The sequence below is a fragment of the Juglans regia genome, chromosome 3 (genome assembly GCF_001411555.2).
Source record: "Juglans regia cultivar Chandler chromosome 3, Walnut 2.0, whole genome shotgun sequence".
In the NCBI taxonomy this organism is placed as follows: Eukaryota; Viridiplantae; Streptophyta; class Magnoliopsida; order Fagales; family Juglandaceae; genus Juglans; species Juglans regia.
The window spans coordinates 2357849-2428937 of NC_049903.1; the positions used below are offsets into that span (position 1 = coordinate 2357849).

General features: G+C 35.7%; 7 protein-coding genes and 1 long non-coding RNA gene across 13 annotated transcripts; 6 read left to right on the plus strand and 2 right to left on the minus strand.

Annotated features, from left to right (window-relative positions):
* The first annotated feature begins 1995 nt into the window (after positions 1 to 1995).
* LOC109011967 (stemmadenine O-acetyltransferase-like) lies at positions 1996 to 3616 on the plus strand. Its single transcript, XM_018993384.2, has one exon. The coding sequence runs from the start codon at positions 2004 to 2006 to the stop codon at positions 3399 to 3401; it is 1398 nt and encodes a 465-aa protein (XP_018848929.2). The 5' UTR covers positions 1996 to 2003; the 3' UTR covers positions 3402 to 3616.
* An 8385-nt stretch (positions 3617 to 12001) lies between these two features.
* LOC109011918 (lipid phosphate phosphatase delta) lies at positions 12002 to 15148 on the plus strand. Of its 2 annotated transcripts, none has more exons than XM_018993310.2 (8): positions 12002 to 12244; positions 12377 to 12472; positions 12614 to 12688; positions 12817 to 12947; positions 13246 to 13349; positions 13432 to 13560; positions 14076 to 14191; positions 14556 to 15148. In XM_018993310.2, the coding sequence occupies exons 1-8, from the start codon at positions 12083 to 12085 to the stop codon at positions 14958 to 14960; spliced, it is 1218 nt and encodes a 405-aa protein (XP_018848855.1). In that variant the 5' UTR covers positions 12002 to 12082; the 3' UTR covers positions 14961 to 15148. The 2 variants fall into 2 exon arrangements, with proteins under 2 accessions (XP_018848855.1, XP_018848854.1); XM_018993309.2 differs by having other exon boundaries at positions 12103 to 12244; positions 12355 to 12472.
* Positions 15149 to 18313: 3165 nt separating this feature from the next.
* LOC109011920 (DEAD-box ATP-dependent RNA helicase 37-like) lies at positions 18314 to 23607 on the plus strand. Its single transcript, XM_018993311.2, has 7 exons — positions 18314 to 18590; positions 19137 to 20015; positions 20113 to 20196; positions 20854 to 21096; positions 21541 to 21708; positions 21829 to 21942; positions 23038 to 23607. The coding sequence occupies exons 2-7, from the start codon at positions 19263 to 19265 to the stop codon at positions 23533 to 23535; spliced, it is 1860 nt and encodes a 619-aa protein (XP_018848856.1). The 5' UTR covers positions 18314 to 18590; positions 19137 to 19262; the 3' UTR covers positions 23536 to 23607.
* Positions 23608 to 23682: 75 nt separating this feature from the next.
* On the minus strand, positions 23683 to 26307 carry LOC109011921 (protein WHAT'S THIS FACTOR 9, mitochondrial). The gene has a single exon (XM_018993313.2). The coding sequence runs from the start codon at positions 26123 to 26125 to the stop codon at positions 24821 to 24823; it is 1305 nt and encodes a 434-aa protein (XP_018848858.1). The 5' UTR covers positions 26126 to 26307; the 3' UTR covers positions 23683 to 24820.
* A 1136-nt stretch (positions 26308 to 27443) lies between these two features.
* LOC109011924 (F-box protein At3g58530) lies at positions 27444 to 32069 on the plus strand. Of its 3 annotated transcripts, none has more exons than XR_001999396.2 (13): positions 27444 to 27700; positions 27793 to 27852; positions 28109 to 28192; positions 28406 to 28536; positions 28644 to 28719; positions 29253 to 29323; positions 29672 to 29758; positions 29849 to 29921; positions 30008 to 30075; positions 30180 to 30248; positions 31457 to 31562; positions 31659 to 31775; positions 31849 to 32069. XR_001999396.2 is itself a non-coding variant. In XM_018993318.2 (12 exons), exons 1-12 carry the CDS (start codon positions 27494 to 27496, stop codon positions 31722 to 31724), a joined length of 1098 nt encoding a protein of 365 aa, XP_018848863.1. In that variant the 5' UTR covers positions 27444 to 27493; the 3' UTR covers positions 31725 to 32069. The 3 variants fall into 3 exon arrangements, 1 of the variants encoding a protein (XP_018848863.1); XR_001999395.2 differs by having other exon boundaries at positions 31857 to 32069; XM_018993318.2 differs by having other exon boundaries at positions 31659 to 32069.
* Positions 32070 to 32840: 771 nt separating this feature from the next.
* On the minus strand, positions 32841 to 45972 carry LOC109011922 (carbon catabolite repressor protein 4 homolog 1-like). 3 transcript variants are annotated; one of them, XM_018993316.2, is made up of 12 exons: positions 45268 to 45972; positions 37217 to 37961; positions 36436 to 36522; positions 36278 to 36361; positions 36115 to 36201; positions 35920 to 36006; positions 35350 to 35403; positions 35161 to 35252; positions 34900 to 35014; positions 34592 to 34739; positions 34347 to 34501; positions 32841 to 33080 (listed from the first exon to the last, which is right to left on the minus strand). In XM_018993316.2, the coding sequence occupies exons 1-11, from the start codon at positions 45423 to 45425 to the stop codon at positions 34356 to 34358; spliced, it is 1803 nt and encodes a 600-aa protein (XP_018848861.1). In that variant the 5' UTR covers positions 45426 to 45972; the 3' UTR covers positions 32841 to 33080; positions 34347 to 34355. The 3 variants fall into 3 exon arrangements, with proteins under 3 accessions (XP_018848861.1, XP_018848859.1, XP_018848860.1); XM_018993314.2 differs by having other exon boundaries at positions 32841 to 33085; XM_018993315.2 differs by lacking the exon at positions 32841 to 33080 and adding an exon at positions 33458 to 33815.
* Positions 45973 to 55429: 9457 nt separating this feature from the next.
* LOC109011925 (dirigent protein 22-like) lies at positions 55430 to 56868 on the plus strand. The gene is made up of 2 exons (XM_018993320.2): positions 55430 to 56304; positions 56392 to 56868. The coding sequence occupies exon 1, from the start codon at positions 55710 to 55712 to the stop codon at positions 56301 to 56303; it is 594 nt and encodes a 197-aa protein (XP_018848865.1). The 5' UTR covers positions 55430 to 55709; the 3' UTR covers position 56304; positions 56392 to 56868.
* A 1860-nt stretch (positions 56869 to 58728) lies between these two features.
* LOC118347891 lies at positions 58729 to 60611 on the plus strand. The gene is made up of 4 exons (XR_004801037.1): positions 58729 to 59021; positions 59136 to 59206; positions 60066 to 60107; positions 60399 to 60611. It is a non-coding gene; the product is annotated as an uncharacterized LOC118347891 (long non-coding RNA).
* The last annotated feature ends 10478 nt before the right edge of the window (positions 60612 to 71089 follow it).

Below are 71089 nucleotides of genomic sequence, written 5' to 3' on the forward strand. Positions count from 1 at the left end.
GGGCCGCCCCTCGTCTTCGAATAGTTTCGGCTTCCTACTTCCGAGGGTAGGTCGAATGTACTTCATTACACCTACACATTTTCCCATGAGATGCCAAGGTAATTAAAGCACTCCCAATTACTTTTGCATTATATAAAAAATATAAATAATTTAAAAAATTATTCCAAAAAGAATCTATCCGATTATATAAAATAAATTATAAAATATATTTAGCTACAATATCTGATTATATATAACGAGTAATGTTTATCCTGTAAAATTTTTGTTATTATTGATATTTCATTTACTCTCTTATTTTTATTTATTTTAATTTTTATCATATAAGTAAATTCTTTTTATTATTCATCAATTAAAATACATATATTTCATTTTTTTCTAAAAAATATCTTGAAATTATTTTTAAACCAAATTTTGATATTTGATTTTATTTTTAATTTTTATTTGACTTATATATTTTTGTTTTACGTATATACGATTGAATTATTTTATATTGTATATAAATATATAAATTGTAAATATAAAAAATATATGGATATTATAAATTTATTGATAGAAATGAAATATTTAAAAAAAATAAAAAAAATATTTAAATGATATAGAGAAAAAATAGATAAACTGATGGATGATATGTGATACCTCATATAATATGGATAAGGGTAGGTGGTGTATGGGATCCCACATTGCTTGGGAAGGAGAAGTTCTTGCTCTTTATAAGGTTCCAATGGGGCTCCAATTGTATCATTGACTAGTCCTTTTGGAGTATAGGCTATGTGGTTTGGGCCTTCTATTGGGACGTTACAAATGGTATTAGAGCCAATCCCAACCAGAAATGTGGGACTTGAGCCATACCACCTACAATGGACAGACCCGACGAGGATGTCGGGAATTTAAGGGGGGTAGATTGTAATACCCCATATAATATGGATAAGGGTAGGTGGTGTATGGGATCCCACATTGCTTGGGAAGGAGAAGTTCTTGCTCTTTATAAGTTCCAATGGGGCTCCAATTGTATCATTGACTAGTCCTTTTGGAGTATAGGCTATGTGGTTTGGGCCTTCTATTGGGACGTTACATGATATATTATAAAAATCAATATATAAAATAAAAAAAAATAAGTTTTTATGATATATATTAAATGATAAGATAAATAACTCATTGAGAATACTCCAATAAAGAAAGAGTACTAGTTGGCCACTCTACCTCCATTTGTCCAGTCACTCTAACCGAATTCAACATTTTATTTATTGTTTTATTCACATTTTTTTTATTATTTTAAAAATATAAAAAATATCAATATATTAATAATTGATTTTTAAATTATTAAATAAAAATTGAAATAATTAAAATAAATAAAATATCAAAATAAAAAGGCAAAATGAGTGAAGAAACGCAAATCCGTTGCCCCATTTATTACAGACTACAGTTCTTTAATGAAGATTTCCCTTTTGGAACGGCAGGTACATTGAACAATATTTAGAGCTCTACAAAGGCTAGCAAATCGAGATGAGATACGATGTACTTTTGACATTAACGTCGATGAACAAAATTCAGAAAGAGTAGTACTGCTACTGTACAGAAAATCGTTCCGAATAGCATAAATTGTTTTTTTTAAAAAAAATCAGTTTAAATATTTTAAAAAGTCACAAAATTATTAAAAAAAATTTCTTTAATCATTAAATTAAAAAAATTAAAAAAAATCGGTATAAAATATGTACGTGTACAAATTTTCGGTGACTCTATAATTAATTTCTCATTCAGAAATTATATTTTCAAATTAAGTAATGTGAAAGTTGTTTTTGTTTTTATTTATTTGTGGTAAAGTGATAAAATCGACATAAGATGTTCTGATATTGTTTTAGTGGAAAGATAGCTGTTTAATTTGAGAATTATGAAAAAAATGGAAATGACGAGACTGTCCTTGTGATCACATTCTGATCTTTATAAAGGAAAACGACCTGTGTGTGGAATATACGGAATTACCATATAGGAGCAACATGAGTTCCATGATGAAAAGCTTTGGTGCGGAAAAAATGACAATGGAAGTCGAGATCATTTCAAGAGAAATCATCAGACCATCCAATTTACGAACATCACTTCATTTTCCGAAACCATACAAACTCTCTTACTTGGACCAGTTAGTACCCACACTCTATTCCCCACTTATCATCTTTTATGATTCTAAGAATCATACTCATTCTAAAAGTAACCGATCCTTGTCAACTCAGCTAAAAGAGTCACTCTCAGAAACTCTAAATCACTTCTACCCCTTTTCTGGAAGGATCAAAGACAACTTCTCTATCGATTCTTTCGACGAGGGCGTTCCATTCAATGAGGCTCGAGTCCGTTGCCATATGTTGGACTTCCTTCAACATTCTGAAATCGAGTCACTGAACCAATTTCTTCCTTGCTTGCCATTCCACAAAGAACCAAACCCGGAGGAAGCTGCCCAATTAGCCATTCAAGTGAGCATATTTGATTGTGGTGGAATAGCAATCGGCATGTGCGCGTCACACAAGGTTGCAGATGGAAGCACGTTGCGCCCTCTCTTCCTCCATTGGGCAGTTGCGACAGGTGGGCCTCGTAAAAAAGTACCGTGTCTTGATTTTTCTGAGGCATCATCGCCATCACACTTTCCTCCACAACATGTTTTGCCTCAGAGCTTGGTCTCTTTAGTTGAGAGTATTTGCTTTAATGAAACCAAGCACATGAAGACAAGGAGGTTTGTGTTTGATGGGAGTGCCGTAGCTACCCTAAGAGAGAAAGCAAAGAGTGAACGAGTGGATGACCCAACCCGAGTTGAAGCGCTGACTGGTTTTATTTCTGAGCATGCCATGGCTGCTTCAAGAGTAATATCAGGTTCTCCAAAGCCAACTATCATAAACCAAGCAGTAAACATCCGGCGACTAACGAAACCACGCTTACCAGATAATTCTGCGGGAAATATCTTTTTAGAAACATCGGTAGCCCTTGATCGTCATGAATCAGCAAAGATCGCGGGGATACAACTAAGTGGCTTGGCGGCATCCTTGAGAGAAGCCGTGCAGAAAGTTAATAGTGATTACATAAGTACTCTGCAAGGTGACCACGGTTTTGAAGTTTACTGCGAGATCATCCAAAAACGGATGACAGAAAAACTAGGACAGAAATACCCAGACGTGTACACTTTCTCCAGTTGGTTGGGTTTGGATATCAATGGCTTAGATTTTGGATGGGGGAAACCCATTTGGTCTGGGATCATGGGGGAGGCCGGTCCCACAAGTAGGAATCTCATTTTCTACAAGAAAACGCAATGTGGGAATGGAGTAGAGGCATGGGTGACCTTGGATGAAAAACTGATGGCCATATTCGAGAATGACCCAGAATTCCTTGCCTTTGCTACCCTAAATCCGGCATGGGTGTAAGCCAATAGGTCGGAAATATCTATATTTGTCCAACTAGTGTGCATGGGTATCCACGACGTTATAACTAAAATTATAACGTCACATACTCTATATATGTTATGTAGTAGTATTACTATTCCAAAACTAGAAAGCTGCTCATGCTGAGCTGGTGTGAAAAATAAGTTATAGGTGTAGGCTCGTGCTGCATATACGGCTTGCATTCTCGCCATGATGAAATAAATTTGGTCAAAATAAAATGATACATATATATTATATTAATTACTTGTTTGTGTGTGTTTTTTCTTCATTGATTGAGTTTGTTTTGTAAACGGTGTCGATTTAGCATTTTGATTTATGAAATTTTAGTTTATACAGAACTTTGATCTCACTACAAGAAAATAGGCTTTTTTCAACGCTTAAAATCGTCACAAATATTCCTATTAATCTCTACATTTGAGCATTTTAGGCGATTTTTAATTCGCTACATCTTCGACGAAATTAAAGTGTCTGTTTTGATCAATTTCAGCTATAGGCAAAAGTCGTCGCAAAAAACTACTATTTTCGGCAATTTTTGTGCGTCGCAACTATCACAAAAATCGACGGAAATAGTCTTTTCGTTTACCATTAAATTGTTCAGAAAAATCAATTGTGGCGATATTTATCGTCGCAAAATATTGTAAAATTGAAGCAAAAGACTCGTTATTTTTCCCAGAGATTAAAAATTATCGTCGCTATTATGTAATCTCAGCGGTTATTGTCGCCGAAATAGATTATTTCCGGCGATTAAAATTAGCCGGAAATAAGTTACATTGACAAAAAAAGTATCTCTGGCGACATATATTTGCCGAAAATGGTGTTCCAAAAAAGAAAAAAAAAAGGTGCAAAAACAGAGATGAACTAGTTCACCAAAATAGTGCAGCAACCCCTCTCACATATATATAATATATGTGAGGTATATATGTGAGGGAATGCTGCATTATATACAGTTACACTTATATATAATATATGTATATATAATTGATGAATACTACAACTAAAATCTGTGTTCATATCTTTTCTTAAGATTCTTAACAGAGAGATAGCAACATTATAGAAACTCGATAAGTGTCGTTGCAAAATCTGTGTTAATCATGAGTGCTTAATCTAAACACATTTTTCCTAAGTATAACATGAAATATTGGGTCTGTTTGACATATGTAAGCAGCCACATGAATAAAATGTGTTACCTGGCAAAGAGTCATAGAATATTCTTTCTATAGAGTTTGGGTATTTGATCAGATAAGCAGCTTGGCCCCTGTAAGCAAGAAGAAGATAGGAAAATACCACATAAGTAAAGGTAATCTGGATAAATAGTATGTATTATTTATAAGGAGCGTCTTGTAAAGCAAATACATGAATTTATTCTCCAAGGAAAAAATGATTTGATGTAATGCAGAAATAAACTTGTATGACACATATAGAGAAGTGACCTAAATTGCTTCATCACCAGCAGCAACAACAAATGACATTCAAGCCAAACTAGTGGAAAGGGTAAACTGGGATAGAAAGTTCGAAGGAAAATTCAAAAGAGTACTCTTAAAGAAAGTTAACTTGCCACCCTTAGATAAATATATACACTTCAAGGAAAAATGGATTGGATGTGTAACATGGGGATGGGGTTGCCCAGACACTAAGATTCTTTGCTTTACCTCTTGTACATGTTTTTTTAAATGAAATATTGACTGATTAAGAAAGATGATTAGCCATTCTTTGCCTGCTAATTAAAGAACAAGTTTTGGATGATTGCCTTATTGATCGCTTGGTGTGTAAGGAACTTAATTTCATTGTAATTAGCACAAAGAAAGGATAAGCTATGGTCCATAAATATTATTAAAAACAAGATGGAATAATAGAGTAACTAATTTTTATTTATTTTTTTCTATGATGATCAGAGACTGAGACAAGCTGACAGATAATACAAAACAAATGCAAAACCAGATGTACTTAGCACATTAAAGAAGATGCATAGGTAATTAATTGGCCACCTTATGCCAATCACTATCAATATTAGTTTGATCAGCTTTAATAAAAAACCAGTCATGAGATGGAGAAATCATTTTGATTTATGAAATTTTAGTTTATACAGAACTTTGATGATCTCTTTTCTTTTACCTTTTTGTTTTTTATTATTCATTTAGAATAATTTCATTTGTCATAATGATCTTAAATAATATTATCATTTTATCATGCATCTTTTTACATAATGTGACGTTAGGCTATTAGAAAACTAAAAAAATATAAAACATGAATTTTATTAACTACAAGTCAATAAATAAATACACCATTTATTATTGGGAAATGTTATTCCCACATACAAAAGCCACACACAAAAGTCACTGATTGGCTTTTTTATTTTTTTAGTAATATTTAAGGAAGTATGCTTTAATAATTTTGTGATTTTTTTTAAAAATTTTTTAAAGAGCTTGAAAAAATTTTTGGAAAAAAAAATATTAGCCTTAGCAGTGGAGAAGTCTCTGTGGTGTAGCATCACCTTTTATTATTGGACCGCATTATTGATCGTTATATAAAATAATTTTAAAACATAAACTATTTTTATACTGATCGACCAATATAGCCGGCTTCCACCTTCGTAATATATAAAGGTAATGTTTTTCATCTCGTTCATTATTTTATGATATGATATTTAGTAATTAAACATTATTTATTATATTTTATTTTTAAATATATCATTTAATGTCACGATTGTGAGAGAATAATAAAAAAAAATGATGATGAGAGATATTTTCAATATATGAATGAGGGATCAGAGAATCCTAATAAGTACATCATTACAAGAAAATCACGAGAACTGCTGCATAAAAATAAAAGTAAACCCTTAATATATCACTTCTACCCATTTTCTGGAAGGAGCAAAGACAACTTTATCGATTCTTTCGGCGAGGGCGTTCCATTCAATGAGGCTCGATCGAGTCCGTTGCCGTATATTGGACTTCCTTCAACATCCTGAAATTGAGTCATTTAATCAGTTTTTTCCTTGCTTGCCATTGCACAAGGAAACCTGGAGGAAGCTGCCCAATTAGCCTTTCAAGTGAGCATGTTTGACTGTGTGGTGGAATAGCAGTCGGCTTGTGCGTATCACACAAGATCGCAGATGGGGCCACCTTGAGGCCTTTCTTCGTCCATTGGGTAGCCGAGACAGGAGGGCCTGAGAAACGAGTCCCGTATCCTGGTTTTTCTAAGGCATCATCGCCATCACACTTTCCTCCGGTTGAAGCGCGTTGAATGGTTTTATTTCTGAGCGTGCCATGGCTGGTTCTAGAGTAATATCAGATTCTCCAAAACCAACTATTATATAAAACCAAGCAGTAAACATCCGGTGACTAAGGAAGCCATGCTTGTCGGATAATTCTGTGGGAAATAGCTTTTTAAAAGCATCACCGCAGCCTATGATCATGCAGCTAAGTGGCTTTGCAGCAGACTTAAGAGAAGCCGTGCAGAGAATTAACAATGATCAGGGTAACCAATCTGCAAGGAGATGAAGGTTTTGAAGTTTACTGTAAGAGCCTAAATCGGGTGGCAAAAAACTAGTACACTCCAAGGAATATCCAGAGAATTACACTTTCTCCAGTTGGATGGGTCACGGCCGTATGGAAGCATTAGCTAGATGTTTGATGGGGGAAGCCCATTTAGTCTGGGAACACGGGGGGAGTTGGTCCGGCATGTAGGAAACTTTTGATTAAATGGATAAAAGTTAAAAATTGAATAAAATAGTATTAGAGTATTATTTTTTAATATTATTATTTTGAGATTTTAAAAAATTAAATTATTTATGATATTTTATGTGATAATATGAAAAAATTGTAATAATAAGATGAGATAAGATAAAATACTTCTTGTATCCAAACTGAATTTAAAAAAAAAAGGAAGGTGGGAATGAAGTGAGGCATGGGTGAACTTGGATGAAAAACAGATGCATGGCTATATTGGAGAATGATTCTGAATTCCTTGCCTCTCATGCTACCTGGCATAAACCCCGAGGGTGTTAAGCCAGTAGCTAGGGCAAGGCCTTGGTTACAACCCTTACGTACTATCTGTCTTTGTGAAAAAAGTGTGCATGCATGCATGGGTTATAACATTACGTACTATATGCGGTACTTTGTGATGAATAAGTTACAGGTGTAAGCAGCACAGCTTGCACTCTGTGATCATGATGAAATAAAATTTGTCAAATACATGACATACATGTATTGGAGAAAATTAACCAAGAGAACTCTCTTCACTTTTTCGTTTTTTGTTTTTACTTTGAGCGGGAGAGAGAAATGCGGGGGATGGGTTGAACAAGGAAGAGTACCATTTGCAATAAGCTTGACACCTCTTGGACCCGGGTTTCCAAATGCCCTTGTGTACTGTTTTTGGAAATGAATTTGTCAAAACTAGCTAGAGTTTCTGGGTGCCATATTAATTGTATCAGACTCGAAAATGTATGGAAAATAGTGAGATGGAGCTCTTGAAGCAGAAGAAGCCACGGTTGTTTGTGCCATTAGCCCCCAATATTGTATAAATCAGACTTCAAGTACGTACCACTAACCCAAAGGCATTTAATAGCCATCGAAAACTGGTACGCAATATCCAGTGGATATTTATTGGCCATCCACAATCACTCTCACTTATTTAAGAGAGCAATAGGCAAGTTGTTGTGCTTGAGCCTTTAAATCTCCATGGACCATGCATGACAGCTGCATTGACAGGTATGGCCGTAAGCTAGAGTGATTGCTCCTCTGTATTCATCGCTAGCATCTCTGTAATTCTTATCGCGAATTATATTATCTAAATCAGAAGAGATCAGATCGTAGGCATTAGAGCTTGCGTTTTATATCATTTTATGAAAATTTAAATATTGTCTAAACGTCCTGTTCTGGAAACATAATGTAGTTCAAACACAATTCTCTGTCCAATTCTAAGAATTCTCAACTCATTTTAACCACAATATATGCAAAGAGAAAATAACCAAATTGCTGAACCAAGTTATAAGATTATCTATTTTTCTGACAGTCATGATGTGATCCTCACTTGAATATGTAATGTAGGGATGCCAAATCGTGTTAACGGATCGTGTTCATGTCTTGTCAAGACATGTATATTGTACTCTATGGATCAACTTTAGCCCGGCCGTTAAGCTTATCATGTCAAAATCTCAAATTCTAGCACGATTCATTAACATAACGAGTCGTGTCGTGTCAACTCATTTTGATCCGTTAGTGAATACTACGAAATAGGTTAACCCGACCCGACCCGTTTCAACCCATTTATGTAAATGAAATTAACCCATCTGATCTGGTTAAGTTTAGTATAATTTTATATAAATGTTAAAACCACAATATCTATAAAAAAATATAAAACTAACTACAAGTCCAAAATTACAATCCAAACAATAAAATATCAAAATTAAAATTCTAATAATTTTATTTATAAGGGTATAATTGTAACTTTAAATTTTTAAACGGATCAAAACGAGTTGACCCGTTAAGCAATAGTGTTTTAACGGGTCAATCCGTTTTGACCTGTACTCGTTAAAACTAAACACAAACTCGTTATTATTGGATCGTGTTCGTATTGGATTAACGGGTCGTGTTATATATTGTCACCCCTAATGTAATGATGTGTATCTTTTTGTATTAAACCATGCAATTGGATTAAGTACTTAATGAAGAGAATCTCAATTGAAGAGAGAGCATCTTGGTTTGCAACAACATCAAAGTAATTACCAACCAAATTATTAGCCTTAAAGTCTACAGAAAATATAACTTAAATTGTTTTTTGTAGTGAAATTAATCTGTATACAAGTATTTACAAATTTGGTGTACAACATATATATCATTTAGAAAAGAGCTTTATGGGATTCATTATATTTATAAAATGAGTTCTTGATTTGTTTTAATATATAAATTGATATCAAGTTTGCATAACATGAATTCATCTTTTTTCTTTTTTCTTTATTTCTTACTAAAAGGATAAATTTTGTTCGGATGACAACAATCTACTTCTTATAAGATAATAAATTATAGTGTGTAGTTCTACACAACTACCTCTCCTCTTTTTGTACCGTACACTTGTGCGCGCTTACGTGCAATTTTTTTTTCCAATTCTTCTGGGAGCAACCGGGGTGGGAAACCCTCACGGCATCGGCTGACCACGTCAGCAAATAATAATAATAAAAAATGCGTACAAACATGCCGTTTCTCTATCTCTTGACTTTTTTCGTTTAATATTCTTTACGAGGACAACATGTAGCCCCAAGATCGAGAAATCTTTTCGGAACCTAAAAAGTTGCAAACCAATTGAGAAGAAACAAAATCGAACACTAGAAGGTAACTGCAAGCATTAGCGAAACTCGAAAGCTCGAACAAACGAACAACAATGGTAGACTATCACTTCGTGTACAAGAAAAAGTAGAGGGCGCGTCGACTCAGTGGGACGACATTCAATAGAAGCTCAGGAATTTACCGCCTAAACCCCTAGCATTCAAACCCCCATCCTTCACGCCTGGCCTAGAAGAATCCTCTCTACCCAAAGATAAGTCTTGGATCGATGATAAAATCGAGGAGGAGCTCGAAGAACTCCAAGACATTCCAGATCTTGACGATGATTGATTTCTCTAGGAGTACAGTTCCCTCTGTTTCTTTGAATCGGCTATTTATTTTCTATCGATATGGTTGCCTAGAATTGTGTGAAAATGAAATAGAATGAAAAATCGTGAAACTTCATTTTCAATTTTCTTCAAGAAGATGTGTAATTCCTTGACTTTTCCTTATTAATTCTTTTAATAACTAAGAATTAGATTTACTTGGGAACTTTCTTTCCGTGAAACAGACGGAGCCTAGTTTACTTTGTTCTAGTTGTTGAAACATAATAAATAGTGTCAACTGGAGAGTTTGAAAATGATTTAGTTCAAAGAGGTTGAACTTTCCTTTTATATGAATTAAGAAATCCATAACCAAAACTGGCAGGCCTGATCATATGTCGAAGACGAAGATGGATGAAAGAAAAAGAGAGTGTCGATGCGACTTTCTCGAAGACAAAGATGGATGGAAGAAAGATAGAAAGTGTCACTGCGGCTTTCTCGAAGAGGAAGATGCCAAGAGTTCGTGGGTGTCGCTGCGGGTTTCTCAAAGACGAAGATGGATGTGTGAGAGAGAGAGAGAGAGAGAGAGAGAGAGAGAGAGAGAGAGAGAGAGAGAGAGCATGCGAGAGGCTAACGAGGAGGATGTCAATTAGGGAATTTTGAAACAAGGAGGAATGAGGTTTTTGTCTATGTAGGAAGGAGGTTTTTTCGTCTGATCCATGATGTGGTTCACCAGACCGGCCTAGACTGGATTTGCCAAATAAAGTTTGCGATGTAGGGTTAAAAAACCGGTTGCGAGAAGAATTTTTCGAAAGAGAAATAATAGAGTGACCAAGAAATTATAAACCTATTTTGTATCAAATTTTTTTTATTTAATAATTAATGAAGTATTTTTTTTAATAATTTTTTTATTTTCTTATTTTTAAAGATATTTAAATAGATTTTAAAAATATTTTTTAAAAAATAGAATTTGTTTACACTATTCAATAAAAAAAGTGTAGAAATTTATGTGGCCTAACACCGCTCTTTTCTTAAATTATATCTCATTGATAGTTCAGACTCTCTTCCTTTTCTCTCCAGAGACTCGATCGCCCCCACCAAAAACCCAACCTAGAAAGAGAAGGGGGGGGGGGGGTTGGAGCTTCGGCTCCTCCCTCCCTCTTTTCATCTGGTTAAATCAGAGATTGTGTAGCCATTTATTTTCATTTTTTTTTTCGTCCAAAGTATGGCGAAACACCAATCTACTGTTTTCTGAAGCCCAGTGACTATCATACGCCCCACCGCAGGATTCCTAGGCTGTTGATCATTCAGACGGCCGAAGGCTTTCATTGAACGGAGTGGCGTGAGTTAAACACACTGGTCAAAGCAGCGCATGAGATCTACGCGCCACCGCACCAGGAAGCTTCTATTGCCACCATGCACGACGTTTCTGGGACCAGGGACCTCGATTTCTTCAGACTCAACTGGCTACCACTCTCCTAGCATGGTGCATATCCTTCACGATTCACCACAGTCTCTTTATTTCTTGTATTTTACTTTCCTTCAAGCTGAGAATTCGGATCTACAGTTGCAATTCATCTTTTCATATATATCTTTATGTTTATTGTTATTTCCTTTTGTTTAGATAAATATAAAAAAGAAATAGTCTCTTGGACATTTTATCTATAGAGTGAAAATTCTTTTTTTCTCTGGAATGTGGGGTTTGAAATCTCTATTTTAGGTAGAGCGTGGTCTCTCAGACAGTTTATTTATAGAGAGTTCAAGAAATTAAGACCATATCAATCACAAATAAATTTGTATACTAATAAAATCTCAACCATGAATAACTGACTTATAATCTTAAATTTTTTTTTATATGAATCAGATTACAACTATAACTTCATTTTCATAAATAAAAGAGGTCTATTAGTATTTACCATTAAAAAAAAAAAAAAAATCTCATCGGTAGTCAAGAAAAAATAATATAGTAAATTAACCCGTCCGAGTCATGCCACTACTTTTTTCTTTGTTTTCTGCGTCCCTCACTTGCTACTCTGGGAACCCTCTCCTCCAAGTGGTAACGAGAGAGAGAGAGAGAGAGATGGAAAGCGCAGCAGTGTGGCAAGGAGCGACGCTTTGTGGAATTGTGGCATGGATTGTGTTAACTTCACGCCTCAATGTGACCCTCAAGCTTAGATCTTTCCTACAGCCATGGGTGGCTCGCCATGTCATCACCGGGACCCCTTTCATCCTTCAGATCCAGGTTCCAGTCAAATTTTACTACTAAAATTCGCAACCCAGATGCTCGTTCTTTTTGAATTATTCGCATATATATTGTATTTTTCAATTGAGTTTGATTTTTTTTTTCGGGAGATTGGTGTGGTGTGTTTTGCAGAAATACCAGCATGGGTTTCTTGATGCTCTGTTCTCTGGGTTGTCCTGTGTTGTGTCTGTTCCCTTTTACACTGCTTTTCTTCCTCTGCTCTTCTGGGTATCTTCTTCATCCCTATAATGGGGTTCCTTCTGGAATCTGAGTTTGTTTTTTGTTGTCTTATGGGCTTTGGACTTTTGAGTAATGTATTTACCAGCATTTTAACAATTCAAATTGAGTTACTACTGGGTAATATTATAGAGCGGGCATGGCAGATTGGCTCGGCAAATGACCCTTTTGATAGCATTTTGCGATTATGTAGGGAACTCTATAAAGGTAACTACTTTTTCGTTTGCTTGGAGTTGGTTGTTCTCAAGTTCTCATTGGTTCATTTGTTTGCATATGGTCTGGTACATAAATATGACGATGTCTATGTGAGGTGTGTGCATGTGTGTGTGAGATAGGATTCGGTATCAGCTCCGAGACCCAGTTCACCACCAGTCAGGAGAGTAACTGCCACGAAAGACGAGGAAGATAATGCATTGGAGTACGGCGTGCCGTCTTCCCACACTCTTAATACAGTTTGCTTATCTGGGTACCAGCTCTCTGCTTCTCATTTGCCATCTTTTAGCTGTTTGTATCTAAATATATGTCCAGAGGCTTAAAAATCATGCCTCGCGAATCAAGGCCAATGGTGTAAGCTTCTTCAGCCAATCAGCATGTTAGCAATGAATTCACTTCAACCAATTATAACATGGCTTAAAACATGCATGCATTTGTTAACAATAGCTTGGTTTGCATTTTGTGCAACTTGAGAGCTTTTCTTCTCGTCTTTGCATTGTATAATATTGTCTCTTCTAACTGTAGAGCTCTCTTGAACTGGGGGTCTCCAGGTACCTTTTGCACTATGTCTTGTCTTATCCTCAGTATGAAGATGGCTCCATGAAATTTGTTGGGGTTGCCCTTGTTTGCTTGCTCGTGGGCCTCATTGGTTTGGGTAAGTTTATTTTTATTTAAGAAGTTGTTGGAAGCTTTTTTTATTTCTTGCTGCGCAAACTGAAATTTGGTTTACCTGCTAGGAAGAATTTACCTCGGCATGCACAGTTTGGTTGATGTCATTGGTGGTCTTGCCATTGGACTGGTGATCCTTCCATTCTGGATCACAGTTCATGAATACGTTGACATTTTTATAGTCTCAGGACAAAATGGTATGTCTACTTCTCTTCATCCTTTAGTGGTTACAAATTTTGGTCAAGGTGAGAAGTAGATATTTTGGCCTGCAGTTTTTCAGGATTACTAGATATTTTGTTTAACTGAAGGTAGAATCTAGTTGTGTTTTAACTTTATGGAGATGTTGCAATTAGTAAAAGATATCTATTAATATTTGGAAGCATAGAGCTTGGCTGCTTTGGAGCCACATCATCTTTTCCTAATAAATTGATGCATTCAGTCCAATTATTTATGAAGGTTTTGATATCTAAGTTAGTTTTTTTTTTTTTTTTTATCAGTATATCTAAGTTAGTTATGAATAATCAACAGTACAAATTAATGCATTTTCATGCCCTTCAAACGATGATTATTAATCAAAGCCTTCACAAACATCTCCTCCAGTTCACTAAATATAACAACATTAAGAAATAAACATATTTAAATAATTACATATTTTTAACTGAATTATTTTAATTGTTACCGTACGTACATTGTGCGGGTCTGTATATGGCAGTTACATCCTTTTGGGCCGCCCTAAGCTTCCTGTTGCTCTTTGCTTATCCAACTCCTGAGCTTCCAACCCCAAGCATCGAGTACCACACAGCCTTTAATGGTGTGGCATTTGGAATTGTAAGCAATCTTTTCTCATTAAGATCAAATTAATGCTATGTTTAGTTTTAAACTCTTTCTGCTATCACCAGAATATAGCATGAGGATCAATAGGAACTAAATACAATCTTTTTCCAATATATTGTTGCAATAATTGGATCGGACTAGACTGAAACTGCCGGTTATTATTTAAATATGTTTTATATCTGCCATAACTGTCATGGTTCAAGTATGAATTTCACATTCACTTTATAGAAATCTCATATAATTATGTATAAAAGGAAAAGACCAGGAAACTGTTACCAAATTTAAGTAATGCGTGTTATTCAAAACTTTGCGCTTTCTTCCTGCGAATTTGATAAACTGAAATACCAATTTTGTTCAGGTAGCTGGAATCCAGCAAACATACCATCAGTTTCACCATGAAGCCGTTCCTCGTATATTTACCCCACAACTCACAATCCTTACCTTTGTGGGAAGAATGTTGCTTGGGATACCCACCATACTTCTTGTGAAGTTATGTAGTAAGGCTCTCGCAAAATGGATTCTCCCTGTTGTGTCAAACACATTGGGCATCCCAATTAAATCAAGCGGCTACATCCCAAATCTAAATGGAAATGGGAAAAAATCGGACGAGATTAAACAATCTGGTTTTATCCAAAAGCTGTTCTTTTTCTCCCAACAGAGTACATTTGATGTTGATACAGGTATAAGGTTCTTCCAATATGCAGGCCTTGCATGGTCGGTGGTGGATCTTGTTCCATCTCTTTTCTCTCAAGTGAGCTTGTAATGCTTGGTTGCACTTGTAGAGTATGAACGCTCATGGTAAATCGCATATGTTTCTTTTCTTTTTTTTGTTTGCCTCGGAGAACATACTTATATATTAATAAAACCGACACATTACATATAGTTTAGGTAGAAGCGATTTAATTTATACAAGAGGGTGGTGGTGGATCTTTTGCCACTATGAAAATCTAATAGACATTGTGGAACTTTATTAAGGGGTATGCTTCCGACTCCAATAATTATTGGAGGTTGCTATTGCTCAATTTCATGCGCTCATCGATTCTGGATTCGATGTATAATTGCCTCCCATGATTCAAAGTTGTTCAGCACGAGTCTTGTATCTCGGATGGTTCCTTCTGCTAACCAGTCTTGACTTTTTGTTGAGTCATTCAATGTTATTATTGTTCTTTGGGAGTCACCTTCAATTCTGATTTTCTTCAACTGCTGTTTTTGAGCTTCCTTTACCCTGATATATGCTGCCATTGCTTCTCCATGGTTCGGTCGGATTGCAGCTACTTGAGTGAGCTGCTACAATGAAAGATACTTTGTTGAGACAATTATCCTTTTTTTTTTTGGATGTATTAATTTCACTTATTGTAATTAATTTTGGGACGTGCGAGGGAGGCTCTTGAAGTTGCTAGCTACTTGTGGTTTTTTGGCAATTGCCATTAGCTTAACAATGCAATGGCAATTGCCCATTAGGTTATATTTGGATAGCGAATTTATCTTATTTTATTATTATAATTTTTTAAATTTTTGTATAAAATATAAAAAATAATTCAAATTTTTAAAATTTTAAAATAATAATAATATTAAAAAATAATATTTTAATAATATTTTATTTAATTTTATCTAAAATTATTTCATCTCATATCATCTTGCTGAGATCCAAACGGCGCTTAAAAAGTATAAACGCAATTTTGAGGATGGCTGCGTAGACGCATGATTCTTAGAAAATAGTAACAAGTGGCAAATTATATTACATTACACTGATTTGCATAAATAAGTAGGTAAATATATTTGAATTCAGTACGCAGTGTTATTATGTCCACCTCGCGATGGTCATCTGCGATAGTTAGGTGGCTAACTATTTGATGAAAGGAAAATGTTATTTCTACTTATAATTTTTATTTACATGATAATACGTGTTTACATGTAAACTATTGATATGTTACAAATTATAAAATTTAAAATTTGAGTTTAAAAATAGAAACTGATCAAATGAGTTTTATATCGACAACTACATCGACGTTGTAAGTATTCTCAGCGGTCTTTTCCGCCTCAATTCGACAGTGTTTGATACTCATGCTGATATCAGTAGAAATATCAAGTGGACTTCTCATTTCGCACTCAATTTTTAGACTATGATTGGGTATCGTTTGCCTCATCACTCTTTAGTTCTTTCTATTGGTTTTCACATAATGGAACTAGAATGGACTCATCACGTCCGATTCACGTGACTCCTCTTCAATTTCTGATCCACTTCCTACATTTTGGTTTCTCTAGTAAGAATCATCCATTTGTCCTCAGTTTCAGAAACTTCTTGATGATGGGAGTTCACCATCTTATCCAGCACAACATTTTCAAGCTCTAAATTCAAGGAATCATTTCTAATTGAACGAGCGTTAGGATATTGAGGTGATATTATATAATTTAAATTGATCAATAGTTATATTTTATACATTTTATTATATATTTAAATGTAAATAGATTGCGATATGTATTTGAATCTATTTTAATTTTTGATGAAAAATTAAAAAAACAGTAAATCTTATTAATTATTAATTTAAGATAGATTGAGATAATTTTATCTTCCAAGCTCACCTGACAACAACGATCTCAGGCACCCCAATAATTAGACGGTGAGAAGAGATCAGGAGATAATCTATGAATAGTAATGAAATAATTTTTGAATAATAATGAAAGTATTTGAGTTAATATGTTTGATAGAGTTTTGAGAAATTATTGAGAAAAAATTAAATAAAAATACTATAGAGTTAAAATATTATTTTTATTTTAAAATTTAAAAAAGTTGAATTATTTTTTGTATTTTATTTGAAAAATTGAAAATTTTGTAATAATTAGATAAAAAAATTTGAAGATTTTGAAATTAAAAAATGTTTGTATTTATAGTGTTCGAATATTAAGATGACTTGAGTACTTTACCATCTAAATAAACATTCAAGATGATTCTAGGCTTTTTGTAATGCTCTTTTGTTGATGGCTTTTGTTTCTTCTTTGTCGAGCTAGAACGAGATACACAACTCTTCGGTTGTCATTTTGTTTTTATTTGAGTAAAATCATGTCATCTTACACGCTGCTGATGTAGCCAGTGTGTTAAAATTAGGACATGATAAACATTTTTATAAAAAAATTTCTTTTAAAATATGATTATATAAAAAATGATAATAATTGTCTATATCGGTTGGGATGAAAACCGACATATGCAATTCGGTTCCAGTCTAAAACCAAATTGATTAATTTTAAACATGTTTAAAATTGTCCAGTTAAGAGGGGTGACATCAGTCTCAGCGTGATTTTGGTTAGTTTGTCGATGTCCTATCAGTGGCGCAATAGTATCGAGAGAATGCCGCGATTAGAGAGAATGGTGCCGCGTCCGCGTCGTGACGAGAGAGAGAGAGATATTGATGGCACTGCTATGTGAGATAGAAGAGAGACATATGTGCAGTGGCAGGATGATGCATGAGAGAGGAGAGAGAGAGAGAGTTAGGAGAAAAAAATGGGAAGTGAGTATTAAACCCTAAATCTAAAGGATGTCATTTTGTGTATTAAACCAAACATTGTTTCATTTTAATTTTTTCTAAATGGTACATGTAAAACGTCATTTTACCATATATTTATATATATTATATCGATCAATTCAGCAGCTTGAATCTAGTTCAAATTATGATCAAACCAACTGACATTAATTTCATTAATTTTCTATCACTGACTGATTGATTTTCTATCAATTTTGGCCGGCAATTGCCGATTGACTTCGACGACGACCGATTTCTTTGGTTTTTATACGACCTTAATATCAGTACTCATTTAATAATAAGAAAATACTACTATGTCATCTGACTTTGCCTGTTCATTTTAATCGTTTATGTATTTAATTTTTTTTACTTAATGATTAAAGAAATGATTTTTAGTATATTAGTATATTTTTTTATTTTATAAAAATATTTAAATATGTTGAAAAAAATATAAAAATAATAAAATAATAAAAATAAGATTTTTGCTACCGGGCGCTTTATTTTTCGTTTTTGAAAAAACATTTGAACCCAAAAGAAAGAGAGAGAAAATGGGGAGGGATCCGAGGCTCGAGCCTCCGTGTTGTACGGACATCATTAGATATATTTATTTATTTATTTATTTTGGCACGTAAAGAAAGAGCTCTGATCCGCGTTGAAAAGCGCAAGAAACCTGAAAAATCTCGCTGATCTTATTACAAAGCGAGTCATACCGATATTTTCGCCTCGTGTCCGATCCTGTTTGTCTTCCCGAGCAAGCTAGGGTTTCAAAGTTTCATTTTTAGATCCAAATTGGCTTAGCACAGCTCATTCTCTCTCGTTACGCCATTTCCATCTCCTCGCTCCTTTCTCACAATTTCCATGTGTCTCGGCGCCAGGTACAAAGCTTGTTTTTGTCGTTGTTGTTTTGTGTTTTTCGTTTTTGTTCCGTGAGCTGGTTGATGTCCTTGAATTTCTTTTCTTCATCAATATTCTGCTGCGTACTCATTATTACGGGAAAATGCAATTTTGTCACTGTCTTTTGTTGAATCTGTGTGTTTGCTCGCAATTTATGCTTATCATGATGGCATATCTTGAGGTCTCTAATTTGATATGCATGCTTGTCTGATTGAGATTTCAAGCTCTCAACACATCGTTCTCCTAATTTTTGACGATTCTTCTGTTTGGAACTAATTAGTTCTTAAATTTTTCTGACTCATTCTGATTCTTCATCTTAAGAGTTTTCGTTTAATATTATTTTGTTGCCGTCGTTTTTTTATGATCCGCTTCGCTTTTTATTTGAGGTCTATGATCCCCTTTGCTGTGACAACTTATATAGGCATAAGAGTATAGTTTTTCTTCATTATTGTTTTATTTTGGGAGCTTTTGTTTGGTTTAATTGTACTTGATTAATCAATATATTGATCGATCTGAGTTATACGTAGGGCAAAGACATACAAGGAAAATTCGCTTAGGAGCCAAAGTTTTGCTTTTCACATTCTAGTGTAGTAGAGTTTTGGTTGTGGTCGCCCATTTATTGTAAGTAGGAAGGACCAATAAAGCTCGCAGTTATGACAACTTCATGGGCAGATTCTGTGGCTAACACTGCGTCTGAGAATGTGGCAACTGGTTCTTCTAATAGCAATGGCTTAAAACGCCCTACCCGATCAACCTATGTTCCGCCTCATCTTCGTAATAGGCAACCTCCTTCATCAGACCCCCCTGCTCAATTACAAACTTCTTCACCAGCCAATGATCGGGTTAACTACGGTGGAATCACAACCAAGTCACACTGGGGTGGAGGTTCTAGGCCCGACTTCGGGCGTACAGGACATAATGGTTCTATTGGTGGCCGAGGGGGTAGTGGATGGAATAGTAGAAGTGGGGGGTGGGAACGAGGGAGAGAACGTGAGGTGAACCCTTTTGGTGATGATGAAAATTTAATGCAAGAATTTAGTGAGGAAGAAAATACGGGTATTAACTTTGAGGCTTATGATGACATTCCTGTGGAGACGAGTGGGAACAATGTGCCCCCACCTGTGAATACTTTTGCAGAGATTGACTTGGGGGACGCATTGAATCAAAATATTTGGAGGTGCAAGTATGTGAAACCAACTCCCGTACAGCGTTATGCTATACCAATTTCTCTTGCGGGGCGGGATCTAATGGCTTGTGCTCAGACTGGATCAGGGAAGACTGCTGCCTTTTGCTTTCCGATTATCAGTGGAATCATGCGGGGCCAGTATGTTCAGAGACCTCGTGGAGCACGGATTGTGTACCCTCTTGCTCTAATTCTTTCACCTACAAGGGAGTTATCATGCCAGGTGGGATACCCATCTATATCATTCACTTGATGTGGATTCTCAGAGCTTTGCAGATTATCAATATGGGTATTATGTTTCTATTTTGATTGACTTGTAGATACACAATGAAGCAAAAAAGTTTTCCTATCAAACTGGTGTCAAGGTGGTCGTTGCCTATGGAGGAGCACCAATCAATCAACAGGTTTTCAATAGATTGACAATTTGTGGCTTGCTGATTCCCTGGCCTCTTTGTTTGCTTTTGTTGTACTTTTTTGTTTGTTATCTTGCTAAGTTATCAACGGCTTGACATCTATTCATGAGAGGGCTGCTGATAATGTTGTGGATTTGCTGGTTTCTTCATTTTGTTTGACTATTTTTTTCTGAGTGACTTCGATTTTTTTTTTTCTTAAGACGTATCCATGTGGAGAGATATTGATGTTTGTTGTCCTGGGGATGATCTTGGCGGAAGTATACCCACTAGAGAGATTTTATTTTTTGATTGACTCAAAAGCAATAGATTTTCCTTTTCCTATATCTAGAGATTGCTATATTTTGGATTTGACTGGTGCATAGTAGTTGTTCCATGTGTAAAAGTATTATATTCTGTTTTGAGTTTGATGACATTTCCATTGATCATAGTTCCACCATCCTGAACTGTAAAATGGCTGTTCTATTTTATTTGATACATCTCGTGATATTTGGAGTTGTGGAGGTGGTTAAAATTTGTACTAGGTATGATTGTTTCTCCCCAATTGTTCTTTTTTTTGGGGAATTTGTACTACTTTCAAGATTGGTGATCCTTTTAGTGAATATTTACTGCCCACTTTTGTTATGTAATAATGATGTGTTGTGTGGTCAGTTGCGAGAGCTTGAGAGAGGAGTTGATATCCTTGTGGCAACTCCAGGCCGATTGGTTGATTTGCTTGAGAGGGCTAGAGTCTCGTTGCAGATGATCAGATATTTGGCTCTTGATGAGGCAGATCGGATGCTGGATATGGGTTTTGAGCCCCAAATCCGAAAGATAGTGGAGCAAATGGACATGCCTCCACCAGGTGCGAGACAGACGATGCTGTTTAGTGCCACCTTTCCTAAAGAGATACAGGTAAGTCTTAGTTGCTGTGTTGTGTTTCAATTTGTTTATTAGTTAGTGTGTTGCAATGTACATTTTATGTTGTTCATTGAAGTGTTATGGTGGGTAGAAGAAGATAAGAAGTCACCTCGTGGGTCATGTATCGATGTTTGGCTTATAAAAAAAAATGTTTCAATGCATGTATCTGTGTGTGTGGGAACTCAGCATATGTGACAGAGCACTTGAGTGGTCGGTATGTGATACTGTTTTATTTTGATATCCTAATGGAATAAAATTTGTGGGTGCTACTCACTAAATTTGTTACAATAGGCTGTCAATTCCTTCTATATAGTCACTTTGCATGCACTGTCAATGTCTTAAGATGCCAAGGCTAACAATAACAGTTTTTTTCTGAAAAGAGACACCTCAAATTGCATCTATCTGATAGCGTTTTTGCAATTTTAATTTGATATGCAGAGGTTGGCATCTGATTTTCTTTCAAATTACATATTTTTGGCTGTTGGAAGGGTTGGTTCAAGTACTGATTTGATTGTCCAAAGAGTTGAATTTGTTCACGAGTCTGATAAGAGAAGCCATCTTATGGATCTTATTCATGCTCAGAAGGAAAATGGAGTTCAGGGCAAGGTAAGATGAAATATGCATTCTTCAATTAGGACTTGCCTATGAAGTTCCTTTTTGGCTTTATTTGATGGGTTTATTTATATCTAGCATGAGATTCATAAATATTTGTCTTTTTATTCGCAGCAAGCCTTAACATTAGTTTTTGTGGAGACAAAGAAGGGAGCTGATTCATTGGAGCATTGGTTGTGCCTTAATGGATTTCCTGCAACTACCATTCATGGTGATAGAACACAACAGGTGAATTGGTTTAATTATCATATGCACTACCTGCATAATTGCACAATGTGCAGGAATAACTGAACTGATTAGATGAAAAATAGTACATGCAAGTAAATTGAATACCTTGAGCTATTATACAAAAAAAATGTCAATGATAACATCTTAATTTCAAGATTTTGGTTGTAACGCTTTGATCTTTTTCTCCCGGTACTCATTTGGTTCTATGCTAGTCATGGGAAACCTCACAAACTTTGCTAAAGTAAGACTAAGGGGGTGATTGGAGAATGAGATGAGATGAAAAATATGTAAATAGTAGTGAAATGGTTTGAGTTAAGATGTTTTAATGGGTCTTAGGAAAGGAGAGGGAAAAAGTTAGAATAAAAATATTATAAAGTTAAAAATATTGTTAGAATATAATTTTTCAATATAATTTTGTTTTGGGATTTGAAAAAATTGATTTCTTTTTTGTGTTTTGTTTGGAAGTTTGGGTGAGTTGTAATTATTAGGTAATGATTAAATGAAAAAGTTGAAGATTTGAAATTGAAAAATGTTTATGTTTTGAGTGATATTTGGGAAGAAAATGAGATAAGAAATTTTGAGATGAGATGAAATCATCTCTATTCCCAAACTACCCCCAAATTATTGAGAGTTATTACTTGTAGACTCTTAACTTCTTAAATTTAATAATTTTATGAATCCAGTGGTTATATAATGAAAAAGACACGAGGGGGAAAACATGTGTTTAGTCTAATTTAATTAGTTATTTTATTTACTATTAATAAGTTTAATTATATATCTTTTAATTTATATGTATTGGTGTGTGTGTGTGTGTATAATGAGTGGATGATATTGGCTAAACAAGAAAAAGGCAGAAGGAAAAAAAATCCCTGTATGTATTATACTTATCCTTTTTTAAGTGAGTTTCTGTCTGATATCCAGAATTATGGCTCGATTTGAAGTTACATTCTGATTTGGGAAAAGAAAGAGAAGTAATTCACCGGTTTTAATATGAAATATTCTTAATTGAAAGCTGTCTCAAGTTATTTTATGCTGACCTTATGGTCATGTGGTTAGCGTCGACCAAAAGCCTTATCGTACTTGATTTTGTTGCAGGAGAGAGAACTAGCATTAAGATTGTTCAAAAGCGGAAAGACACCAATTTTAGTGGCAACAGATGTGGCAGCACGTGGTCTTGACATTCCTCACGTAGGGCATGTGGTCAACTTTGATCTTCCAAATGACATTGATGATTACGTTCACCGGATAGGACGTACAGGGCGAGCTGGAAAAACAGGATTGGCAACGGCTTTCTTTAACGACAATAATTCATCGATGGCAAGGCCACTAGCTGATCTAATGCAAGAAGCAAATCAAGAAGTACCTGCTTGGCTTACACGTTATGCATCAAGGGCTTCTTATGGTGGGGGTGGTGGCAGAAATCGGCGGACTGGGGGAGGCCGTTTTGGTGGCCGTGATTTTAGGAGGGATGGTTCATTTAATAGGGCCACAGATTACTATGGTGGAGCAAATAGTAGCGGTGGCTATGGGTTTTCTGGTGGTTATGGCGGGGGTGGGGGGTATGGTGCAGGCGTGACCAGTGCTTGGGATTAGCGTCCTGCTGTATACTGAATTTGCTCGCCCTTGATTTCTCTCAGTATATATAAATATATATTTATATTTTTTTATCTGACCTCTCTCTCTCTCTCTCTATATATATATATATATGCCCGTGAGCGCGCACTCAAGCTTGTGTGTGATTATCTTGAGTTCATCAGGTTCTAATATAAGAAGCCTCCGTAGAGATGTGGGTTTAGTATGAAGCATGTCATTATTGATAATGGGAGAGGTGTGATGGAGGCTAAAATGGTAGGGAATCGCAACAAGTTGAGCTTCTGTCACCACTAACAGCAGGAACAATTCAAGTTGGCCAGACTCTTTGGGACTTTTTCTCATTTTGGTCTTGACACCCATTTGTGTATAACTACAATAATTCATCAAAGAGAGACACCATCGGAAATGAGCCGCACCAGTATAAATTACGTCTTGTTGCCAATAAACATAATTGTGGACTATTGTCTTTGATTCCTGGATGGTGAATAAATTGATGACCTTCCGTGGAGATCAATTGTGGGTGATGCCTAGACTGGTGTGAACCAGTTTAGAGTGTGGCTTGAGAGTCTAGACGATGAGACCTTGAGGAATCTGATTCCAATCTGCTTGATATGGTGCATCTAGAAGGAAATATGTCATTGAAGTTTTGCAGATAACAAGAAGGACCTGGAAAAACTCCAAGGCACTCCTTGTGTACCTTGAGAATGCCAGTGTTTCTTTGTCCCGATGAAATTGAACTTATTCTAAACAAAAGATTGCTTTAGTCTCCGAAAACATAACAAAATTCACATATTCAACCTTTTGAACATCTTCATACACTTCATATAAACAGTGATACTAACCTGACAACAAGCAACAATGACCATCCTCTATTGAGATTGATACGGTTCATCACTCACAGCATCTTAACATTCATAATAATCACTTCTTTTGTTACATATATTGGCAGCATCTTTTAATGTATGCAGCATATCTTTTTTGTTTTCTATTACCATTACGCAAACTTGTGGAACCAAAACAATTTGGCTCACGGTTTTGTGTAATTAGTAAGTGCAACCATAACATTCTTCGTGGTTGCAAAGGGGGATTTAAATGGCAACATAGAAAGAATTTTCCAGTGAGTCAGTAGGAAGATCAACAACAAACAACCATCGCACGGATCACAGAATCAACATCCCTAGTTATTTCCACACCCATTTAAGAAAAGGATCTAAATTGAGTACTTTCGAGTAGAATTCCATACCTTGAACCAATTATCATGTTTTCCAGCTTGCTTTTACTCATACTACTGTTCGTCAGACCCCTCATCCATCTCTGATACTTCATCCTCACAGCATTCCTCATCTGTCTCAATCTCTTCCACCTCAGAATCTTCTAGCCCCGTCTCATCTTCCATATTATTATCAAGCAAAATTTCTTGCTGGGGAATCAAATTCACGCCCTTACTGCGATAAAGGAGCCCTGTTCTCATAACCTGATAAAACTTCTCCCTTAGACGTGCAAGGGGATGTGGGTCCACGAGTTTTCCCCGGCGATACCCTTCTTTAAGAGCCACGGTCGTTGTTTTGCACTTCAACGACAGGTAGAATATCCCTGGATACCTTGTAAAGATTCGAGTAAACTTGTGCGGAAGATTCAATTCCTCCCTCAAGCTTCTTAGGTAGTTCCTTTTGGTCTTTTTGTGAATAGTCAAGCTTAACATCTCATGCAAAACACCAACGACCCGTTTCTCCATAAGATCACTATTAGGATCGATCTTCCTAGAATCCTCATAAGGCGAAATGTATGGTAACTTCTGAAATTCCTCCATCCATGCCTTCACCTTCTTCTGTGCCCCGTATCCCCTTGGAAAAGTCATCGGGAATGCCAATACCGTTTGCCCCCTCTTGAATTGCCTATACTCATCACTCAATCTACTGCGCTCATTACTCCTTTCCAATGCGGACTCGGTGATTTCCTCACGCCATTCGGCAAGTCGCAAGCTTGCGAGACCGTTTATTGCCTTAACGAATTTAAAATGATCGGGGTACTTTGGAACTAGTATCTTCTCAAAAGTATCCGGCAAACCTAGATCCCATTTCAAAGGATACAACGATTGCAACGACACAGTCCTAGTTTTCATCATCATAAGCACTCTACAGAGCCTCTCCACGGTATCATTCTCACAGCTTTGGTGTATACTTTGTTCTTGCGAGTCTAGTAACAACGCAGTGTCTGTTAACTTAAAGCAAGGCAAGCTGGCGTAACGAGCATGAGGGAATTCGTGAAAGAGAGTGGGGTACCTGCGCAAGAAGCGGAGAACGGGGACGGTGAGGCCGAGATGCTTCTGCCAATCGGCGACGGACTTTTCAGTGAGGAAACCGGTTGGGGAGCGCTTGATAGCGTCCTTGAGGAGGCAGGCGGCCTTGAGATCAGTCTCGGTGTCGATGATGTGGTCCAGGCTTCGGTTCTTGACCCATTTAAGACGGACCTTGGTTATGCCTCTGCATTGTTGGTGCTGATGAAGCGAGCAAAGGTTGCGGGTCTCGGAGGTGTTCATTTTCTGGAATTTTAGGATGGAGAAGAGAAAGTGTCTGATTTTGAAGGTCATCGTCTTTACCGGGGAGTAGCTGTTTGAGAAAATGTCTCAAAAAAGGATATTCATCACCCCATTACGTCAAATCGAAAGGGGGATGTGAACGCATCTTTGTGAGCGAGACCGTTGTTAAATAAGGGCTTCTCCTGTCGACGTGTAACTAGCTTTGTTTGTTAAATTTAATTGAAATCAATTCAGTTTAATTTAATTTTAAATTAAATTTAATATTTAAATGTTTAACTCTCAAAATATTAAATTCATTTTAATTTAAAATCTCTTTACACTTATGATCCACAATCTTTTTTCAATTTAACATTTATACGCGTGACTCACAACTTTTTTTAACTTTTCATAAATATATATAAATTTATCTTAACATTTAAATACATTTAGGCTGTATTTAGATGTTAAACTGAGCTAAATTTTTTATGAATAATAATGAGTTGAGTAGTTGATGAAATTATATGGGGTCCATCTAAACTGAATTTAAAGTTTGTTTAGATGTTAAGATAAGTTTAATACTTTTTATGAAAAGTTGAAAAAGGTTGTAGATCCCACGTATAAATATGTGTTAAGTTGAAAAAGGTTATAAGTCTCACGTGTAAGGAGGTTTTGAGTTGAGATGAATTTAATAATTTGAGAGTTTTATGTTTGGATGTTAGACTCGACTTAAAATTAGATTAAATTTAGCTAAATCTTGCAACCAAATGCAGCCTTAAAATCATCTTAGGTGGATTCCATAAAATTTATTCCATCAACTTAACTTACTACTATTCATAAAAAATTTAACTCAACTTAACATCCCAACGCGGCCTAAAATGCAAAAAATTAGAAATCAAAGGTGGTTTGACGGGACCTTCGAATTTGATATGAATTTCACACGAAATCAAAGGTTAAAACTTAGTATTATCTGATTCAGAAAAAGGATATACCACTCACTATATAAACTAAGATTATATATATTTTTGTTAATTTAATCTTAAACTTTAAAATCCTTTTTTATTTTTTTATTTATTGCGTGTTTGTTTACTTTGCTTAATAATATTATTTAAAAAGTGACAATATTATTTCAATTAAATATGCAATGAGAAGATAGATATTATTTCAATCTAAATGTAAACGTTGATCTCTGATAATAGACTGTCAAATAAATCATTTTGATAAATTTAGCTAATTTCTATCAAATATCGAGAGAGGAAGTATTGTTATAAAGTCAATCGAAGATAATCGATTGATTGATTGACTTAAAAAATTTATTGCCAGAACTAAATAGATCAATCGAGATCACCTCTTTTTAGGCTCATAAACTCCAATTATGATACCTAAATTCGCTAACTTGAAGGGTATTACTATTGTCTTAATTTTAGGTGCCACTTAAATGAAATGAAAAACTATGCGGAAATGGCCAAAACGCGACCCGCTCTCAGCAAAATGGAAGCAGCAGAAGCAGAGGTCGTATGGAACAGAAAAACAGTTCCAAAGGTCCTCAAAATCGTGAGCACGAGACTGTCACAGAGAGATCTCGTCTCTCTCCTTCTCGTCAGCCCATGGCTTTACCGCTCTCTTGTCTCCTATCCCTCTATCTGGCTCGTAATTTTTCGTCTGCTCGTGTTTTTTTTAATTATTCTTTCTTTATAATGAAAATTATATCGGCTTGTGTGCTCTGGGTTTTCTTATTACAGAGTCTGGATTTTTCTGAAATGGGTAATGCTGGAAATCGGGTTGTAGCTGCTCTTTCACTGGTTAGAGTAAACTTCGATTGCAAAAATTCATTGCTTTTTTGTTTATTTTCAATGAATGATGGTCATTGTAGGGTTGATTGGAATAATATAAGTACTTTGTTTGGCCATTTAAGGTGAGACTTTTAAAATATTTAATACCGGATGAAATTGCAATTGTACTCTTAAAGTTGTGTGCTTTGCCTTGCTGAGGTTAGTGCAATGGTTGTTGATGTTGACTATGCTTCCGTGGGTTGATATTACTATTTTATTTTTGTAGCCGAGATATTGTTATGTGAAGCAGATAAAGCTTGAATTTGCGCAAGATATTGAAGACAAACATCTCGAACTCCTTAAAATCAAGGTAATATATTTCCATTTGTATCAATGTCGAAGAACTTGAAAGATTTTGGTATTATAGTGTGTTGGGCACCAAGAACCATATCATGTTCCTCATTACAACGACCATGGTCTCTCGTCATTAATAAAACTTATCTTGCTTATCAGAAAATGATATGCTTTTAAATGGATGCTTTTCTATAACTTAAGATTCTATTTGATAATTTGCATTTAATAGTGTTTGGATTCTCTTCAAAATCTGGAGTGTCTGAATCTGAATGGCTGCCAAAAGATCTCCGATAAGGGAATTGAAGCTATAACCAATGCTTGTCCTACGCTAAAGGTCTTCTCTATCTATTGGAATGTGAGGTATTTAATATTCATTAGGTTTGCAAATTGAGAAAGTTTTCAAATCCTATTTTTAAATTCAAACTTTTCTCATCACTGATAAACTTGAATTATTAACTCAACTCCAGGATAACAGATATGGGAATAAAGCATCTGGTGAAGAACTGCAAATATGTAACTGAGTTGAACTTAAGTGGCTGTAAGGTATTTGACTCCTATGTTCCATCCTACTAACTGAATACCAATCGATATGCAGTTTACATACGTATGTGCATTCATATGTATTGTATATATACATTTATTTTATATCTCTGGAGACCACTCTGTCTTGATTTGTCTTATGGTCTTTATCAAAAGAAAAAAAAGTGTTATTGTCAAGGTAACCAAGAAGTGTTATGAAATATCTGTTACATTATACCCTTCCATCCTCAAGAATATTATATGTATGGAAGGGAAATCTTGCATATTTATAATTGGCAGTATGCGTGAGTGCATGCGTGCGTGTGTGAGAGAGAGAGGTTATTTTGACAATGCTATATGAGGAAATGCCATTATATTACTTAGTTATCATCATCACCATCATCAATGTTTTAACTTGCAAAACAAAATGTAAAACATGGCATGCCCATATTTTGAATGTTAAAGATTATATCTTGCATCCATTACTAAGCTTTTGAGTTCTACTATCTATCTTAAAGGATTTCCTTAATGCAGTACTTTTGATGTGGAAATTGCAGAATATTTCGGACAAAAGCTTGCAATTAGTTGCTGAGAATTACTCAAAATTAGAGTTGTTGAACCTGACTAGGTATGTAAATCGGTCCATGTAGATTATATTGGGCGGTTGAGAACACATGTTTGGGAAAAAAAAAATTATCTGCTGTCATATGTTGTTGTGAAACTCACAACAATTATTTCTCAATGGTGTGTGGCTTCTAAGCTAGGATCCTGAAAAATGTAATTGGATGGCTCATTTTACTGGCATAGAAGCTGTTCAGGAGGGGTTATTATGGTTTGATGATTCCATTGTGTATGCAACTCTTCTTATTGAATCAGTTGCATTCTATATGGTCAATTGACTTGGTGAATTTCTTTCCATTAGTACAAAAACTTCACCCTCATCCTTGTGTTACATTTCATAATTTGGCATACCTAGGTGCACAAAGTTAACAGACCATGGATTGCAGCAGATACTGCTCAAATGCTCCTTTCTCCAGAGTCTAAACCTCTATGCCCTTTCTGGGTATGCAATTTACTCATTATATATTAAATTTAAAACTAGTTTTTGCTATGTTTTGACTTCTTGCATTGCTTTTTCCCCCTTCCTTTGAAGCTTCACAGATTTAGCTTACAAGAGTATATCACTTCTGACCCAGCTTAAGTTCTTGGACCTCTGTGGTGCTCAGGTAAAATCTCAGGTTCTCTGAACGACCTTTTGCATATGGTTTACAAAACTGACGATTGGTAATAATTAGAAATATTCCATTTTCAGAATCTATCAGATGAGGGACTTGCCTGTGTAGCTAAATGCGTGAACCTTGTATGTCTTAATTTGACATGGTAACTAAATCTTCCAATCTTTCTAAGATATCTATGAGAAAAAGGATACAGGTTTTTTTTTAGATTTTTATAAACCAAATGTTGTATTTTTTTTTTCCTGATAGGTGTGTCCGAGTCACTGATGTGGGAGTCATATGCATTGCACAGGGTTGCACCTCTCTTGAATTTCTTAGGTAATTTTTATTTTTTTATTTTTATCGATAAAGAAGAAATTTATTGATGAGAAAAGTAGGAGTAGTCCAAGTACACGGGACAACAAGAGCAACACCTATGCGCATTCTAAAACAAGAGAATATTTAAAGAACTTTAATTTCTTATACTGTACAGTGCATTCTTGAATTTGAGCAACTGTGACCTCTTGTCGCTTACTCATTTTTGCATGAGAAACTTAACTATGTTCTTGTCTTAAGAGGATGATGTTTGAATGTGTCTTTTACTTGTTAGCTTGCTTGGACAACTTTCAAATCACTTATGGTTTCACAAGACTACTAAACTATTGGATATGTCATATAACTTAGAGGTGATGCTATTTCTAAGTTGAGCCGAGCCGAGCCGAGCCTGAGAAGGTCATGTTGCATTTATGGCTCTGCAAATAAGCCAACCATCCTGAGCACCTCACACTGGGCTGAGATGGTTGTTTAATTCATTCAATAATCAAAGTGAGCCTGAGCCTGAGCCAAGTTGGGCATTGTCATGACTCATAAGCCTATGCATATGCATCGGTATAAATTTTTGTTTTGTTTTGTTTTCTTCCTCTCGCTGTTTTTTCAAATAACTCTTTTCCCAAATATATTTATTTTTATAAATAAAATATTGATTTTCACAAATATGTACATAAATGTCATTATTGTTTTTTTTTATAAGTAATCGATATTATATTAATAGAGATAGGCAAAGCCCAAGTACACAAGATGGTACACAAGATGATATTATAAATGTCAATATAGTTATGGCTGGATAAGTTGATTCTATAGCCTTTTCTCTCCCGTGTGGATCTGTATGGCTTAAGTTCCAAACTCTTTCCGCCCCATCATGATCTCTCTCTTCTCTCTAACTTAACCATTGACTCAGATTAACTTAAACTTTCTTATCATATCTTTTCTGCAATAACAACTCAATAAGCATCAGGTAATCTAAAATTTCTTTGGCAAATCATTTGGGGTTCACTTGATGTTTCTTTATCTAGGGTTTAGTACCGGTTTGTCCCATAGAAGGTGTTGTTGATTAGGTAAGCTGAAACAAACTAAATGACGGCCCAAGAACGGGGTAACATGCAATGTTTCATGGTAAAGCATTATAAAGCTTATAAAGCCATTGGGCTGTCCTCAATTGTTTTTCTTGCGTGGTTTCTATAACTGATTTCATAAAGAATCTTTTGCAGCTTGTTTGGAATAGTTGGAGTGACTGATAAGTGTCTGGAGGCCCTCTCAAGGTCCTGCTCAAACACAATTACAACCCTTGATGTGAATGGATGTATTGGCATTAAGGTAAATGACTCTTTCTAACTTTGTATTTTTGTTTTCATAAAAAAACAGTCCTTTACTAGATGGGTGTTACTGATTGTATGTTTTTTCCCCTCCTAGAGACGCAGTCGTGATGAATTGCTTCATTTGTTTCCCCATCTGAAGTGCTTCAAAGTGCACAGCTAATAGATGGCGGGAGGAAAGTGGAATTAACGGGACCATCTTATTGCAACCAAGGTATTGTATCTACTTAGGTACCGTATAGAAATGGAGTCGTGATGAATTGCTTCATTTGTTCCCCTATCTGAAGTGCTTCAGGTGCACGCCTAACATGTGGATTGTGGAGCGAGGAAAGTTGAAAATAACAGGACCATCTTTTTGCAAACAGGGTATTTCTATATGCTTAGCTACCATATTCCTTGAATGGTAAACAGCACTATCGTAAAGGATAAGAACGATGTACCCATAAATGCTCTTTGCTTTGTGCTCTACTTGATCTTCATTTTATCTTGATGAGGTTCCCCCTTTTAAGATTATTTTGACTTTGATTTCTTATGGTGACTTGAGGTAAACGAAAAGTTAATTAAAATAAATTTTGAGAAAGGAATAGATCGTTGTTGATCGTATGTAATTTTTTGAAGACCCACTTATCAAAGACAAAATCGAAGCCCATATAATTTGATATCTTTACTTATTTTGTTGTTCGACAGAAAATGGTAAAACTCCCAGCTGTGGGTTCCTGTACGGATGGATTGCTCTGCCTGAAACTTTTTATGATCTCTTATTGAGGCAACATGCCGTCCTTGGAAATTGTTAACACCATTTTTGGCACTTTGGGGCTGCTTTACATATCAAAACCTGAAATATAGACTTTGGACTCTGGTGATATTTCCCTTCCAAGAATAATAATAAATTTTGTTTTCTTCCTGCTTACACATATTTAGTTTTGATAAAATAAAATTAAAAGTACACGCACCAAATGACATTTAAGCTCATTTTCTCCAATTATAATTCCTTTCTTTTGGCATCTAACGGACCGATTTTATGCCCTTTTTTTTGGTACAGCAATTGGCAGACCCATTCAAAATAATTAAGGCATTCGACTTCGGAACACAAGACTCGTCGCCCATGTTTTACTAACTAGTCTCCTCCTTTCACTCTCTATTTATCTTTCCCTGTTTTTGGCATGTACGATATTATGCCCCTGTTCCTCTTTCTCAGCCAGCCAAAATGCAAGGGAAATGCAAGAAACCTAAGAGGGAAGGAGGGCATAAAATTAAAGGCCACTACACGACAGCAGGATGAGATAAGTTGTTTAGAGCTACTGGTAAAGAAAGAGCAGAAGGCTGCAGTTGAATACTTGATTATCGTAATTTTTTTTCTATAAGAGAAAAGTGGCATAATACAAAGCAGATCATAGCGAGGATCCCCACAAGGAGAGATACCTGAGCATGAGACTGGCACCATCTACAATTCTATAACAATAACTTATCTTTAACCAACAGCTTACTCTCGCTCTTTTTCTTGGGCGTGTCTCCATTCCTGACCTACAACCATTGAGGTTGATATTAACACAATAACCACATAAAAACTGGCCAACTTCAGAAACACATTATTATTTCAGTTATTCACTGTAGCGCCAGCAATCTGGCCAACAAGGTTAGGCGCTTCTCCATAAATGGTTCGCCCCAAACCCTAATCATTCGAAGTATGCTTTCTTTTGAACCCACTGGACTACATCTATGGCAACAATAACGCATAAAATTTGGAATTAGAACCACCTTAAATTAGCGTTTCCACAATTCCAAATTGGTTTGCCCTTGCAGGACTAGAAAGAACGCGAACTAACAAAAACTATTTCCCTGTTTTTGGTCAAAATACTTCTTTATTACTTTCTTCAAGATAGCTTTACAACAAAAACGGAGTACCAATTGCAAACTACTACGTAGAAAAGGCAAAAACCCTTAAAAACATTATGAAAAAGGTTTAAGCAATATGCGATCATGGTTCCTAGTTTGCATTTATACCACCCAGTTCAGGAAAAATATACTTCAAGGATAAAAAATGGGAGAGGCCATATTAGTTGTGTGGTAGATCAGTAAATGTATTTTCCATTGTCCACATCTCTTGCTTATAGAATGCAGAGTTGTAACTGGAAGCATGTTTTTGTTCTGCATCTGATCTGTCCAAACACCAACAATGATTTCTTTGTTTTGCTCTGACTGACCAGACTTGAAATGCTCAAGAAAGTGACAAACACTAAGATGCTCAGGATCACTAGTAGAAAAAAGAATATATAATTCATCAGGATACACCAACATACTTGTGCTTCATAGCTTGAACAACATTTGACTTGCTAATAAGAGGGAGGGGAAAATACAAATTTGACTCTCCAACCAAAAATTTTACACCATGCACTCCAAATTACAGCATTGACATTGCACCCTCAAAAGTACTAAAAAATTGGAATGTACACCCTTAGTCAAGATTCGAAGGTCAAGATTGTGTCATGTCAACCCTATTTTCAACCCATTTTCATTCAACAGCCAGAACTGAGACAAGAGTTTCTTTTTTCAAGTTTTGGTAGTTGAAGTGTATATGCAAAACACCTATTAGCTAAAGGATGGAAAGTGTATTTTCCCAAAAAGAAAACAAAGTTTATGTACATGAAAATTCAATCATCAATCACAAATCCTAACAATTATAAAGAGCACATCAACCAACTTACCAAATTACCAAAAAAAAGTAATGGCAAGCAAACAAAGGAATGGAATTATATATATACACATACATATAACAATTGCTTACCCCAAAGTGTCAACGTCTAGCTCTAGGCATGCAGCGAAATTCGGCTAAGAGTGCTATATGATCAGAGGACCACTCTGGAGAAGGAAGTGCAGTGTCCTTCCTCAAGCCCTCCTCGTCCAAGAGCTCCAATAAGGATTCCACTGTCAAAGAGTCCGCTGAAACCACAACACAAACCTTACAATGTATACAAGATTTTGCAAAAATCATAAATTAACATATAGAACAATTTTTTGCACAATGCTAACCAGTGTAGAATATATAATCTAGTGTGCCGATAAAATCTCTAGTGCAATTGGTAAATAAGGGTTCATTAGTTGTGGGGTCCAATCTCCTCCTCTGCTGTTCCAAACCAAGACCAACCCCCATTCTCGCAAAGGATGAGTAAGCGCTGACCTGAAAATGTACAACAATCAAACCCAGCTTCAGCCATTAAAACAAAAAACATGCATCAAACTCCTCGCACACTCTCTTTTCCCGCGTTTTTCTCTTAATAAAAAATCTGGCAAGAAGCAAAATGTGAATTAGAACCCATGTATAAGAAAATCTATAGTACCAGTGGCAACTGATGCACCAGCTTGCTGTTTGGACGCAAGATACCAAGAGGGTCTGCTGCCAACTCTGGATGTAACGGATCCACCTTCCCCATAGCAAGAAGTGAATGAGGAGCACTGCAACAAAATTCAGAACTACCTTAATGCATGAACCAATATCCATAAAACATAACTTCAAGGTCTAGCTGAAGAATGTCTGCTTAGCAAAAGTAAGAAAACTGGAAGAAACATAAATAAAAACAATATCATATCGATAGACAGACCTTCCAGGAACAGAATTAAAATCGCCACAAACCAGCATTGGAATGTCTGCACTGGCAGCTATTTTCTCCAATCCTTTAAGGAGAGTATGAACCTAAGTTGACAAATAAGCAATCACCAGAATAAATATGATTTTCAATGATTGAAACAAGTACAAGGCTACATATAAAGGCCAAACAAACAAGCGTTACCTGCCAGAGCTTTACATCCTTCAAATCTTGGTGAACGTTTACATGTGTATTTGCCTGTGGCCAAAATACAATAAAAAGGGGTTAACACATGCCATGGCATGCAGTGCAAGAGCAAGAGCAAGAGCAAGCAGGAGAAAAGGCAAAATAACGGTGCATATCCCAATCATTGAAGGGAATATCATACTGCTTGCTCAAGAAAAAGAAAAAGAAAAAAAAAAGGATATCTACCATGTAATCTCAGAAATTCTGAAAGTACGTTTGTTTTTTGGACAAGTTCCAAAAGCCCAGGACCCCAGGTTCTATTTAGGACTTTGTATCTTATACATTTACAGTTAACTTGAATTATAAGTTTTCCAAAAAGAATATCAAAGTTCAAGTTTCACATATCATTATATCTTAAAATCAACCTAATCAACAAAAGGAAAAGGATGCCACACCAGCATCTATAATTATGGAAGCAGGAGAAAAGGAAAATGGAGAAACATAAGCTCAAAACAAAGTAAATATATCAGTGTGATTAAAGCATCACCACAGAGAGAGAGAGAGAGAAACATAAACAGGAATTCCTACCACACAAAGAAGCTGGCGTTTCCCAGGATTATCAACTCCCTGATTACCAAATTTCGCTTCCAGAACCACTATAAGTGCAACATTATCCTATATGCATAAAGGAACTCATGTTAGCATCATTAGGCCAACATACACTGCACAACATTTAAGCACAAAACCAATGAAAAAATAATAAATAACAGTTGACTGAGCCACCTTAAATAGTCGGTTTAAAGCAGTTTTCTTCTGAGCACTTGGCAACTGACTATCAGTCCAAGATTGTGCAGCCTTATTAAACTCAACCTGCATGCAAACACAAACTTCAATAAAATGTGGTTGAACCAAAAAGTACTATAATTGAAGTAAGAAGATTCCAGACCTCATATTTTTTAACATGTAAAAATCTGTCTCTCCGGAAAAATGTTGCACACCCGTCAATTGTGTTGGTATTTCCAATGTAAACCTGCAACCAAGAACCTAGGTCAATAACATTAATAATTTCAAAAGCCAAACAAAGATAAGAAGTATTCAAACAACCTCATTTGTTTTTCTCTTATATAAACCAACATAGCCATGTTTATCCAGCTCTGGAGCGAAAAACTCCTCATAATGATCACTCTGAACCTGAAAGGAAGAAGTAATACAGTAATTCATACTAAGGTATGATCCACAATCAGTTTACAAGTAGAAGCCTACAAGCCAAAGATCCTTTTTTTCTCAAGTCATAGTTTGCAACAACAATGAAACCAATTGAAAGGAAGATTCCTAATACAAGCTCTACAGCCTCATGATTGTTCTGGCTAGAGGTTGCATAGGAGGACCCTGTCTCTGTATCTCAGGCGGCATTGATAAATTCAGAAGAACACGTTAACAGCAGCAAATAATTATTTTGCAACATACACATGCCACTTCCAAAATACCATTGAAATTCCACGTTTCAAGATTACCTTAAATAATAAAACCAAAACCAAAATGTCTCATTCATATAATGATAAGTTTGTCAGGAAATCATCAAAGGTTCTAACATAATCCCAAGTTTCAATTTCCTAAGGATCATTTGGGTCTTTAAAGATGGTAAGACTCATAGAATAAGCTATAAATATTTTTTTTGAAGTTTCCATTAAGTGAAAATAGAAATCTCAAATCAGATCTCAAAACACCTGCTATCTGTTATTTTATCTTCCTTGCACATTCATTGAGTAAAAACACTTCCATAAAAACAAAACCTTTAGCCAGAAATTTCCAAACTTTATAACACTGCTCCAGAAATCAGACCCTATTTTGTCACCAAACAATTACTCAAATTATGCTTGCATACCTCCTGAAGACAAACAATATCAGCACGGTAGCCAACTATTTCTCTCAACAAGTTTTGTCTGCGATAAGGCCAGGAAAGAGCCCAAGAGGGGCAATAACTGTATACATCATTTGTAGCATACGCATCAGACAAAATGTTGTAAGATAGCACACTAAAAGTTCCTGAGGATGAAACACGGCCATCTGAATCTAGATGCCCCATCGCATCAGCTCCATTTACCGGGATTAAATGGCGTGGACTAGGCGAGGGAGCTGGAATGACACGAGAAGTTAATATAGTGTTGACATGCCCCACGGGAAGTTTTGTTTCAGCATCTACTACAACACATTCAAACTTAAGAACATGGCCAATATCATCAGCTGTTGGGGTATATGTTTTATAGCGCCCAACCTCAAACCAAGTTTCACCACCGCTCCTCTGCGTAACAGCAGCAGGATACAAAGGTGTTGAACCATTCGTCAAGCTAGTAGTTGATGCTGAACCAGATAAGCTAGCTGCAGATCCTGAACTATTGAAGCGCCCAAACAACTCTTCCTCTTCATTTCCATTTTCATTTACAGCACTTGCAGCACGGTCATGTAGAACACGGTGATGCTGCCATGCATCCGAGAAGCACTTAGGAGAGCAATGATAACTTTTGGCAACAGGTATTTTGGCCTTAACACAACCTAAGCACTGCAATGTGGCTTGCTCAGATGGATGTATGCTACAGATAGCAACGTTTCTATCACTTTGTATACGATACCTGGAAACAAACCCCAAAAAAGGGCAAGATGTAACATGTCAACAATTACAGGCCAAACGTCTTTTTATAGGTAACAATTACAGGCAAAACTCCACATTCCAAACCATTCAGCAAACCAGAAAATGTAAGAAATGTAAGATAACGGGCAAAAAACAACCACTCAATCCACAATATCTTGAAAAGGTAACATATACTTGGATACTTGATATTTACTGCAGACAACTACAAACATTTTGATAAGGGCAAAGCTAAAACAATTTAAATCTTGATATAGAATTTCAACAGGGGGCCATAGAGTATCAATAGGCATGGTCATATGAGTATGTTAGAAAAATAATATGATGCTCATGATTTATATCAAAATCATTTATTACATTCTCTGATGCCAAAGTCATCATTCATCTAGGGACATTACAGAGATTGACTAAGATGTTGTTCCAATGAATTTTATTATTTATTTTTTAGGTGAATTATATTATTTCTTTTTTATGATGAAGAATCCTGGAGACAGTGCAAATGCAGCACATCTTAAATCCGGTTAAACCTGGACCCGTGTAAGGCATCCCCATCACACGGATCAGGTAGGGGTGAATTGTATTATTTCTTATCGCTTTCCATGTCTCTTATCACCTTCTGTTAGGGATATTTCTCCTAAATACAGATTATGTATCTACAACACGTCCATCTAAAGATATCAAAGTTGATCAACTTGTTCCACACACTGGTACCAAAATTTATTTTTCAATTTAAGATCTATTTCTTGGTTACCACCGTAATTGTTTTTTTTTTTTAATGTTTCATCACCTCTTTCAAATTGATAACCACATAGCTTCTCTTTTTCCTTCCCAAATAAGAAGCCTCTAGTGGTTGATAATGATGCCCATATGCGGGGGAAGGGAAGAGGATTCTCTTTTGGCATGACATTTGGTGTGGGGAATCAGCTCTTAAATAAGATTTTCCCTCTCTCTATAGGCTGGCAAGGGATCAAAATGTCATTGTGGCAGATTATCTTCAATGTATGGATAATAACATTTTATGGAATGTCGACTTTATTAGAAATCCAAATGACTGGGAAGTTAATTGTCATGTATGGGTTCAAATTTAGGTCTTGAAACTGGTATTTTATTTATTTATTATTTATTTTTATTGTCTTTATATTTTTATTATCATTTTAGGAAAAATGCTAACCAATAGATTAAGTTAGTGATTCCTTCCCTATCAGAACCTTCATATGGTTATCCATTGAGTTCCTGTATTACATTTGGTTTCTAGTTCAAGACTACAACTCAAACTATTCAAAATCCTCTCAGAATCTGATCCCTCGTAGGAAAATATTTCTACAGTTTAGGCAATTTCGAATTATAAACAATCTCCTAAGGATTTACGTTGCTTCCTTCCCAATGCCTATAAGAAACCCACAAGGCCTCTGAATTGTACACACAAATCCCTAGAGAAAAGACTCTTTCATGTAGAGAAAGAAACTCACCCACAAGCACCACGCAGCCTCCCTCCCAGCAACCAACAGCCATCTTGACAGACCACCTCCCACACCACCACAGAAAATGCAGGCCAACCTATTTCCGTCGCACCCACTCCCTCAGGTAAGCCCCTGTCGCCGCGCGCCACCTTCCTCTCTCTCGGTAATTAAGTTTGCAATTTCATCTCTCTCTAAACTCTCTCTTTTTTCTCTCTCCCTCCCTCTCTTGGTGTCGCACCACCATAGGAACCTCCCAGTTAGGGGTGTAAACCGGTCGGTCCGGTCCGGTCCGGTCCGGTCTGGTGATGGACCGAATATTTTCGGTCCATCATCGGACCGGACCGGACCGGACCGAACACCCCATAGGGACCGGACCGGACCGGTAGTTATCGGTCCGGTCCGGTCCAGTCGGTCCATTCGGTCCGGCATATTTTTTTTTTAAATCAATTAATAAAAAAAATTTATTTAAAATACTAAATTAAATTAAGTGATTTATTAATATGGATTAGGTAACAAACTCAATAAAAAAATATTTTATATGGTCAATGATAATAAATTAAATGAAAATTACATTATTAATTTATATAATTACTATATAATTAACTAATTGATATTATATATTAGTTAATTCATAGAATATTAACAAGTGTTAATAACATATTTAAATAAGAGGTTAGATTAAGATATATATAAAATATTGTTAATTTATAGAATATTAACAAGTATTAATAACATATTTAAAATTTTATATTGTTAATTGTATAATTATTATATAAATAATATATATAATTTTATTTTTTTTTATTATTCGGTCGGTCCGGTCCGGTCCGAGAAATCTCCACCCAGGGACCGAACCGAAGACCGAAACTTTCATATTCAATGGACCGAAACCGACCATGCATTTGGTCGGTCCGGTCCGGTCCGGACCGAACCGGTCGGTCCGGTCGGTTTCTCCGGTCCGGACCGACCGGTTTACACCCCTACTCCCAGTTGCACTGACGTCGCTTCCAACCACCCTGAACCGCCGTCGCATTCAGTCCCTCTCTCGGTGAGTCCCTCGTTTTCGCACAACCAGCCCTCTGTTGTCCCGCATGTTTTAATTCCCGTGGAATTAGTTTGTGTCATAGCAGGCCTTCAACCCTAAGGCCATATGGCTAAGTCTATTTTTAAAACAGAGTGTTGGGCTTCCTTTAAATAGTCTTGTATTTTTAATTGGCCTTAATCTTATTATACTGTTTTAGTAATTTTATTGGGCTGGTTATATTTTCAGAAAAACATTACTCTTTCATGGGCTTCATATTTTTGAATAATTATGAGCCCATAGATGCAAATTTTATAAAAGTATTTAAGGGATTTTAAAGTATGTTTTTAGAGGTTGCTATGAAGCCTATTATTTTAGTTAAGTTCCATTATACATATTTAATTACTTGGAGTATTACGACACGCTTTTCTAGGAAATTAGTAACGTCTAGTACCTCGTATAGGTAACACGCTACAAGTTGGAAATCAGGAAGCGGCGCTAAGAGGTAAATAGTATGATCATATAAATACATGCATATTGTGAATATTATTGTTATGTATGAAAATATGATGTGCTTATGATGGTTATCTACGCTACGCTAAGAGAAGTCAAGATTAGAATCCTTTCACGATCTTTAATGAAATATGATATTATGGTTGAATGAATGAATTTATTGTTTGATTGATTGAATGTTACTAAAATCATATGAAAGCCATAAGATGTTCATGTAGTAATTCAAGTCAAGTATGCCACGTAATAGAATAGCCAGATTATGCAAGCCATGTTCATGTTCATGTAATACTTAGATTATGAATGTCATGTTCATGTAGTACTTAGATCATGTATGCCATAGAGTGTCATAAAATGTTCAGATCATGATATGCTATGTCAATGTGTCATGTTATGCTATGCCATGTACAAGAATATGCCATGTTAGAAATGTTCATGGAAGCCTAATAAATTCTCATGCATTAAGAAAGATAAGAAGTTTTATGGTGCCACGGACTCAAGCGTGGTTAACCACAAGTTACTTAGTTAAATGAAACACGGACTCAAGCGTGTTTCACTCCATGTTACTCAGTTAAGTGAAACACGGACCAAGCGTGTTTCACTCCATGTTATGACAAGATAAACAAGTTATCATGCACTCGAGTTACATGTTTGCCATGATTCTGTATGCTTCCGCTCATGTTAATGATGAATACACGTTATATGAATCCGTAACGATATATGTATATATGTGAAGTTTTCATAAAGTTATATTACATGTATGATTGGGATCTGTGATGCTCTATGTATGTTGTTAAGTGTGATACCCCATATGATATGGATAAGGGTAGATGGTGTATGAGATCCCACATTGCTTGGGAAGGAGAAGTTATTGCTCTTTATAAGGTTTTAATGGGACTCCAATTGTACCATTGACTAGTCCTTTTGGAGTATAGGCCATGGGGCTTGAGCCATGCCATCTACAATGGACAAGCTTGACAAGAACGTCGGAGATTTAAAGGGGTAGATTGTGATACCCCATATAATATGGATAATGGTAGGTGGTGTATGGGATCTCACATTGCTTGGGAATGAGAAGTTATTACTCTTTATAAGGTTTCAATAGGGCTCCAATTGTATCATTGACTAGTCCTTTTGGAATATAGGTCATGTCATTTGGGTCTTCCATTGAAGCGTTACATTAAGGGTACGTTTGGGTAGTGAGAAGTGTTGAGAAGTGTTGAGAATGTTTGTGAATAGTAGTGAAAAAGTAATAATAAAATATTTGAATAGTAGTAAAAAGTAGGTGAAAAGTAATGAATAGTAGAAAAGTAGGTAAAAAGTAATAATAAAATAAAGAATAGTAGTGAGAGTACCTCAAGTACTCTCACTTGCCAAACACACCCTAAGAGTCTTCAGAAATTAAATCCATGCTAGGCCAGATTATATTTTACAGTATGATGTGCTATTTACTGAGTATTCAACTCATTTTGTTTGTCTTTCTGTTTCCTTCATGTCTAATTTTACAGATGGTGTTTATGATGACGCAGAGCTGGATGGCTAGGAGTAGATCTAGTATAAAGACTTAGGAAGAAATAAGTGATTTTTTACACAAGAACTATAATCCTTTTGTCATTCGTAGGAGGGGTTTATGTCTTTCCACTTTACGTTCAATTTTGAAACAATTATGGTCATTTCAGTTTTTGATGCTTTTCAATAAATGAGGTAATTCAAGATATGAATCTCTTTACCGGGCTTTATGTTAAGAATGTTAATAGCATCTCTATCCTATGGGAACGGGGTGTTACATTAATGTTGTTTCAGATTTTTTAGGAAGGATTTATAATTCAAAAGTGATGCAGGAAAGAGAGGATAGGCTATTGTGGGACTATGCTGAAAATTTCAAGTCTTCAGTCAGTTCTTATTATAAGGTGCCTAATTGTCATTCTGGCTGTGTATTTTCATGGAAAAGCATTTGGAGGGTGAAGGCATCTACTAAGGTGGCATTTTTCAGTTGGGTGGTTGCTCTAGGGAAAATATTGACTAGGGATAATCTTAGAAAACGTGGTTTGTGTATAGCCGATTGGTGTGTCATGTGCAAGACGGATGGAGAATCTATAAATCATCTATTTTTACATTGTGAGGTGGCAAACTCTTTGTGGTATGAGGTTATTAGTCGGACAGGTTTATTTTGGGAGATGCCTAAGGAAGTAGTGGAGCTTCTTGCATGTTGACGTGGTTGTGAGGTGAGGAAAGATGTTGCTGCCAGGTGGAGAATGATTCCTTTGTGTTTAATGTGGTGTTTATGGCTGGAAAAAAATGGGAGATGTTTTGAAGACAATGAGTGCTCTTTTGAAGACCTTCGAAACTTTTTCTTTTCTACTTTCAGTTTGTGTGCTAAGATCTTTGTAAGGAATGATGAGAATATACTAAATCTGTTTCTGTTTTAGTTTTCTTGTTTTCTAGAGTGTAGTAGGTATTTCTTTTGTATACTTCCTGTGTACTTAGCCCTCCTGTGTACTTGGACTATGGCTATTCGTGATAATAAAATTCTTACTAATTATCAAAAAAAAAATGTTCCCCTTCATTTACTACTCTAAAGTGACCTCCTAGAACTCACTAGCTCCCTAGATCTTCTACCTTTTCTTCAGGTAAATGCTAGATCTATCGTAACACCCAAATGAAAGACCCAAGACACATGACCTATACTCTAAAAGGACTAGTCAACGATACAATTGGAGCCCCATTAGAACCATTATAAAAAGCAATAACTTCTCATTTTCAAGCAATGTATGATCTCATACCACCTACCCTTATCATATTGGGTATCACAATCTCTCCCCTTAGATTCCCGACGTCCTTGTCGGGCCAGTCCATCGTAGGTGGCACTGCTCAAGTCCCACATTTCCGATTGGGGTAGGCTCTGATACCATTTGTAACACCCCAATGAAAGGCTCAAATCATATGACCTATACTCTAAAAGACTAGTCAATGATACAATTGAAGTCTCATTGGAATCATTATAAAGAGCAAGAACTTTTATTTCCCAAGCAATGTGGGATCTCATATGCCACATACCCTTATCCTTATCATATGGGGTATCGCATCTATTTTCTAAGTTTGAGAGCCTTATTCAACTCTTCATAGCCTCATGCATTAATTTTCTCTTCAAGTAAGAAGCTCCCACTAGTTTTTCTTTTATTTATATATACATATCACGTACTCTATGGGAGTTATTCCTTTTTCCCAATGTGAGATTGGGGTGTTATAATCACGCAAGTCTTTTTCATCCATGTAAGATCCCAATGTGTCTTCTAGCTATAAACTTAAACAATTATAGATGTATCAATAAGGGTCACTATCTACTAAAATTGTAGGAATCTCGAGCCAAGAAGGAAAATCCATAGGTTAAATTCGCAAGAACCAATCCATGCAAAAATTCAAAGATTAGGACACCATCTAGATTGCCCCTCCTAGCCCTATACTTTGGTGGGACCAACATTGTGTGTTGCAAAAGGATAGTAAAACAGTCATGAAAGCCACAATGTCGCAAGTGACAACATTTTTATTTTGAGTATATGAAGGATACTATCAGTGTCCAGGCTAGTTTAACATGTTAAGCACACATGTTAAGTGTTATACAAACAATATGTTCTAGGTAACTAAGAGCTCAGAAAATACCACTATCAACTATGCATAAGGATATTGATAGAAAGCTTTCAACGTCAACACTACCTGTCAACTAAATAAATCAACAGTCCACAACGGCCAAAAAAGGTTCAATCTAAACCGTATTCATTGATGGAACACTTAATTTCCCAACGTCAACACTGCCAATTAAATTCAAAACTCAATCCTCCTTAGTCTTCCACTTGTGATTTGATTGGTTCAAAACTCAAATCCATTCTATTAAATTGCACCATAAGAGAGAAAAACAACTGCAACAAAATTGAAAAATAAACGAATAAGCAGAAGGTCACGGCAAAAATCCACATTCAAATTCTAGTAGAACCCCAACTCTACGTATTTGTAACAAAAATCAAAACAGATATAATAACCTTAAAGTCATACAGATACAACTGGAGCCCACGGAGATTGGAGACTATATTCTACATATGCAAGAATGTAATAACAATGATCGATTACGAGCTCCTTAAAGCTTTATCACGACCAAATAAAATAAAGTTCAAGTCTTTATTAGAGCACATAAAGAAAACATGGCAAGAATGCCCAAAGTCAAATGCAACCAAAACGAGAAACAAACCTAAAATCCAACACGGAGAGAGAAAAAAAGGTGGGAAGTTGTAGCGCTTACTTACCACTTGTACCTCAAGAAATGGCCGTCCAGTGGAGCTGAATCAGGCACATCGTCGGTTGTGAATGTCTTGTCGGGCCGACGGAGGAGAACGTAGGGCGTGAGCTCGCAGCCTACAATGGGGATATCAGAAGGGAGGTGCACACGCAGCACACTCAGCATGCTTTTCTTCTACCTTTTGTTTCTATTTTTTCCACTCAGCAATCGTCGCAGTTCTGTAACCCTATCAACGAAAATCGAGCAGAGGGGTACACACAAGGACGGAGACAGATGAAACAGGTCCGGAAGCTTTCTCGGGAAGACCACACGTGCGGGGGAGGACGGAACCCAGGCGGATCCGCCATTCACTTGACCCGAATAACCGCCAGCCTTGACGGGACAGAAAGAGAACCCCAGAAAATCACAGAATTCAACGAAAGTCTCAGCGGATCTCGCGCGAAGAGTGAGGGATTTCAGGTCAGACAGAGATGGGTAGAGAGAAATGGTTAGGGTTCGAGAAGCGATTAAAGTGAATCGATTGGGTGGAAAGGGATTCGAGGATTCTAGAGGGAGGGAGTGCGGGTTTTAGATAAAGAAACGAAAAGGGACTAGGGAGAAAGAGAGATGGCGATCGAAAATTAGGGTTTTACTGAGGCACTGAGAAAAGTAATCGGTCTGTGCTCCATATGAAATGGGAGACGTAGCGAGAAGGGGGCATTATATATAAAATATATTAATAATTCGATACGACTCTCTCTTCAATTCTAATTTCTGTAGGTGCTTGTGTTTTGGGTACTACTTCCGTGTTTTACTTCGTTCACGGTTTTGTTCTTCTTTTTCGGGATTTTTTCCCAGACATATTAGTGGGAATTAAAACCCATGTGTCACAAAAAATAAAGAGAATCTATATATGGCCATTTTTTTTTATAAGTGAGAAAATAATAATGCATGATTTTTAATTTTTTATGAATTAGCAATAATAATAATAATAATAATATGTGTAAAAACATAACCATTCCTTGGAATTTTTATCTAATGATACTATTTTTTCAGCTTTCTTTGTTTGCAACAATAAAACAGTAACTGGTGACAAAGCAAATTAGCCAATAGCAGAGCTTTGGCTAAATAAACAGTACGTATTTTTATTTATAAAAATTATTCTATTATCAAAATTGTGTGTAGATTACATTATCAACATCATTTAAATTATAAGATTTAAATTATAAAATTAATTCATTGAGATAATTTATTAAATATACCCTACACATTAGTTTGATGATAATAATTTTTCTTACTGGCAAATAAGATAGGCAGGCATGGGTGGGCCGATGGATTCCGTGGCTCGACTTGAAACTGAATGGAGACCCATTGCCCATTGGACTAGTAGTACATAATTTTATGCTTTATTTGCAATCTTATGATGGTTGAACTGACATGTACCAACACATTTTGGATTTTCGCAATTGAAAGTTGAGCAGTTGTTAGTTGAGGGCTCGTTTGTTTGTTGCTTAACGGATTGAGTAGTTTTCTATATTCACTGAACTCGGAAAAGATTGAAATGGCCCAAATGTATAACATGCTGGTATTGACCCGGAAGAGGGGAAAAAAACCCTGAAACCCATCGTATTTGATATAAGCGAAATAAAAATTACAGTTACGAGTACGTAAATACTATACAATTATTTTTAAAAAAATAAATAAATACAAAATTCACATAAAAAAAATTAATTTTTTAATAATAAATTTTATTTATTTTTTAAATGACTGTATGATATTTATATGTTTTACGATTATATATAAAATTATACTCATTTTTAGTAAATAAAATGGGAAGTAGGGCTTGAGTGCACTTGATTTGGCAAGGGGGGCTGGTCAATCTGTATTGAAATTGGGCCTACTGCAATTTTCAAATTAGGATGGCGACGGTGGTAGTAGCCCATTTTTGTCTTAAGGACCCTATAAACACTCATCCATCTTCGCATGCTGTGTTCTGGTGCATGAGCAATTACAGCCCACTAATGCGTTCCACTGTGTATAACTTTGCCTCAACAAACACAAAAACAGTTGTCGTAATAATCCATTTTTAAAAACTTTTGGTTTTTGAACTACATCATTAATTTATGAGCAATGCTAACTGTATTAAAAAAATAAATAAACTTATAAAAAAATTTAACTTCCTATATGTTACTTATTGATATATTAAAGATTATGAAATTTGAAATTCAAAATCTTAATTTTAAAATAAAACTGATAAAATGAGTATTGTATATAAAATTGTAAATATATATAACATTCACGTTAATTAATTTGTTATAGATAAATGATTTGTACAAACTCAAATAAACAAGTCACACACAATCTCTTTGTAAAAAATTAGACCCTGCCTCAAAAAGTGTAAAAAAAACCTATTATTTTTTAGTGTGGCCTATTTTTTTACAAAAATCTTGCGTAAGACTTGTCTATTTGAACTTTGTACCTAACATTACTTAATGCAATATTAATACTGTAACATGTAATGCAAATTTATATGTGCTTTATAAATATTAAAGACAAGTTTTTTTTAAAAAAAATTTTGTATTGCTAATTAACTATTATTATTATCATCATCATCATCATCATCATCAAAACTTTTAAAAATAATGCACTAGCCAAAAAAAAATGTAAGCACCAGGCACATAAACTTGAATTTCGTAGTTGGTACGTACGCCTATGATGTTAATAGTCTAATGCATAAGATTGATTTGTAAATAGTCTAATGTATAAGAGCATAAAACTTAATATAAGCAAGCATCTATAAATTTTTATCTTTCTCTACTTTAATAAGAAGAGTTTGTTCCAATCGCAGTATCTCCAAACATTTCTTTTTGGTTGATCATCTGTACATAAAAGATCAATTACGATCACATGTTAAAGCTCTGCATGAAAATTTCAGCTCTACAAATTAACCATACTCGATGGAAGAGATTAATGCATGCATGTCATGTTACCTTCAACCACGCAGAAGATGCAGTGAGCTTGTATGAAGCAAATTCACCTGCTTTGTTCTTGATCTCAAGTTCTTTCATCATTAAAGTAAGTCTCTTATATTTTGGAAGTCCCAAAAATATTATAATTGTAAAAAATTATTTTATCTAAATGATTTTAGTTAATGAAGAATATTATGAGATTTAAATTATATTAAAAACTCTAATTATTTATGTGGTTTTACTTTCTTAAAAATATTTAGCAAAATTTCATCATTTATTTAATAATGAAATATTAGTATTTTATAAATTAAAGTTGATTTTAAATGTATGATATGATATTTATATTTTAATTATCTATTTTAAGTTAGTTTAAATAAGTGTTTAAACCTCCACCATTGGATCAAATATGGAGACTTAAGATGAAGGGTTGGGATTTAAATCCCCAAACCCTAGCCTTTTCCCCTCACTTTCCATTTATCTCTCTGTCTTTCTCTCTCTCCTTCCCCTTTAGCAGAAGCATGTCTTCCCTCTCTCTCACCCGATCTCCTCCCTCAAGCAGCCCAGCGCAGTAGTGCGCCACCCTGTAGTGTCACCGACCACCTCACCGGCTTCATTGAAGCCCCTTAGCAGCTTCTCCCTCAACCACATGCGAGCAACTCGAAATGGGTCTCGATACACGGGTTCTCCACCCTTATGCCACCGTGGCTCAGCCCTAGCTCCACCAAGCACCACCACTAAGTTCCCCTTACGTCGTGGACCACTTCCATGGAAACCCACCACCCGTAGCTCCTCCCTAGCCCCACGCATGCAGGCCTTTTACATGCACGAGTTAATCCTCGTAGCGCCGCCATTACCCAACCTCACGCCACCGCACCACCACCACCAGCCTTCTTCCTTGCCGACGACCCCTCCCCTTCCTCCAGCCTAAGCCCCAACTCCTCTCATGCCCTTTCTCTTCACGGGATCCCAGATCCATCGTCGTAGGACCACCATCACGACGTTGTCGTACGTCACCTCTAGCAGCCACCCACAACGTAGCTCCCCGATCTGTCTCCCTCTATCATGAAGACTTTCTCTATCTCACAGGTTCTTGCCTTTGCACAGCCTAGAACCGCCGCCTATAGCCTACGACGCCACCACTAGCCCTCTACGACATCTCCCCTACTCCCCCATGCCTAACCGAGCCTTTACCTCTCCCTTACTCTGATTTTGTGACTTTGTGAATTTGTACAATTAGATGATTTTGTATTTTGTACAATTAGGATAATTTACGGTAATTTTGTGATGATTTACGGTGAGGTTGGTTTGTGCATATGTTTATGTGATTGCTGTAAGTTTGTACAGAGGGACATAAGTGAAAGAAGGAAGTGTCAAACAAAGATGTTGTTTATTCTTGTTCATCAACCGATAGCCTCTTTTAAGTATAAAGATATATATATATATATATATATATATTATGTGTGTGTGACCATATCCTAAAATTATTGCGTTCGATCATTCTCTTTTGTTGTTCAACTTGTTATCGGTCTCTTGGTCCTCCTTAAATCATGTGTTGTTCTGGAATTCAAATAGTTATTGCAACTCAAAACAAAAAGACCCACGCTAGAATTTCAAATTTTGGTTTGACACTCGTATATATATTAATCACCCTGCATCCCAACTTAGTTATTTATACAGGGGTGTTAGGAGCTTAGGGTTGTAACACCCCGTATTTTAGTGTATTTTTATTGAAGAGTTATTTTCATTTTATTTAAAAATTATTCTCTTGTTTTTAAATTATTGAATTTATAATTGAGTTATTTTTAGGATTTTTAATTTGGTAAAAATTAATTTTTATGTGCTTTCTTAATATTTATTTATTGTTGTGTATTTAAATTATTTTTCATATTTAATTAATTACTGTGAGATTTAATTCTTTTAATTTGATTTTACCATTACGTTTAAATTATTTTATTAAACTTGAGGTTTTGAAATCGTTTCCGTTGGATCATTTTTATGACCCAAGTTATGAGGATTGGACCTCATTTATTTTCCTTCCATTTTTCTTTCTTCTCATTTTCTTTTCTTTTTCCCCTTATTTCTCCTTCGGCCTTCTCTCCCGTGCGACCCAGCCCGCTCCCTCTCTCCCGTGCGTCTTTTTCGTCCACCCAGCCCACCACCACCGCGCCGCCGTGCCCGACACCGCCTAGTCCATTGCCACCCCCACCGGCCGGCGACACCACCCCACCAATCTCAGCCCCTAACTTGCCGGCGTTCTCCTCCACGCACGGCTTGAAGCCGCGGCATTCTTTCCTCCGCTGCGCCGCCGTTGCACCACCATTGGCCACCATCTTCACACCACTTCATCCTCGACCTCTTGGCAACCCATTGGACCCAACCCCACCTCCGATCCGTCACCGGTGAAGCACAACCAACCACATTTTCGTTTTGGGTATTTTTGGCCTTAAACCACCCCTTGTGCCGCCACCCACGGCCAACCTTCACCACCACTAGCTTCACCGACATCCCTAGGCCCTACCCTATCATTTTTGGGTCTTCGTTTGCCTCCGTTGAAAAGTGGGTATCTGTGACCCACGGCCACAGTGTATTTTACACTGTTCTGCAGCTGTTTTTCCACCTCTTGCAGCTTCGTGATCCTCCGGAAATTATTATATAGCGCTGTAAGTATTTTCCAAAGAATTCTTGTGAATTTAATGTATTTTTACACTAACACATTACATTGTATTTGAACTGTTGATTGATTTTGCCGGACTAAGTCCGAGGAGTACGGGGGTTGGATGGATGGGTGATTGAAGCTGTTTGGTTGGATTTGTTTGGGTTGGTTATGGATGGTTGTGGATTAGAGTTGGTACATGTACATTTCATAATTTCATGCATGATCATGTTTGTAAAGGAAACTGGGTTTTCATGTATTGCATTCATGTTCATGTGTTTATTGAAAATTGGGTTTTCATGTGAAATGATTTATTGGATGCGTGTGTATCACGAACCCCAAGCCGAGATGGGGTATTATCTCGGTGGAACTTCTCTGGTTACTTGGGAGCGGAATATACTGAGTAACGTCCCCTGGATTGTCGCCGGGCGACAATAAAATCGGACGAGAGATTCGTGCCGACTCCGTAGTCCTTCTGCTGGCGGGGACTAGAGGATGCTTGGCTACGTACGCGCTGGGCGCGGAACTGGGCATCGCTCGTTGTGTAGTGGATGTTTTCCCACGTACGTGTTGGGCGCGGAAGTGGGCATCGCTACGAAGCCAAGGTGTGCGAATGACCCATAGGGGAGATCATGGTGCATACATTAAAAATGGACTGTTTTCTGGGAAAATAACGTGTGTTGGATTTTGTGTAAACCATTTTCTGGGAAAATGTTTTATAGATTATTTTTGGGCCAATTGAGATTTTGGCGTGTGTTGGAAAATAATCATTTTCGGAAAAAATGATGTTTTGAGGAAAATGTATATTTCTTCATATGCATACATGTTGGTTGCATTAATGTATTTTTATTCCTAAGGATTATTTGGGTTATACTTACCTGCGGTACCATTCTGTGGTAACGCAGATTTTGATGCAGATGAGGAGGAGGAGGGCGAGCCTGAGGAGACGGCTCCGCCCGAGGAGTGATCTGGGATCACTGGCTTTGTTATTTTATTTTACTCATTTGTATTTTGGGGCATGTGTTAAACTTTATTTTGGATGACTGTATAACTACTTTTTAAACCTTACTGATGTTTAGATCGTATTTAAATTCTGGTACTTAGTTGACTAATCCGCTGCGTTGTTGTTGTACACTGTCGCATGTACATACACTTAGCACTTTCGTTGGGATGTGTGACCGTGTTGTCATCATCCCGACGTCTCGATTCCTGTATTTTCCTTACATGGGGGTCGGAGGCGCCACAAAGGTGGCATAAGGAAATGGAAACTTTAATAAAAGTGTAGAATGACTTCGTTTTGTAAGCCGGAAACAATGTAGCTTTAATATTTGTTTTAAGCGGCATAGTTTTCATTTAGTCTTAAAACACTGCGTTTAGATAATGCATTGCAGTGAATAGCGGGTCATTTTAGTCTTTTAATTCTGAAAATTTGTTAGACCTTGTGATTTCTTCAGGAGGAATTGGATGGCCTCGAACTCACCCATACGTATATGAATTTTAGTTTGTTCAATCACTTCTTCATCTTTTAATAGTCATCATCTTTCCAATCTCTACATTCTACCATTATCCGGAGATTTCTATTAGAGACAAAAGAAGTTCATAACAAGGGGGTCCATGAAAAACGATATTGATTGAAAGAACGTTAACATTTGGACGTATAATTTGTAATTAATGGTTTATATAACTAGTTACATATCGATATTGATAATTATAAAATTATTGTCAAATTTATTAAGCTCTTTCGATCAAAAAATTTGTAATTAACGTAAATGTTTTTTTTTTTTTTGTTTTTTTGCTAAATTTTCGTCTTAAATGGTGGATCAAGAAATATAAACGGAATTTTTTTTTTTTACTAAATTTTTGTTAAAAAACGTACAAGGTTGATAGAAAGTCTCGCTGGGAGAGAGAATTGGTGCATTGTGTAATGTATTATCATTTTAACATATTGTGGGTCACGATGGGCAGGTTTACCAAGTATGCACACTTTGTGCCACTAGCCCATCCCTACACTGCAAGAGTAGTAACTCAATTGTTTCTGAAACACATTTAAATTATATAGGATGCTAACTTCTATTGTCTCGGACAGGGACCCTACGTTTATCAACAAGTTTTGGAAGGAACTGCTTTCACTACAGGGTGTCCAACTGGCCTTTAGCATAACTTACCATCCACATATAGATGAGAAGACTAAAGCAGTCAACAAGTGGTTGGAGAACTACTTGAGGAGTTAGTTGAATGGTGTTACAACTTTAGCCTACATGCCTCTACTAAAGTATCCCCTTTGAGGCGTTACATGGATATAAACCCCCCAAACTGATTATTTACATAGCTAGAACCTCACGCTTTGAGGAAGTCGGCTCAACACCAAGAGACAAAGATCATCTATGGATACTACTCAAGGAAACATTACCATCACACATAATCATATGAAGCAATACTCATATCAAAAGAGGAAGGAACAACAGTATTCTGTGGGTGATTGGGTATACCTGCAGCTTCGGCCATATAGGCAGTCATCTGTCCACAACCATTGAAATTTGAAGGTTTCCCTTCGCTTCTTTGGGCTGTACCAAGTGGTGCAGAGGCTTGGCGAGGTGGTGTACCGCCTAAAATTGATGAAGGGTTCGGTGAAGTGAGTGACAAAGTGATGAAGGGGTCGTGGGCCTTAAAGAGTGTGGGTTCTAATAAAGTCTGGTGGTAGCTGTAAGCTGGAGGTCAAGCCATTAGGGCCAGAAGTCAGCTAGGCCGATGTGGGCCTTTATCTCGTTATGGATAGTATCTGATATTATGTTTCTTTTATTGTATTTTCCTAATTTCCTAGCACTTGTGAGTGGGGAGGTGTCATGGGTTTGTTGCGAGGGTAAGCAAAATATTCTCAACTTATTTTCCTGTTCTCTGGAGGATTGCTCCCATCGAAGTGAGTTGTAGTTGTATTCCCACGTTTGACGTAATTCCAAATTTTCAATCAGTTTATCTCAATATCTACTATATTTTCTATTGCATTTCCGGTCTTTTACACACTGATCATACACACAATAAGTTCCGGAGAGAGAGAGAGAGAAAGTATAAAGGGAGTCAGCAAAACTTGCCGAAGACTAGTTGTGTAATGCAGACAATCCGTGCTTATTGTTCTTCGCTCTATATTTTTCAGTCTTGACAACCACGCATAGAATTCCAAAATTTCCAACTGGATGGAACGAATGGGTCGTCATCGAATCACAAGGACTTGTCGACCTCGTCCTTTCTTCTTTTCTGCTTTCGTCCTGACACCTTATATACGTTATCTTTACTTTTTCAATTCAATGGCCATAAATCCTCTATAATTTATTCTTCCAAGTTACTGGTAGGTTATTAATACCTTGCTTGCGATTGTAACATTTCTGTACTGTTTATGAATTATCATCTAATCATGTACACGTACAATGTATTTTTCTCTAAACAACTTTAATTAGCATTAAAATTAGAATCAACCATACAAGATGAGAGGGTGAAAATCACCAATAAAATCCCCATTGCATTCCATATATATAGATTAATAGCAAAAAATAATGAAACGAATGGGAAAGAAAGCTTTATCATGGGCACTTACACATCTTTCATGGTACACAGCTAGCAATGCTAAGGCCTAGGATTCTTGCATCAACAATGGTGGAGTGAGTGGATAATGTATGAGAGATACGATGCCAAGAGTTCCTCAAATGTATTGTGTGAAGTGGTCGAAGTTAAAAATGGCAATGTCGCATGAGATTTATGCACGACGTGAATCCCGCTACTACAACAAATGTCGATAGTTTTGACGGTAATTAAGCAGTACTGCTGCAAGTTGACTGGAGCGTGCGTGGTCATTAAAAAGCAACGAATCGGTCCTTTTCTGAAAACCAGGACCACGCATGGGCTTACGGAGGAGAGGAGAGGAGAGGAGGAGCCACTAAAGATATATAGGCATAATTAATGTGGGGCATGCGAATCAGCCTGGAGACTTGAGAGTGATGGGAGGGAGGTGCGACATCCACGATGTACTCTTAAATGCATATTTATTATTATTTATCACTATCTTATCGACTTGAGAGTGAGAGGCTTAGATCCCATTTGCTATTCCATCAATTTCAAGACTTGAGTGGAAAACTCATGTTCATATTATTTACTTTTGATAAAGTACACAAGTAATTATCTTTGCGTGTCTAAAGACTGCCTGAACATGCCTTCCTCCACTTGGTGGCAAAGAATATACTATTCCCATGCATTTGCCATTGGAAGCACATATTCCAAAGGAAAATAATTACAACATTGAGAATGAACATTAATCATCATCATCATAATATATAATAATAATCCATATCTGTATTAATGCGTATGTGTTGATTTTTCTTTGTGCTTATCAATAATAATAAAAGAATTATTCGCCCATGCAGTAACTATCAAATGGGTCAAGCTCGATGCTTCTCAAACTCAAGTACTGCAGATCTCAGTTAAGATTGAATTCGAATGAAATTCGGAGAGATTTTACACCATCGAATTCAAGTCTCCATTTGAATGACTACCATTACCTCCCAGTTGATCACGTTACTTTCCAGTTGTCTGCATGCGTATATGGTGACAGAATCATACACAAGTACTACCCGTGTAATTAACACGTAATGCAAAACATCAGCATGACCTAGTACTATGTCACATGTCTGCTTTTTCCTGCAACATACCATGTAAGTTCTCTCCTCTTATAAGATTAAGCTGGAGAAAAACAAGGCAAATGAACCATATAAAGGTAGCTAGCTAGGGATAAATTTAGTAATTAAAGCCGTCCATCTGTACCTCTCTCTTCAGCACGACCGGACTTGATTTTCCTCCGTCATGGCCGAAACCTTTCAAAAAGTGACTCCCATCTTCGTCCTCATTCTCTTCACTATTTTCACCCTCGCAATAATCCCGGCCACTGCAGAAAAGAACCATCGCTTCTCAAGAACATTATCTCCTGCAAAACTTGGACTCAAGCGAGAGAAACTAAGCCACCTCCACTTCTACTTCCACGACATCGTCGCCGGACGAAACCCCACGGCCGTCAGAGTTGCCGAGGCCCTCATGACGAACACGTCGTCGACGTTTTTTGGTGCCGTGGTGATGATCGATGACCCCTTGACCATGCGGCCGGAGCCAAACTCCAGAATGGTGGGAAGAGCGCAAGGATTATATGCATCTGCTTCACAAACTGAGTTGGGCTTATTAATGGTGCTGAACTTTGCTTTCATGGAAGGGAAGTATAATGGCAGTACTCTCAGCGTATTGGGGCGGAACACTGTGTTCTCGCCCGTGAGGGAGTTTCCGATCATTGGTGGAAGCGGGCTTTTCCGGTTCGCACGTGGGTATGCTCATGCCAGAACTCACGTGTTTAACCTCACAAGTGGGGATGCTGTTGTGGAGTATAATGTCTACGTCTTCCATTATTGATGTTTGTTTCTTTTTTTTTTTTCTTTTTTTTCGAACAACAAAAGTTGGTAAATTTAGCCAAAAAGTTTATAAAACCGTCTTGTGACAGAGAATAAACAAATGGCCTTATTGCAAACTTGGAGTCTTCTTCGGAAAACTACATGAAGGAGTGAGATGCTAGAGGGGGGTAAGATCACTGAAATTGTTTCATCACCAGGATATTCGGAACATCACTCAAAACCTTGCTTCATCACCAGAACATCTTTCTCATTATTGACTGCAAATAATCTGTCTGGGAAAACTATGGCAGCTTCCCGGACCGAAAAATCGCGAATTTGCACTTCTCCGAGTACGAATAGTCGATCCCATGCTCCTTGAGAAACTCCTCGAGTAATTTCTTGGCGTCCTCGGGATTGTCACTCACACTGAATATAGGTATGAGATACAAATTTTTGAGTATTTGCGATTAACTTACTCGCCCGAAATAATAAATTATTTGTGATGATTTTTTGCGATTCCCTGATTTAACGGAAAAAAAATAAACAATTCTAACGAACACGCGGCGATTGAAAAGATATTTCCAGTGATTTTTTTATAATATTTGGAAAAAATCTTATTTCTTGTATTAACAGAGTCCCAAACCCAAAATCAGTCTCATCCACCTCCAATTTCAGTCCCTTAGTTATAATAATATTATATCACTATATATTATAATATATTATAATATATCACTATATTATATATTATAATATACTACAATATATTATCACTATATTATTATATACTATAATATATAATATATCAGAAACGTTAGATCAAATCGGACCGAAACTGATAAAAACAAAAATATTAGTTCAAATCTCAAAATCGATATATACTCGTTCAGTTATTAAATATATTCGAAACTGGATCGAATTGAACCGGTTATATTCTTAATAATTGAAATATTTATTTATTATTAAAAAATTAAACATTAATTTTTTATTTTTATTATTTCAACGGATATAATTTTTTGGCGATATTATTTTTCTTTCCTATAGCTATATTTAAATCCTAAAAAAGAATGAAAAAATAAAGTAAAAAAATCCCAAATCAGAAACCAGATATAATAAAGTCATGGGAAAAAGAACCAAAAAGAGGGGGAAAAAAAGATGAGGAGACGGTGGCGTAGTCTTATCGGAAGGCGTTCGGCAGTGACTCTGGGATTCCTAGACGGTACATGGTGGAAGGCTTGGTTTTGATCTTGCCGATGGCTGCATCGAGGTGCTCTGGGGAATGTATGGGAGGCTTCAACGTGCTGTGAGGAATGATCTGGATTTTTTTGAAGTTTTGTGTGCTTTGGCGTGCAATGAAGATGAAGCGGGAAGGAATATATTATGTCGAAAATATAATCTGGTCACCAACTTCAGCTGGTCAGATTAAAAATTCAATATATTTGTTGAGTTTGGTGCAGATATAATTTATATAACTTAGTTAAATTTTTGGCCAAAATTTAAGTATAGCTACTAGCTAGGCCCTGCTAGTGCTCTAAATCATTAAATAAGCAAATCAATAATGTAGTTAGATAGCTGATATCAAACGGGTTAGGTTGTTGAAGATTATACGAGCATATGGGATCCACGCGCACCGGCGATGTTGAAGTTGGACGAACTTATTAGATTTGAGATTGAGGCTTCCAACTATGTCGATCGAGCATGTGGCTTTTATGTTGATATATGCGCATTCGGTGGTGATTTGATCAGTTAATATTCTAATAAAAACTGGTCCATAAGTAAAGAAATTATATAAAAATAAATTTAATTTATATAATTTATTTAATATATTTTCTAATATAATATAATATATTAAATTATAAATTTATTTTTATATAATACATTTGTAACTAAACTATTTTTTATTCTAATATATATAATATGAGATGATTCGTCGTGGAGATTGCAATCATTTACCTGCTCGATATTGAAAATGAGATAAAAGTTGAATAAAATATTAGTAGAATATTATTTTTATTTTAAAATTTAAAAATATTAAATTATTTATTATATTTTGTATGAGAATTTAAAAAAAATTATAATAGTTATATAAGATGGAATCATTTTGTCTCATCCACCAAACCAAACAGGCAAGTCTGAGTAGTTTTATAAAAGTTGTTTAATATTAATAGCTTTACATTTTTTATATTTTAATTAAGAGAAATGCTATTATGTCGTCTTAGTTATACCGTTCACTTTGTCATATTAATGTGACACTACATGATAATACCATGTGGTTTATTAAAAAAATTAAAATACAAATATAGAAGAGGTAGAAGGAACTAAGGTTTCATTTTTAATTTTTTGTCATTTCGAACACCATTAAACGATATAACTGAAAAGACATAATAGCAATACTCTTTGAATAATTAACAAATAATCCCAAGAGAGAGAAAATATAAACAGGCTCCAAAATACAGACCCACGTCATATTGGGCCTAAACAGGCTAAATATATGTAGTTCCATGTATTGAGGCTGAGCCCGTGAAGAATGATTACACTTCGTTCTGAGCTTGAGCTTGTCTCTACTGGAGATGGAAGCCTACAGATACAGCCGAGAGAGACGCAATTTTTGTGCAGTTAAGAGATAGAGACGAGAGAGGTATACGAAGAAAAGCTAAGGAGCGGTAATCTGTGCCACGACCCTACCATAAACCCAGGTCTCGGCTCCCCATGCTGCCTCGCTGTCCTCTTAAACCCTAACCGCGTACGCCCATGCAAGCAAACTTTCTCTATAATCCTTTGTTTTCCTCAATACGATGCCAATTACTTGTTTGATGATTTTACTCTATTCTTGTTTGCTTTTCTACTGATTATTCAGGAAAGGGAAGAATGGACCATCACTCCCGTCTTGCACGATGCTACTGCTGTGGTCAATTTCTTCTCTTCTCGGTTTGTCCATTTCTCAGTAACAGTTTTCATTGGTTTTGTTTAATTGTGGAGTTGAATTTGGGATGATTTGCGTTAAAGACGCAAGCCTCAAGACAAAAGCTCTAGAATTGGTGGATACTAATTTGATTAAATCTTTAACTTTCATATCATAATAGTCTACTATATATTCTTCTGAATCCGACATCCACTGTGGTCCACTTTATCGATATTGACCCAGTGGTAATTCTTTTATTTTTGGTTGTTTCACTCATCTATCACTATTCAATGTGAATAGTTAACGTAATGTCCATACATAGTACCAATACATTTTAATCTAGTCTATAGTTGCTTCCTCCGTGACTTGAACTAGTGAGATGGTCCCTACTCTAATACTAATTGTTAAAGACTCAACCATTGATCCAAAAATTCTAAAATTATTGGATACCAATTTAGTTAAATCCTTAACCTTCAGATCATGACAACTTGTTTTTGGATTGAATTCATGGAGTCGAGTAAAAAATTCTGAAATACTAATATTAATTGGATAATTCTTAGAGATTTGAGTTTTTTTGTTTTATACATGTGGTGTGTGCTTGGCTTCTAAAGATTTGAATTTTCTAGAGCACTATCACTGTTTAGTTAATGTTCGCGCGTTTTCAATTATGCAATCATCGATAAACGTGATGAAAAATTCGCATAGTTTCTCAATGAATGATAGATGTTTTTTGGAACATAATGCAGTTGTTCTAATTGTGGACCAACAGAAACTACCAGGGCCGTCTAATTTAAACGTTTTGTTATGTTGTATACCTGCATGGCTGCATGAGTAATTTTACTGCTAAACTCTTTCTGCTGTTTTCTGTGAACTATGCTGGGACAGGTATCGGTGCAATGCTTGGTGCAGTTCATGGTTTAAATACGAGTATGTTTGTGCTCCTTTTTCTTTGCAAACTTTGTACTTCTGCTTGAATACTCCTTAGGATTATTTGATTCCAGGGATCCCGTACCTTCAAAATCGCGTGAAAGGACCAAAGTGGCTTCCTTTCGTAGTAGGGGCACATCACATATTCTTGATCTTCTTTGCTTTTCTAGTTCTATTAAAAAAAAATCAGCTTCTATTCATTCTCCATTTATTGTAGAAGATCTGTGATCTGTTAACTCTTATGTAAATCTGCGTAGCTCAATTTGTTTGATTGCCTTTCTTTGTGCACAGCTTCCTCTATTGCTGCTATTTTCTGGTGCCAGCGCTGGCATTTGGAGATAAGGTGTAGATGGAAGAGTTTGGTTAAGACTAAGTGATTAAGTTGATAACTTTGGATAGAACTAAGTGACTAAGATGACATTCTTCATCTTATGTTGGGATTTATATTTTGGATGAATGTAAAATAATTTAAGTTTATCTAAAGTTATTTTGATCTTTTGTAAAGGTTATTAAGAAATGTTTTAGATAAGTAAAAAATATAGAAAGCAAGTTTCAAAATATAGATTTTATCCAAATAAGAATTTGAATGCAAAATTGTCAATACTAAGAAGATAAGTATCAGAGATAAGTATCAGACATCAGCAAACTGTCAACAAAAGTGATGCTAATAAGACCGACTGCAGGGGAAGTGGAAGTGATGCTTTTATTGGGCAGACGTCTGGTTGGTCAGTGAAAGGGTGCTTCTACAGTTCTACGGAGACATCTTGCAGTGTTGGATCTTGCTCTTACATAGTGTCAACCTCGAGTTGTGCAGCCAGTAACTAACAGCGTCGAGCGGCACTATAGTTATTTGTTTAGGTATGAGGAATATCAGAAAATGAAATAATAGTGAATTACTTAAAAAACTTCAAAAAGTACATAGCGTGCGGTAGGAGTCAGATTGGGTTGAATGAATTCTTCCTTTGCTCTTTTTTTTTTTTTTTCATTCTTTCTTAGTAATCAAATCATTTTATTTTATATAATTATTATAATTTTTTTAAACTTTCACACAAAATATAATAAACAATAGAAATTTCTAAATCTTAAAATAAAAAGTATATTATAATAATATTTTATTTAATTTTTAAATTTTAATTTCATTTATAAAACTAAACGAAAGAGTTGAATTTGGTTTTAACTTTTACTGGGATTGAAAATGGGCCAGACCTGTTTACCACTCGCCTGCATTTGGGTTGGCCTTATCTTATGATATAATTTATTTGTGCTTTTAATCTCCATTAATCCTCCGGACACGTCCCTTTTTTTTTGAAAAAAACTTTATAGTATGAAAATGGGTTTGCGAAAATAATAAAATTGTAATTAAAGTACATATGCATGTATTAAGCATCGGGTAAAGTCACTGAGCATGAATTAAGAGTTAGTTCCAACCATACAAATCCAATTGGGCTGGGCTCAACACTAACTTACCTGCTTGAGCTGCAGAAGAAGGATGATGATGTTAGCTGGCGTTCTTAAAGCCCAAATTTTGTGGCAAAAAACAAAAACAAAAATAATAATAAATAAATAAATAAATAAAAGGACATTTTGGGGATACAGTACATAACAATTAATTTAATATACACAAGCACATAATATATGCAGCCAACATTACTAATGTTAAAACATTAGCTCAATTTTTTAAAACTTTATTAATTAATGGTTAAAAGGAGTAAAGAAATTAATCTTAGGCATACAGTACTACAAGACACATGCAAAGCATATAAACAATAATAATTAAAATAGCAATGATATTATTACTCTGTATATGTACGTACGTATGTATCAGCGAATCATGCACGGAGACCGACCAGAGTGTGATTTAAAACGCACCGTGGAGGTAGCGTAGGATAGCACGAGGGATGCAGGGAGGGGCCATTACTGTATAAACTGTCAACCTCGTCTGGGACTTTATGGAGCGAGTGGGGGACGATGTTTCTTAAATTCCACTGCTCTCTGTCTCTCTTTCTCCTCATCTTTCCTTCTGATCTCTATATATTTTATTATATGTAAATGAGTTATATATATATATATATATAGTCGTATAAGCATAATAATAGTACAACTAGAAGAAGAAAGAAGAAGAAGAAAGTGGTCCAAATGATAATGTGTGTACCCTTTGGCTCTTGACTTTAATATGCCCTTCATCATCTTTGCTCATGACATGTCCCGCCCTTGATGTTGCATTTACTTGTGGGTCCCTTTGATAGTTGGATTGATGTTAACTCTGCCCCCCCACCCCCTTCTAATTATTTTTCATCTTTTTTTTTTTTTTTTTTCTTTTCTTTTGGATATTACCTCGTTTTTCCCTTAATTTTTAAACCTCAATTAAATGCCTTATTAATTATTTGCCATTTGCACCATTTACTCCAAGCTAGTACTAGATGTGTATAAGCTATACATGCATGAGGGGCTGATCATGATCTCGTTATTTAGTTAGGTAAAAGAGTTTATTCCAGCTCTACCAATATTTTTAAGATTTCAATTTTTTTTTTTTAAATTATTTTTCATATTCGAGGAGTACTTGAACTTGATGGTGTATATATATATATATATATATATATATATACCATGATCATACATGCATGTTGATCATGACCATTATCATATTTCAAGAAAGGAGGTAACTAATTAAATTTATACTGAGGTATAAGAAAACGTGCTACTGCAGGGTATCTATCACTGCAATATTGCATAGTTTGCAAGAGTCCTTTATACACATGCAGTTATTGCGTCCAAGGGCCAGCAATCGTAGGTCCCTCAGAAAGCATGCTTTCATCAATGTCTGTTCAAAAACTCCATAAATGCTTTATTCTTATTATTGCCCTTTTGATACTTGCAGACATGCACAGAAGGACTCAAGTCACTCAACACCTCCCTGGACTTACTATTTTTCTCTACTTCATATATTGTTCTTTTCAAGGTCTTTAATTTAGAAGCATTTGTTAAGAGTACTAATTATTAGATTATAATTTTGGAAGAGAAATGCTTCAACTATAATTTTTTTTTTTTTATAAAAATAAACGCACAAACTAACATAATTTTATGTGGTACATTAGATTGTAAAGTTATTTTTATTCATGTAAAGTAATTAAATCTAACGTATCATATAAAGTCATATCAATTTATGAGTTTATTTTTATAAGATCTCTTTGTGGTTATAACAGTACTTCTTATTTTGGAATACAAACATATGATCTTCTAATTCTATCGTTTGATATTAAACGATATTAGTTTTACAAGAAAATTAATATTTCTACAAGAAATTTTAGTAAAATGACATTAGATGATTTTCTTTATTAAAATAATTTTTCTTTTTCCAAATTAATTAATGAATGATATAATTCATTCCTATCTTCATGAATGTCGTCGACTCGTCATTATTTATTGGACTATTAATTCCGAGTAAGTTCCTTTTAACTTGGTGAGGACATTTATTCCGTTCCTTGCAAAGGGAGGGCCGGGGTGTTTTATTATATATTCTTAATGTTTGCATGATTAACAGCTAGAGACACTACAACACAATTGCTTTTTAGTGACGGTTGGGAAATTGTGACAGTCTCTAGACCGTCACTAAAAGGCATTTTTTGTGACAGTTTTTGGAAACCGTCACTAAAGATAGAATGAGATTTTTTTACATTCGAACGTCACATATACGTTCGAACGTTATGTCTGTTTACGTTGGAACGTAAAATGTTTTGACGCAACCGTTCGAATGTTATTAATTTTACGTTCGAACGTAAAATGTTTGCACCAATGTTCGAACGTTAAGTAATAACATTTGAACGTTCATTGTAAATTTAAATTAAATGACTTTAATTTAAAAATTATGTGATTTTTATTGTGCATAATTTGTGAACAAGTCTAAAAAATTGAATTGTATATATTTATATATACACACTTTGTAATATATAAATATATATTATTGATTTATATATATTTGAAATGTAGTGATTTAGTATTAAAGTTGAAAATTATAACATCAAAGAAGATTAAAAATTGAAATTAAAAAACGATAAAAATATTCAATAATATTTTTCGTTACAAATATTAAAAATAAAATACAAAATTTGATAGAATGTAGTAAACAACAGTCAGATGATAACGTTATCCGCAAAAGTCGAACTCCGTACTTCCTCAGTCAAGGTATCAACCTTGTCGTTGAGGATAGTTACACGATGGGTGAGTTCGGCAACAGACGCCGATATAGCCTCGAGCGATCGATCGATCTTATGATCAATATGCGCAGTCAGCTGTGAGATGACCGCATCAACCCAAGCAGGCCGCACATCTCCTGCAGATGTACTCGGCGTATGCTGACTACTACTCCCGACATGACCTGGCTCAGGCTGCGTCGGAGGAACTAGATCCTCTACAGGGGGTGGCTGACGTCCCCTCGCCTGTCCAATGCTACGTCGATGCGTGGTCATGTCGAGGGGGCTCATCTGATCTTTGACCCGCTCCTCTGGCTGGGTCGGCACTCCCCGTGCAAGTAATAGTCGGCTGATGAGGACACCATATGGGAGATTATCCGTGGAGACGATGCTCGCCTCGTAACGGATCCTCTCAAAAATGTGCAGTGGCAAATCTATAGGATCTCCACGTGCCACTCGTATCAAAAATTGTGCCCGAAGCCGACTAAATGTGGTTTTATGAGCCACAGGATCGACATTTGTTGCAACAATAAGGTGCAACATGCGGAAGAAATGCAGCAGATGGTTCTGGTTGAAGGCGTTCTTCCGCTCGATCTGCATGCGATCCCTCCCGGTGAGGATGTAGAAATCCTCGTCTCGGTCATCATCCCGAGCCTCGACGCCAGTATCCTCAGCCTCTGACTGGCCTGCATCATCGGCTGATGCTGGCTCACATCCCCGGCCAGTAGATGATGCAGAAGTGCCTACATCCTCACGGGGTGTTGAGTGTGTAAATGTCTGAGCACCTCGATGAATCCCGAGGTGCTCGCCGATGACATCTGCCGATACCTCAATGGAAACACCGCGTACAGTCACGGTGTGAGAGGATGCATCCGGAGGCATGTCACACATCCCCATATAGAATTCTTGAACCATTGAGGGGTATACCTTCCCCCTCAATGTGCAGATATTTCCCCAGCCTCTACTGAGGAAAACATCTCTTAGGTTCGTCTGCTGCCAACAGAGTTCGTCGAACTCATTAATTAAGACCTCTCTCTCTACCATAACAGTACGAGCTCCGATACGGGCAGTGTCCGACGTGGCTCCTTCCCTCCCTCGTTTTCGTGTATGCAGTGGAAGAGCCATATCCTGAAAATAGAAAAGGAAAAAAAAATTATTTACAATAATGCATTTTTTTGTATTAATTTTAAGATGCTCTGCATTAACGTTCGAACGTTTTATCTTTAACGTTCGAACGTTAAAGATAAAAACGTTCGGACGTTAATTTATACGTTCGCACGTAAAATAATGTAAATAAATTTACGTTCAAACGTAAAACAAATACGTTCGAATGTACAGATGTACGTTCGAACATAAGCAGTAAACAAATACGTTCGAATGTACGTTCGAACGTATTTGTTTTACGTGTGAACGTAAATATGAACGTCCGAACGTCGAAGCATGAATAATGTAGAAAATCACTACGTTCGGATGTTATAATTAAACGTCCGACCGTATGTGATTTACGTGCGAAAGTAAATATTAACGTTCGAACGTATGTCGTTTAATAATATTCACGTCCGAATGTAAGACGATTAACGTTCGAACGTGGAAGCCGTAACGGCTCGGTAATTTAAACGTCGTACGTTCGAATGTCTTGGTGAAACGTTCGAACGTTTCGACGCAGAATGGCTGAGTCGACTCAGCCATTATTGAAATCTCGAAAATTTCTCTACAAGGTTCTAAATGCCAAAATGTCACCATGTAAATGAAGTATACACTTCAAGAAACATTTCTACGGTGACTATTCGGCCAATGACTGGCCGTGGTGGCCGGAAAATGAAGTTGAAAATCCGGTAATACTTATCCGGTTTTAAACAAAACTCAATCCAAATCTCAATCTAAATCTCAATAAAATACATGTTATTTGCATAAAAGATGAATGCCTACCTTTTAGTGACGGTTGTGGCGGAGTTGACGGCTGTGGTGATGGAGGCGTGGCGGCAAAGAACGGAGAAGACGATGGATACGTTTTGGAAATGTCGTTTCGACGTTTGGTTTTGGCCTTATATACACAGAACGTTCGAACGTACTTATTATTACGTTCGAACGTTTGTCAATTTAATTTCTAAAATTTTATCTATAATATATTATATTATAAATGTTTAAGTTATATATTAGGATGTTATATAATATTATTGACAATTAGATTATTGGTTTTTTTGTGAGTGCTTGTTATATTTATAAAGTTTAGCAATATGTTTATACATGTTGTTGTGATTTTATGCTTACTCTTGAAATAATTGTGATTATTGTTTGTGAATTTTGTGAATAGTTTATGAGTTTATGGTGTTTATTGATGAATTAATAAGTAACAATTTAATATAAATTATTGATTTATATATATGGTATAGTTTATATATTATATACGTTGATGTTCTCATTTAAAGTATATTATGCTATCATACTATACAATGTTATTGATAGTTATAGATATATAAAATGTAGTATATATATTATACTATAAGTTAGTATATAATAAAGAATTTAATAAGTAACAATTTAATATATATTATTGATTTATATATATGGTATAGTTTATATATTATATACGTTGATGTTCTCATTTAAAGTATATTATGCTATCATACTATACAATGTAGTATATAGTTATAGATATATAAAATGTAGTATATATATTATACTATAAGTTAGTATATAATAAAGAATTTAATAAGTAACAATTTAATATATATTATTGATTTATATATATGGTATAATTTATATATTATATACGTTGATGTTCTCATTTAAAGTATATTATGCTATCATACTATACAATGTAGTATATAGTTATAGATATATAAAATGTAGTATATATATTATACTATAAGTTAGTATATAATAAAGAATTTAATAAGTAACAATTTAATATAAATTATTGATTTATATATATGGTATAGTTTATATATTATATACGTTGATGTTCTCATTTAAAGTATACTATGCTATCATACTATACAATGTAGTATATAGTTATAGATATATAAAATGTAGTATATATATTATACTATAAGTTAGTATATAATAAAGAATTTAATAAGTAACAATTTAATATAAATTATTGATTTATATATATGGTATAGTTTATATATTATATACGTTGATGTTCTCATTTAAAGTATATTATGCTATCATACTATACAATGTAGTATATAGTTATAGATATATAAAATGTAGTATATATATTATACTATAAGTTAGTATAGTAGGAATCGTACGTTCGAACGTTTCAAGTTAACGTTCGAACGTTAAACTAAGAGGCGGGAATTTTCCCGCTCGATTAAGGTATCTGTGTGATTATTCAGACGTTCGGACGTTTATACTATACGTTCGAACACCAAATCTGTTAACGTTCGAACGTTAGTTAAATTAGTGCGGGAGATTTCCCGCTCAAATATGGTAACACTTTCATGAAATGTACGTTCGGACGTTTAAGTTAAATGTTCGAACGTTTATCTATAAATCTACGAACGTTCGAACGAAAAATTGTGATACATTCGAACATAAAATGAGGAAAGTGCGGGAACTTTCCCGCTAGATTTTATGTTATATCATAAGAAGGGTACGTTCGAACGTGTATTGTAAACGTCCGAACGTGCTGGGCGGGAATAATTTTAGAATATAACGTTCGGACGTAAAACTTAAACGTTCGAACGTTTAAACTAATAATTTTAGAACTTAATCAGTACGCGCACGGGAGGAAGCGCATCATTTCTTCTTCTCCCGTGCGCGCAACAGAAAGAGAGAGAGAGAGAGAGAGAGAGAGAGAGAGAGAGAGAGAGAGAGAGAGAGAGAGAGAGAGAGAGAGAGAGAGTTAGAGTTAGAGAGAGTTGAGTTAGAGAGTGAGAGATAGTTGAGTTTTGGTAAGAAAATATTTTTATTTCTTGTCTTTATTTAAATTTTATGATATTTATAGAATGTGTTTTTGTTATAGAATATTTCTAATAAGTTAGTGTTGTATTTTTTTTAAGGATTGCTTGTTTTGGGAAGCTTGAAGATTTTGATTTGTAAGAGGATACTGTGAGTGCTAGGTATATTTCTAAACTTTATCAATATGTTGTTGTGATTTGATGCTTACTCTTTATCATATTGTGATTATTGTTTGTATAGTTTGTAAATAGTTTGTGAGTTATTTTAAATATGTTGTGATATAAATTTGAAATATTGTGTTTATTATTAGAAATATATTGTCATTAGACTTTGTTAATACATGTTTATTGCTTACTCAAGTTTAGAAATATGTTAATACATGTGGCATGTTATTTTGTGAATATATTGTGAGTTATTGTGAATATGTTGTGATATGGATTTGAAAAATTGTGATAATAATATTTGAAATTAAGTAATAACAAATAAAAGTAACTCTTTAAGAATTATAATAATTAAAATTATTGTATAACCATTGAAATTTAAGTATGATAATTAAATATTTATAATAATATTTGAAATTAAATAATAACAAGTATAAAAGTAACTCTTTAAGAATTATAATAATTAAAATTATTGTATAACCATTGAAATTTAAGTATGATAATTAAATATTTATAATAATATTTGAAATTAAGTAATAACAAGCATAAAAGTAACTCTTTAAGAATTATAATAATTAAAATTATAGTATATCCTTTGAAATTTAAGTATGATAATTAAATATTTATAATAATATTTGAAATTAAGTAATAATAAGCATAAAAGTAACTATTTACGAATTATAATAATTAAAATTATAGTATAACTTTTGAAATTAAGTATATCAATTAAAATTATACTTTAAGAATGATGATCTTGTACACAACGAGGGAATATTATCCAGTTGAAAGATATTTGGGTCGATTGAAGTGCACTGTTGGGAATAAAGCCAAAGCCGAGGGTTCAATAGCAGAGGCTTATATACACGATGAATGGTTAACATTTTGCTCTCTATATCTTCGTGGTGTTGAGACACGATTTAGTCGTCAAGAGCGAAATGCTGATCTTGCTACTCCGCCTCCTCGTGAGCTATCAGTGTTTTCCCAGAATGTACGACCCTTGGGTGCACAAACAGGTTACGATTTAATTGATGGAGAGTTGGGTAAGGTTCGGTGGTATGTGCTAAATAACTGCCGAGAGATTGATGATTATCTTAGGTATGTCATTTAATTTATTTGAATAATTATAGTTTTCTTTAAATTAATTAGAATTGTTGTGCTCAAAATATACTTCTTTTGCAATATGTTATAACAGTGACCACATGGACAAACTTAGAACGGAAGGCGTAGAAAATATAGAGGCAAGACACGAGGAAGAATTTCCCGGATGGTTTGAAGAACGTGTATGAACTAAAATTATATATATGTTATATTGTGAAATTTTTAACTCTGGATAATAAAATAATAAATATATACTATTTCAATTTTTAGATTTTGGAACAACGTGCTCGTGATCCCGGATCAATTTCTTCTGAATTGTATGCATTGGCCCGTGGTCCCTCAAATAGAGCACTTCGATATACTGCATGCACGGTTCGAGGTTATAGATTCCATACTTTGGACCGTGAACGTAATAGAAAGACTCAAAACTGTGGTGTGTTGGTCGAGGGGAGTCATGGAACAGATGATATTGACTATTATGGTGTCATACGTGATATTATCGGATTGAAATATCTGGGTGGGTCTGTAACATATGTCTTCAAATGTGATTGGTGGGATCTAGGCGGTGGTCGGAGTTTCGATACATAGGGATAATCACTTTACGAGTGTCAATACTGCATCTAAATGGTACGAAGATGATCCATTCGTATTGGCTTGTCAAGCTACCCAAGTCTATTACTTGATTGATCCAATGAAAAGTGCTGATGAAGATAGTGGGGAGATAACTTGGCGAGTTGTACAAAAATTTGTTCCTCGAAATATATATGAAGCAGGAACGAGTGCAGATTACGAGAATAGTGGAGATGAAGATGACAATCCGATTGTTGAGGCATACCAGGAAGATGGAGAGGGTATTAACTTGTTTGTTGACCTCGGTGCACTCGAGTTGCTCCCCTTGTGTAGAGATGATGTCCCACCCGTACATCTCGACCCGTCTGTATTAAATGATCATTCAATTCAAGTCAGTTTGGAGGAATATGAAGAAGACGAGTCAGAAGATGAATACGAATCAGAATCCGGGCAGGAGGTGGATAAAGATGATGAAGAAGAGGTGCATGATGATGATGAAGATGTTATTGATGGAGATTCTGAAACAAGCATGGAAAATTCATCTGAAGAATAAAAGTACTAAATATTTTATTTATATAGGTGACTATAAAATATCTTAAATTTTCATAATTTTTTCTAATTAATTTTCTTTGATATAATTAATTATTTTAAAGAATGCCGCCAAAACGACAACGAATAAATGTGCCTCCGCCAAGTCCAAGTCCTGAATCCATTGAGGACTCCCCACTCGAGGAATCCATTCCTGAAGATCAAGCTAACACAGAAGAGAACAACAGCCAGTCGACACCTACCAGTAAGGAAATATTGTCGTTGATAATTATATATATAGTTAATACTTTTTTCTCAATAACTATATAATTATAATTATAGTATATCTATTATTATCATGTAGTTCATGCATCTGCACGTCGCGGTCGTGGCTATACACGTGGAATCTCTCTTGAAAAAAATAGAAGGCACGGTAAACTAAAGATCACAATTCCTGATAATTCCACTGGAGGAGTGGATGATAGTGCAGCAGCGCTTTCCTCCTATATTGGCACAGTAGTTC

Bases quoted from the DNA above. Each gene is read 5' to 3' on its own strand.
- LOC109011925 (XM_018993320.2), top strand. From the start codon at position 55,710: ATGGCCGAAACCTTTCAAAAAGTGACTCCCATCTTCGTCCTCATTCTC.
- LOC109011921 (XM_018993313.2), bottom strand. From the start codon at position 26,125: ATGACCTTCAAAATCAGACACTTTCTCTTCTCCATCCTAAAATTCCAG.
- LOC109011920 (XM_018993311.2), top strand. From the start codon at position 19,263: ATGACAACTTCATGGGCAGATTCTGTGGCTAACACTGCGTCTGAGAAT. The intron at 20,016-20,112 runs GTGGGATACCCA...ATTGACTTGTAG, and splicing joins CAAGGGAGTTATCATGCCAG to ATACACAATGAAGCAAAAAA. The intron at 20,197-20,853 runs GTTTTCAATAGA...TTGTGTGGTCAG, and splicing joins GAGCACCAATCAATCAACAG to TTGCGAGAGCTTGAGAGAGG.
- LOC109011967 (XM_018993384.2), top strand. From the start codon at position 2,004: ATGATGAAAAGCTTTGGTGCGGAAAAAATGACAATGGAAGTCGAGATC.
- LOC109011918 (XM_018993310.2), top strand. From the start codon at position 12,083: ATGGAAAGCGCAGCAGTGTGGCAAGGAGCGACGCTTTGTGGAATTGTG. The intron at 12,948-13,245 runs GTACCAGCTCTC...GGGGGTCTCCAG, and splicing joins AATACAGTTTGCTTATCTGG to GTACCTTTTGCACTATGTCT. The intron at 13,561-14,075 runs GTATGTCTACTT...TGTATATGGCAG, and splicing joins TATAGTCTCAGGACAAAATG to TTACATCCTTTTGGGCCGCC.
- LOC109011924 (XM_018993318.2), top strand. From the start codon at position 27,494: ATGAAAAACTATGCGGAAATGGCCAAAACGCGACCCGCTCTCAGCAAA. The intron at 29,759-29,848 runs GTATGCAATTTA...CTTCCTTTGAAG, and splicing joins AACCTCTATGCCCTTTCTGG to CTTCACAGATTTAGCTTACA. The intron at 29,922-30,007 runs GTAAAATCTCAG...TTCCATTTTCAG, and splicing joins TGGACCTCTGTGGTGCTCAG to AATCTATCAGATGAGGGACT.
- LOC109011922 (XM_018993316.2), bottom strand. From the start codon at position 45,425: ATGCTGAGTGTGCTGCGTGTGCACCTCCCTTCTGATATCCCCATTGTA. The intron at 35,253-35,349 runs GTAACGCTTGTT...TTGTCAACTTAG, and splicing joins AGGATGTAAAGCTCTGGCAG to GTTCATACTCTCCTTAAAGG. The intron at 34,740-34,899 runs GTACTATAGATT...GTACATTTTCAG, and splicing joins TGGTGCATCAGTTGCCACTG to GTCAGCGCTTACTCATCCTT.